Genomic DNA, 72,089 nt, shown 5'->3' with positions numbered 1-72,089 from the left:
TTAACAAACCTATGTGCCTCTCCTTTTCCAATTTAAACCTCTCCAAGTGGCTACTAATATCCTGCCTGATTGTTATTTTGGAAGATTATAGTGTGAGGGATTTCAAGGACAGGTGTGACCATGAAGGAATTTAAATGCATGGTTGAAGAGTTTTAGATCAAAGCACTGTGTACCAGGGAAGCAGCTGAGTTACAAGCACATGGTTAATATCCCTGAGAGTTTGGAGATGGACACCAAAGTGCTCGAAAATAGAAGGGGAAGTTAACCTAGGTGGAGGGATAGTAGCAGCGACTGGGACAATGGGACAGATACACTGAGTGGCCACTTTATTAGGTACAGGAGTAGAGCCTGTTGTGGTCTTCTGCTGCTGGAGCCCATCCACTTCAAAGTTCAACAAGTTGTGCATTCAGAGATGCTCTTCTGAATACCATTGTTGTAAGGTGATGTTGCTTGAGTTACTGTTACCTTCCTGTACGCTTGAACTAGTCTGACCTTTGATCTTTCTCATTGACAAAGAGTTTTCACCACAGTACTGCTGTTGACTGGATTTTTTTTGTTTATCGCTCCATTCTCTGCAAATTAAAGAGAAGTGTGCGTTAAAAAATCCCAGGAGATTAGCAGTTTCTGAGATACTCAAACCACCCCTTCTGGCACCAGCAATCGTTCCTGGGTCAAAGTCACTTAGATTATATTTTGTTCCCCATTGTGATGTTCAGTCTGAACCTCTTGACCATGTCTGTATGCTTTAATGCATTGAGTTGCTGCCACATGATTGGCTGATTAGATATTTGCATTAACAAGTAGGTGGACAGGTGCACCTAATCAGGTGGCCACTGAGTATGTGTCAGCTGGGTTAGAATCCTTGAACAGTATGGAGCAATTTCCATGACATGAACATTAAGCACCAGCGCCACCTATAGCCTTGGCATAGTAATGGGTCTCTTTATTCTGTAAAATCAAACATCACAGAGCCTCAATTTCAATTATGCTTAGAGGCAAGATGGTTTGAGATTATAGTTATATTTTCATTCTGTTCATTGGTTTTGGGGATGCAGGCAACATTAGCAAAAACAGCTTTGATTGCTCAAGTGCTGGGGCATTTCCGAAGGAAGTTTAAAGTCAGCTGTGTGGCTGCGTGTCTGCAGTCACATATATGTCAGACAGCAAACTTCCTCCTTGAAGGATATTAATGAACTAGATGGTTCTTTAATGACAGCCCGGTTGTTTCACAATCACCATTATTAATGCTTGCTTTTTATTTCACCTTTATTTAATTAAATCAACTTTAATTTCCTAGCTGCCATGGGATTTAGATTCATGCTGCTAGACTATTAGTTAAGACCCCTTGACTGCCAGCTCAGTAACACAGCCACCAGGCTCTCATATCCCCTGAGAAATCCAAATGTCGGTTGATTCAGTTGTAGCAAGTGAATTTTGGCCTCTAGAAAGGTAGGGAGGTCTTACTACAGTTGGATAGGGAGATGCTGAGAACACACCTGGAGTACTGCAGACAGTCTGATTTCCTTGTATTAAAGTAGAGGTTCCCAGCCTGGGGTCCACAGACCCCTTGGTTAACAGTAAGGGCATAAAAAAAGTAGGTTACCCCTGTATTAGAGGCAGGTGAATAAACGTTCAGCAAGTTGACACCTCAGATGAAGGGATTACCTTTTAAAGAATGGTTAAGCAACATTTGAGTAACTGATGTTCAAAAAATGAGCAAGTGGTATTCAACAAGTGAGGCTTGTTAAGCTTCACTTCCCTTTCTCTCGACTGAGTAAAAAGCTAAATTATCTGTTACAAGCATTCCCAATTGCATTACCTGAAGTATCAATACTGTTAAAAAGAAACTTTATCCAGCATATTATTTGATGATAAAACTTAAAATGTGGAAAATATTCAGCAGGTCAGACAGCAACTGTGGCAAGAGAAGTAGTTAATGTTTCAGCTCCACCAAGGTTTGACGGGACGATAACTGGAAGTCATGGGTTAAGGGTGAAAGGTGAAAAGTTTAAGGGGAACATGAGGGGAAACTTCTTTACTCAGAGGGTTGTGAGAAGGTGAAATGAGATGCCTTTACAAATAGTGTCCACGAGCTTGATTTCAATGTTTAAGAGAAGTTTGGATAAGTACATGAATGGTAGGGGTATGGAGGCTATGGTCCTGGTGCAGGTTGATGGGAGCAGACAGCTTAAATGGTTCAGAATGGACTAGATGGGCCGACGCTTCTGTCCTCTACTTTTCTATGACTCTATGACTGTAAAAGATGAAATGATCTTGTTGATAAGTGTAAGAATCAGGGTGGGGGGGGGGATAGATTCTAAAAGAGGAGAGAAAGATTCCACTGATGAGTAAACAAGGAACAAGTGTATCTTCTTACCCCATCCCTGACAATATTTGGTTGTTTGTTTTTTTTCTCTCTCTCTGCCTGTTCTCCATCTCCGCTGGTGCTCCCCCGTCCCCCTTTCTTTCTCCTGAGGCCTCCCATCCCATGATCCTTTCCCTTCTCCAGCTCTGTATCACTTCCGCCAATCACCTCTCCAGCTCCTAGCTTCATCCCACCCCCTCTGGTCTTCTATCATTTTGTATTTCCCCCTCCCCCCACTGCTTTCAAACCTCTTACTATCTTTCCTTTCAGTTAGTCCTTCGGCAGTGCTTCGACTTATAGATGCTGCCTGGCCTGCTGTGTTCCACCAGCATTTTGTGTGTGTTGTTTGAATTTCCAGCATCTGCAGATTTCCTCGTGTTAACAAGTGTATGTACTTGGTTTCAGAATAAGGGACAAAACGGGGAGGAAGTTATTCTCCCAGAAGATTGTAGGTAAACCTTTGGAATTTCTTCCCATTGAATTGGGGCAATGAATCAAGGAACATACTCAAAGATACAATACACCAGATTTTATATCATGGTAAATTATAGGTGTTACCACCGCTGACTGTAAGGAGCTTGTATGGGTTTCCTCTGGGTTTCTTCCACATTCTCCAGACGTGAGAGTGGGGACATTAAGTTTGTTTATTTATTGCTAGTTTGGGCAATTTTGAATTGGAGCGGCCTGCCTGCAGATAATGAACACTGAGCTGAATTGATATATGCCTTTTAATAGCATGTTTTATATACTATGTTTTCACATGCTTTTTTGTTGCCATTTGTGCAATTTGTTTTTTTTTCACGTGTGAGATGAGGGAAGGGGTTTTTATTTCTTTGAACGGGTATGATGGTTCTTCATTGTTTCATGGCTGTCTGTGGGGAATACAAATCTCAGAGTTGTATACTGCATACATACTTTGATAATAAGTGTACTTTGAATTTTTGTATTTAAGGATTCAGCACACAACAGACTCTTCTGGCCCAATGAGCTGAACCACCAGCAACCCACCAATTTAACCCTAGCCCAGTCACAGGGCAATTTACAATGACCAATTAAACGACTAACCAGTATGTCTTTGGAATACGGGAGGAAACCAGAGCGCCCGGAATTACCCCACGTGTTCACAGAATGGACGTATAAATTCCTTACAGACAGCATCAGAAATGAACTCTGAACTCCGAGGTCCCAAGCAGTAATAATGTCGTGTTAACCCCTGCATTAATGTGGTACCCTCAATGTGTGGGCACGCTATGTTGTGGAGCAGATTCGGTGGCAGAATGGCCTGCCACTGCTCTTATGTCTTACGGTCTTATGAATTACAGGGAAGAAGCAGAACAACGGAAATGAGATCAAGGTCAGATTGACCATGATCAACCATGGGCAGACAAGAGGGGCTAATGACCTGGGTCTGCTCCAATTTACAATAGCTCCATCTGACCAAGAAGGAGTCCATTCTGCCCATGGAGTCTCTGCCAGCTCATGGAGCCATCCCATTCCCTGCAATCTATTCTGCCAACATCCCTATTGACTAGATTCTGCCAGGCCATCTGCAGCGGTTAATTAACCTATCAGTCAGCATAATTCTGGAGCATTGATGGAAGCCTGAGTGTCCAAAGGAAATCCACAGAACATACAACCTGCACAACATAGGAATTCAGAATTGGATGCAAGTTGCTGGAACTGTGCGGCCAACTTCTTGCATTACAGCTGCTGCATATACTGTACACCAGTCTTAAGGCACATATATACTGTTACGAGCATTTGGTCCATAATGACAGACGAGGACGCTCATTAACTCAACAACTGTATTGTGATAAACACAAAACAGTCCGGGCACCATGACTCAGAGAGTGAACCCAACCAGTCTCACACAGACAGGGAAGTGATCATCACACACCCCGGTTACAGTTAGGGTGACCCACAAATACACAAGCCAATGACTGTCGAACCCAAGTTAAAATCTAACAATAAATGAACTGGAACTTCCAACCATAATCCCACGAAAACATTTTAACACAAGAACAATGAATAGTGCTAGTCATTAGAAATGCAGGGGCGGGATGTTGACACGCCACCCCACCCCTGGAGGGAGGGGGAGGGGGAGGGAAAGGGAGAGGGAGTGGGAGAAGGAGAGGGAGTGTGTGTGTGTGTGTGTGTGTGTGAGAGTGAGAGAGAGAGAGATTTGCACAGTACTCTATATTGTTTAAAATAGTACCTAGCTTCGTATTAGCTCAGTAGTATTAAGTATTATTTGCTAACTCGAAAGACATAATATACAGTACTGTGCAAAAGTCTTATGCACCCTAGCTGTATATGTGCCTAAGACTATTGCACAGTACTGTAAATACTGCAATGGGTCAGAACGTGCAGTGCATTTTTGAAGAACAGTACTGTGTAAAAGTCTTAATCACATGTATATAACTAGGATAACTTTTGCACAGTACTATAGAATCCACAACCATGGAGATATACAATTGAAGACCTCCTTCAGCTCATTTTGGTGAAGGAGCTTTGATCTGGAACGTTAACACTGTTTCTCTTTCCACAGATGCTGCCTGACCTGCTGAGTGTTTCCAGCATTTCCTTTTCTCTTTCATATTTCCAGTATCTGCAAAATGGATCACGATTAAAGATGAAAGGTGAAACATTTAAGGGGAACATGAGCGGGAGCCTCTTCACACAGAAGCTGGTGGGACCGTGGAACGAACTGCCGGCAGAAGTGGGAGGGGTACAGAGGGCTATGGTTCATGTTCAAATTGATAGAATTAGGTAGCATAACAGTTTGGCATGGACTTGATGGGCTGAAGGGTCTGTTTCTGTGCCATAGTGTTCTATGACTCTAAGATTCTAAAATAAAATAAAGTTACTGACAACTGAGTTCCATTAATCCTATTCTGTTAATATTTAGCCTGTCTTAAAACATTTCAGTTTGTCAATTATAATGAGTAGGTTCAACCCTCTGTCACTCTACTGATAAAGAAGAATCATGCGTCAACCATTCTTAGTTTGTTGATTGCAGATCCTTATTCCAAAGTAGGTGCCAGAATTCAGAGAGGCAACAGCTTGCATTTAGAACCGCAGACAATCTAGTAGAGGAACTCGGTGGGTTGAGCAGCATTGGGGAAATGATTTGTCAACGATTTGGGTTGAAACCCTGTATGAAGGATATATTGATCAGGTGCTGTAGCATTCACAGTCTTTTGTGACAATGTCTTACATTTAGTTTGCCTCATTCATGTATTAATATAATCCAAGGCACTTCAAAGGAATGATATCATGTAGAGCTTAACATAAGTTAAGGATATATTAGTGCAAAGATCTGGCCTGTACTTGGTGTTGAGAAAAATGTAAAGAGGATGTTTCCTATAGTGGGAGAGTCTAGGACCAGAGGGCACAGCCTCAGAATAAAAGGATGTCCTTTTAGAACAGAGGTGAGGAGGAATTTATTTATCCCAAGGGTAGTGAATCTGTGGAATTCATTGCCACAGACGGCTGTGGAAGCAAAGTCATTGAGTATATTTAAAGCGGAGGTTGCTAGGTTCTTGATTAGTAAAGGCATCAAAGGTTACTGGGAGAAGGCAGGAGAATGGGGTTGAAGGGAAAAATAAATCAGTCATAATGGAATGGCAGAGCAATCTCAATGGGCTGAATGGCCTATATCTGCTCCTATGTCTTATGGTCTTATGGGCATTGTGGAGGAGAAGAGTTTTGGGGAAGGAGTTACAGAGTTTAGGGTTCTGGCAACAGGAGGCAGGAGACACAATTGTTGAAGTGATTAAACTGAGAATGTCTGTTCAAAGTAAATTCATTATCGAAGTGCATATATGTCACCATATACAACCCTGAGATTCATGTTCTTGTGGGGCATGTACAGTTAATTCAAGGAACACAATAGAATCAATGAAAGACAGCACCCAACAAGACAGACAAACAACCAATGTGCAAAGGACAGCAAACTGTGCAAATACGAAAGATAAATAATAAATAAGTAAATAAACTATAATTATTAAGAACAAATGATGAAGACCACTTGAAAATGAGTCCATAGGTTGTATGAGAAGTTCAGTAATGGAGCGAGTGAAGTTGAACCCTGGTTCAAAAGCCTGATGGTTGAGGGGTAATATCTGTTCCTGACCTGGTGTGTGGCCCCTGAGGCTCCTGTATCTTCTTTCTGATAGCAACAACGAGAAGAGAGCATGGCCTGGTTGGTGGGGGTCCTTGATGATGGATGCTGCTTTCCTGCAACAATCTCCCTGTAGATGTGCTCAACAATGGAACTTTACCCATGATGGACTGGGCCATATCCACTACTTTTTGTTGGAGTTTCTATTCAAAGGCACTGGTGCTTCCATATCAGGCCATGATGCAGCCGGTCAATAAACTCTCCACTACACACCTATAGAAGGTTGTCAAAAGTTTTAGATGTCATGCGGAATCTTCACACACTTCTAAGGAAGTAGAGGCATGCTGTACTTCATAATAGCACTTACATGCTGGACCCTGGACAGATCCTCTGAAATGATAACACAGAGGAATTTGAAGTTAATGACCCTCTCCACTTCTGATCTCCCAATGAGGACTGGCTCACAGAGCTCCAGTTTCCTCCCCTTGAAGTCAATAATTAGATCCTCGGTCTTGCTGACATTGAGTGAGAGGTTGTTGCGGCACCACTCAGCCAGATTTTCAGTCTCCCTCCTAAAAGCTGATACGTCACCACCCTTGATTCTGCCAGCAACATTGATGTCATCAGCAAACTTGAATATGGCATTGGACCAGTGCTTAGCCTCAAAGTCATAAGTGTAAAGCAATTAGAATAGGGGGCTAAGCACACGGCATTGTGGTGCAGTGCGCTGATGGAGATTGAGGAGATGTTGTTAATTCAAACCGACTGGGATCTGCAACTGAGGAAGCCAAGGATCCAATTGTACAAGGAGGTATTGAGACCAAAGTCTTTAGGCCAGAGTTGAAGGAAAGGCAGTACTTGGGTGGGTTACATGGCAGGAAGATTAGTGTTATTATAGAACAGTAAGAGGCTTCTCAAATCGTTAGTCCTACATTGATTCTTAATGGAGCAATGCTATCAGTATCATAATCATCTCCATCAAAGTAAATTTAAGATCAAAGGACATACATGTCATCATTTACTACCTTGAGGTTCCTTTCTTGTTGGCATTTGCAGGAAAATAAATAAATAGAATTTATGAAAACTATACATCTGCACATCCCTGCAGATTACTCTCTCCCAGGAGCCTATCCAAGTCCATTTAAAAGGCCCCAATTCCACTAACCCTAAACACAGTGAACGCCAAATGAACACGGCTCTCTGTGTAAAAGGCATCCCCAGGATTTCCTTTCTATATTACTTTGCCCAAAATTTTAAATCCTTGCCCCAAAACGCTTGATTCAAATTCAAAGTTCAAAGTTAATTCATTATCAAAGTACATATATGTCACTATATATCAAGTTTATTGTTATTTAACTATATATAAAAATGTATGTAACCATATAATGTATATATAAATGAGACAATGTTTCTTCAAAGCAGGATATAAAGCACAGTAGTACACATTACACACAACTTATTCAGATTCAGTTTATTGTCATTTAGAAACCACAAATGCAATGCAGTTAAAAAATGAGACAACGTTCCTCCAGAATGATATCACAAAAGCTCATGACAAAACAGACTACACTAGAAAATCCACATAACGTTTGGCAATCCCCAATCCAGAGTCCGGGGAGGCTGCTGCATATTAATATCGCGCTACCATCTTAGCACGTTTCCCAGAAAGGAGCTCCAATCACACCAGACAAAACAAGACCAAAAACTAAAGCTACAAGACCTGCACAAAGCCACATAGTTACAATATACAGTTACAACAGTACAAACAATAGCATAATTGATGAAAAAAAACAGACCATGGGCACAGTAAAAATAGTCCAAAGATGTTAAAAGACTGTAAGTTCAAAGGAAACCACCACACAGTTTCCACAAGTCCTCAGGGTCCCAATAGACTCGTCATCCCACGCTGGAGGCAGAAGGGAGTACCCCGCTATGGACTTCCACGGCGCCGCCCGACTCAGCCTCGCAGACGCAGCACACACTGAAAGCGACCTGATTGCAGCGGACTCCGAGTCCGTCGAACCTCCGAGCCTGCGACCATCCCCTCTGGCACAGCCTCTCCGAGCACCATCCTCTGCCGAGCGTATTAAGATGCCCCCGCCAACGGCCATCGGCAACGCGACCCCGAGGACCGGGGTCAGGATAAAATCTACAGATGAATCACACATAAATAACAAACTGAAGTGCATTAGTATTAAATATCGTAAGGTACAGAACAGATTAAACAACGACACTTTGCAAACGGCAGGGAGTTCAGAAGCCTACTGACCTGGGGGAAGAAGATGTTTCTCACCCTGACCCTTCTTGTTTATACACATTGTAATTTCCTGCCTGATGATAGAATGTCAAAGAGGATGCTGGATCGGATCCTTTATAATACTAAGGGCCTGCATGTGCTGTGCTCCTGATAAATATCTCTGAATGATCATCTCAGCTGTTCTTACAGTCCTATATAAGGACTTCTGGTCCAATGCTCGACCTTTCTCCTACCAGATGGAAGTACTACTTGTTGGGTCATTCTCAAAGGTGCTCCTGTAAAACACAGTTAAGATGGGCGAGGGTGGGGTGGGAACTTTGCTCTCCTCAATCTTCTTAGGAAGTGGAGGCGATGCTGTGCCTTCTTGTTCAGGGAGGTGATATTAAGGGACCAGGTGAAGTCATCCATGATGTGAACTCAGAAGAACTTGGTGCACTTCACTCTCTCTAAAGGGGAGCCATGTATATGCAGAGGGGGGTGGTCCACAGTGATTTCCTTCGTCTTCTCCATGTTCAGTCTTAGGTTTCCCTCCCACCAATCCACCAGCCACTCCACTTCCTCTCTATACTCCGTCTCATCAGCGTTCTTGCTAAGGACAGCCGCTGTCGTGTCATCCGCAAACGCGATGACCCGGTTTGAGCTGGATCCTGCGACACAGTCGGGTATCAGCAGTGTGAACGGCAGCGGGCTGAGCTCACAGCCCTGGGGAGCAGTGCGTAATGGGACGAGAGGCGATGCTGCCCACATGGACTGACTGTGGCCTCTCTGTTAAGAAGTCCAGTATCCGATTGAAGAGGGAAGTGTTGAGACCCAGCAAGGACAGTATCCCCACCAGGTTCTGGGGTATGATGGTGTTGAATGCCAAACTGAATTCTATGAAAAGCAGAACAACACACACAAAATGCTGGTGGAACACAGCAGGCCAGGCAGCATCTATAGGGAGAAGCATTGTCAGGACGAAGGGTCTCGGCCCGAAACGTCGACAGTGCTTCTCCCTATAGATGCTGCCTGGCCTGCTGTGTTCCACCAGCATTTTGTGTGTGTTGTTTGAATTTCCAGCATCTGCAGATTTCCTCATGTTTGCTCTATAAAAAGCAGACTGGTACATAACACTCCGTTTTCCATGTGGGACAAGGCAGAGTGGAGGCAGAGGCTCTTGCATCATCAGTGAATCGATGTGAGCAATAAGCAAACTGGAAAGGGTCAAGTGTAGCCAGGAGAAAGGCTTTAATTCCCCAAAGCATTTCATAACGGTTGATGTTAATACTACCTTGCGATTCACTTTCTGGCAAGCCTTTACAGGAAAATACAAAAAACTATACATGACAAAGACCATGTGCAAAAGCAGACAAATCATGCAAATAATAAGAGATAGTAAATAAACAACACTGTGAACATGAGTTGTGGATTCCTTGAAAGTGAGGCTACAAGTTATGGAGTCAGTTCATTGTGGAGGTGAGTGAACTTTTCCACGCTGGTTCAGGAGTCTGATAATTGTAAGGTAATTACTGTTCATTGGCTGATGCCAACAACTCCTCTGGCTCACCCTGCTAAAATGAGCCATGATCTAATACAAGGACACAGAGCTGGAAAAGGTTGCAATGAACCTCAGTTTCAAAGCCAGTGCAAGAAGTTATTGAAACTTGTGAGACAAGCTGATCCATTGAATGGGGGTGCCAGCAAGTTGGGTGGCTGGTTGTATGAGTGGAGAAGAGCTCTCAGTGCATACACGTTATTTTATGTCTTGGTAACCTTCTATCTCTGCACAGTTAATGAGAAGCCAGACATTCATGCTAAATCAGGAAGGTTTGGCACAAGAAGGAAATTTCTCCTTGTGTATCCAATGAACAATTTACTAACAACTGTCCCCAACAGCATGAAACCACAAACACCTTTTCACTGTACTAGAGGGTTCATGATTCAAATTTATTTATTATGTATATATTGAAACAGACAGAGCAATGCATCGTTAGCGTGAATGTTCAACAGACCCGAGGATACGTTGCGGACAGCCTGCAAGTGTCCCCACACATTCTGGCACCAACATAGCATGCCCACAATGTTCAGCGGAACAATGCAGAACGCAACGAAACAGAATTCAACAAGCAACAGAACAGTAACAGCAAAAATAAGCACCATTCCACCTTCTCAAACACTTACGGACATACACAGTCCTCTAAAACCAGGGTCGTCCACCTTCAGCCTTCAGCCTCCAGCTGCCTCGGACTTGGACTCACGGACATTCGGAATTCAAAGTTCAAAGTAAACTGAACTGATTCTACAACCTACAGACTCACTTTCAAGGAATCTACAGCTCATGTTCTGGGCATTATGTATTTTTTTATTTGGACAGCGCTTCTTCATTAGCACATTGGTTGTCAGTTTATGCATTGACAAACAAGAGAAAACCTGCAGATGCTGGAAATCCAAGCAACACACACAAAGTGCTGGGGGATCTCAGCAGGCCCAGCAGCATCTATGGAAAAGAGTACAGATGGCACCTCAGGCCGAGACCCTTCGGCAGAACCCCAAAGTTTTGGGGTCTTGGACTGAAGTGTTGTCTGTACTCTTTTCAATAGTTACTGCCCAGCCTGCTGAGTTCCTCCAGCATTTTGTATGCGTTGTCAGTTTAGGTATGGTTTTTCATAAATTCTATTGTATTTCTTTTTCTGTCTGAAAATGCCAGCAAGAAAATGAATCTCAAGGTAGTAAGTTGCAACATACTTTGATCATAAATTTATTTTGAACTTTGATTGTTCTAGGTAAGAACTTTTGTCTGGGTGCTTTGGCTAATGCTAAATCTTCAAAAAGACTTCAATAAGGAAACATACAGTTGCTCTTTGTATAGAATTATGCATAAAAAGTGTGTGACAATCTGAATTATGCTGCATTTTACAAAAAGTTGTGTATCTGGACAGCAAAGGGTTAAACGATCTGTTTTTCACACTGAGGGCCCTCACTTCCAAATCCCACGAAAATGTGTGTACTTTGCTGTACAATGTTTCGCTTGTAGCACTGACACAGGGCCTCCAGTGTCCTTTTAACACCAGCTTTTCTACAGGTGATTCTTAAGAGTTTCTGGGATGTATCACACGCGTACACAACCCCCAGGACATGGTCTTAGCCCTTCAATTAAGGCTGACAGCTTCAAACAGTGTGATTCGTCAGCCTGCCTGCAGCTTGGAAAGTGACGACTTCTGCCCCACATCTTAATTAAAGAGGAAAAAGGCAATTTGTATCAACAGTCACTTGCAAAAAGTAATCGTGGTTCCTGTGCAGGACCCCTCAAGGCTCCACAAGTGAGCACTCACTCAAAATGTAAGACTTAGTCTTTCCTAGCTGAGGGGTGGCTGAAGGCTGCCTGGTTGATTGTTCAAGCACTGTGTTGTCTCGGGCAAGACTTCAACAGATGTGATGGAATATTAAAATTAATATCCTTTTTGTTCACCAGCTTAAATTAAACTTCAGCACTAATCCAATCCAGCCTGCCTTTCCATCTATTACCAGCAAGCGCAAAGCAAACTTACTACATTCATGAAGGAGTTTGCTGAAGTTCTATGGATTCAATACAATTAAGCTTTGGATTTTGTTTTTATCTTTGGTTCATTACAGGTTTATTTGATATTTGTAATTTTAGAATAAAATACAGTATGACTCTACCCGAATCAGTAATGATGGATTAATTAATTGATTAATTATTGACATACAGAGCAGAATAGCCCCCTCAAGCCACGCTGCCCAGCAATGCCATGATTTAATCCAAGCCAGAACAACTTACAATGACCAATTAATCAACCAACCAGTATTTCTTTGGACTGCAGGAGAAAACCAGAGCACCTGGAGGAAACCCAGACACAGGGAGAACATACAAACTCCTTACAGCCAGCGGTGGGAATTGAACTCGAGTCTCCTGTACCATAAAGCATTGTGCTGACCTCTACGCTATTGTGCCACCACAGAATCAATTTAGGATTTACCTCACTTAGTCCTTTAACAAAATCTTCATTTGTCTTTCTTTAATCATGCTCACTTAGCCTCCAACCCGATGGCATGAACCTCGATTTCGGTAATTTTTCCCTTCTCCCTCTTCTATTTATTTTCATTTCCCTTTCTGGTATGCCTCTCACCTTTTTTCTTCTCCTCACCTGCCTATTACCTCCTTCTGGTGCCCATCCTCCTTCCCTTTCTTGCTCGATTCACTGTCCTCTCCAATCAGATTCTTTCTCCTTTAGCCCTTTACCTCTTCTGCTTATCACCTCTCAGTTTCTTACTTCACCTCATTCCCCAAGTCACCCATCTTCCTCTTCATCTGGTTTCATCTATCACTTACCAGCTTGTCCTCATTCCCCTACCTGCAGCTTTTATGCAGGCTTCTTCCCCCTTCCTTTCCATTCTTGATGTATTGTCTAGGTCCAAAAGTTTAGCTGTTTACTTCCCTCCATAAATGCGGCAAGCCTTACTGTGTTCCTCTAGAAATTTGTGCGTATTGCTCATTTATATTAGAGCCTGATTCTGTCAATCTATATTTCTTTCCTCATCACATCATTGACTAGGCAATCCAAATCATTCTAACTTCATGGCCAATCTGAATCCAGACTGACAATGACTAATCCAAACATGAGCTAACAGCAGCCAAACCAAACCTGACCCATATATGGTTTATCTGAATGTAACCCGACCCCTGCCAATCTTAAGTCAACTAACCACAACCAAACCAAAGTTATCCCAACCACGACCAAACCAAACTTATGCCAAACACAATCAATTCAAACCCATCTCAAACCATGACCAATCCAAACCCATCCCAACCAGAGCCAATCCAACCCCCATCCCAATTATGACCAATCTAAGCCCATCCCAATCATAGCCAATCCAAACTCAACCCAACCACAACCAATCCAAACCCACCTCAACCCAACCATGACTAATCCAAACGTAGCTCAATTATGACTATTCAAAACCCAGCCCAGTCATAACTAATCCAAACCCAGCCTAACCACCACCAACCCAAATACAACTTGACTATAACCAATCTGCACCTAAATTGACCATGGCCAAACTAAAATTAAAACCTGTAGACATGCAAGTTCTATCACTGAACCTAGAAATACTGTACTTTTTTTTTAGAAAACTCACTGAACTGCTTAAATGTTGCCATCAATCAAGAACAAAATATACACGATAAAGCTCAGCATTTCTTGACTTGGATTTTGCACTGTGCCAAGCCAGTATGACACAGCCCAACCTAACATGTTCAGATCTTCTATGAATGTCCGGTCCCATCAAGCATAGATTATGGTGCAAGTTATGAAGAGCTATATTCTCAAGAGAAAAATGAAAATGCAAATTCTGCATGGTTAATACTTATTGTTGGCAGAGAGCTTCATTGCTGAAGAGATCAGTGATTTTCCAGATGAGCTACAGAGCCATTATTTTTCAGTTACTAGTTAATGGGATGAAAGAGTGTATGGAAAGCTCTAATAAATTAAATGAGATAATAAAAACCTCTTTTCTGTTTTAAATAGCTTAATTGGCACAATTCAACTGCAATCAGCCTGAATTCAACCTGACTTGCTAATCCAAGCTGGAGATAAGCCTGCAGACTTGGAAATTTTCTCTATCCTGACCAGCATGTTCTCCAGATAAAGGCTTAGCTTTTACCTATGACAAGGTTTCAGTTGGTCTCTAATAATTTTATCACTTTCACTGGTTTTTCTCTCTACCTTTTTGCAGTTTTGAACTTATTTTATTTAGATATTCAGTGTGGAACAGGCCCTACCAGCCCAATGAGTTGTGCCAGCCACCAACCCACCTATTTAACACTAGCCTAATCACAGGAAACAATAGACAAGAGAAAGGTCAAAGGTAGACCACTAGTGCCTCAAAACCAGTTGCTTTGGGCAGGTGGGGTTCATCAGCCTTGGACAGCAGCCCGTCTAGGAGAAAGAAAGCTTTGATGTTATACATCCGCACCTTGCGACCATACCCATCCATGGGAAAGGCTTCGGAAGTAAAACCCAAGGAAGAAATTCGGAGCCGGGGTCCCTAAAGCAGTTTGATGTTGTTTACAGCTTCACTCTAGCAACCTCTGTGACGACCCTGGTGCCAAGCTGTATCGGCGCTTGCCCTTCCCTTGGACTACATCAGTGACATGGAGAGGGGGATCCTGCTCCATGGGCAACAGCCGGTTCTTCAAATCTTCCCACCCAGGCTTGCACCCTGGAGAGGACACAGTCCAGCAGAGGTGCAAACCCATGAGGACAATTTAAAATGACCAAATAACCTACCAACTGGTACAGTCTTTAGACTATGGGAGGAAGCTGGAGCACCTGGTGCAAGAAAATAAGAGGCATAGAGGGAGTGGATAGCCAGATACTTTTTCCCAGGGTGGAAATGTCTCATACAAGGGTGCATAATTTGGAGGAAAGTATAGAGGAAATATCAATGGTAAGCTCTTTACACAGAGTCTAGCAAATATGTGCAATGCCCTGGCAGGGATGTTGGTAGAGGCAAATACATTAGGGACATATAAGGGATTAGGCACATGGATGAACAGAAAAGTAGAGAGCTATGTAGGAGGGGAGGGTTAGATTGATCTTGGCGTGCAAAGGGCCTGTAATGTGTTGTAATGGTCTATGGTTTATCTTTCCTTCAAACTGAACCCCAGTGCACCTTTTCCAGGTCAGGTGTCATTGGATCACAGTTGAAAGTCGATGGTCTCTGAATGATCCCTTTTACTTCCACCTGTAGCAGTTTAAAGTGTAATAAGGCTTGTAGAGCATAGCATAGCTTAACACTGTGTAAGTGGGGAGAACAAGGTACTGTCCAGTGGAGTCTTTGATTATGCTGGCTGCTTTACTGAGGCTGCGAGAACTGTAGGCAGGCCATAGAGGGAAGGTTGGTTTCCACGTAGTGCTGAGCTGTGTCCACAACTACCCCCAAACCTCTGTCCACTGTTTCCATCTGCCACCCAAATGCTCTAATTTGGTCCTGCAACCATAGTTTCCTCCCTCTGGGTCCCCTCTCTGTACTGCTCCCCCTTTCCCTCACCCCCCTCCTTTATTTGATTCTGTGCTCCACCTTCCTTTCCTGTCAGATACTATCAGCTGCAGCCCTTTCTCCCCTCACACAGCACCGCGCCCCCAGTCTCTGTTGCTACTTGCACTCTTTCCTCTATCATCTGTCTGTGGCCCCTCCTCAACTGGATCCCACATATCTCTTGTACCAGCAACCAGGGATCAATTCAGGGTTTGTGCATGCTTCCTGTGACTGCCTGGGTTTAATAACAGAGGAACAGAATTAGGCCATTCCACTCTTTGAGTCTGCTCTGCCATTCCATCATGGCTGATTATTCTCCCTCTCAACCCCACTGGCCTACGTCTGCCTGGAACCTGTGCTGCCCTAACTATTGAAGAACCTAACAACCTCCATTTTAAATATTCTCAATGACTTGGATTCAACAGCCATCCATGGCAATGAATTCTATAGATCGACCACCCTCTGGCAAAAGAAACTCCCTGTTCTAAATGGACATCCCTCTCTCCTGATGCTGTGCCTTCTCGTCCTAGACACACTCACTGTAGGAAACATTCCCTCCATATCCGCTCTATCTAGCCCTTTCATAATTCAATAGGTTTCAATGAAAGCCCCCATCATTATTCTAAATGCCAGTTAGTAAAAGCTCAGAACCATCAAACACTCCTCACATGTTAACCCTTTCATTCCCAAAACAATTCTCATGAAACTTCCCTGGACCCTCTCCAATATCAGTACATCTTTTCTTAGATAAGGCATCCAAAACTGTTCATAATACTCCAAATATGGTCTGACCAACAGCTTTAAAAGCCTCAGGGTTCTAGTCCACACAAAATGAATGCTAACATTGCATTTGCCTTCCTTACCACTGAATCAACCTGCAATTTAACATTTAAGGGAATCCTGCACAAGGAATCCCAAGTCCCTTTGAATCTCTGATTTTTTAAATTCTCTCTCCTTTTAGAAAATGATCTGCATCATTTAGAAAATGGTCTCCCTCCTGGCACTTATCCTTGTAAACGGAACAAGTGCTACACCTGCCCTTACACTTCCTTTCTCACCATCATTCAGGGCCCCAGACAGTCCTTCCAGGTGAGGCAACACTTCACCTGTGAGTCGGCTGGTGTGGTATACTGCGTCCGGTGCTCCCGGTGTGGCCTTTTATATATTGGTGAGACCCGACGCAGACTGGGAGACCGTTTCGCTGAACACCTACGCTCGGTCTGCCAGAAAAAGCAGGATCTCCCAGTGGCCACACATTTTAATTCCACGTCCCATTCCCATTCTGATATGTCTATCCATGGCCTCCTCTATTGTCAAAATGAATCCAAACTCAGGTTGGAGGAACAACACCTTATATACCAGCTGGGTAGCCTCCAACCTGATGGCATGAACATTGACTTCTCTAACTTCTGTTAATGCCCCTCCTCCCCTTCTTACCCCATCCCTGACATATTTGGTTGTTTGCCTGTTCTCCATCTCCCTCTGGTGCTCCCCCCTTCTTTCTCCTGAGGCCTCCCATCCCATGATCCTTTCCCCTCTCCAGCTCTATATCACTTTCGCCAATCACCTTTCCAGCTCTTAGCTTCATCCCACCCCCTCCGGTCTTCTCCTATCATTTCGCATTTCCCCCTCCCCCCACTACTTTCAAATCTCTTACTATCTTTCCTTTCAGTTAGTCCTGACAAAGGGTCTCGGCCCAAAACATCAACAGCGCTTCTCCCTATAGATGCTGCCTAGCCTGCTGTGTTCCACCAGCATTTTGTGTGTGTTGTTTGAATTTCCAGCATCTGCAGATTTCCTCGTGTTTGCTTTTTATTCCTTCTATCAAAGTGCATGACCATACACTTCCCTACACTGTATTCCACCTGCCACTTCTTTGCCCCTTCTCCTAATCTAATTCTTTCTGCAAATTTCCTGTTTCCTCAAAACTACCTGCCCCTATCTTCATATCATCTGCAAACCTGACCACGCCATCGGTTCCGTCATCCAAATCAATGACCTATAACGTGAGAAGAAGCAGGCCCATTACCGATCCCTGCAGAATACCACTAGTCACCGGCAGTCCTCCAGAAGGTCCAGTTTCTTCCCCCATTCCAAAGATGTACGAGTTGGTTAATTGATCACATGGGGGTGGTTGGGCAGAACAGTCTCGTTGGGCTTGAAGGGCTTATTACCATGCTGTATGTCTAAGTATTTCAAAAATATTTTTTAACTTACCCGATTAAATCTGCTTCCTCTACCATGTGACATAATTAGTTGGCACCATATCATCCTGCTTTGTTATGTTTGACATCGCTCCTTTGATATTCTCAAAGAAAGCTATGGCACTGAAATAGACCATACAGCCCTCAGTGTCTGTACTAACTGTTCTTCACAATTGATCCCAGAAACTGGATTACTGTTTGAAAAGCTGCAGATTCCATAAGACTTAGGAGCAAAATTAGGCCTTTCAGATTATCGAGTCAGTTCCGCTATTCCATCATGGCCAATTTATAATCCCTCACACCCCCATTTCCCCATAACCTACACTCTCTGGTCCTCGACTCCCCACTATAAGAAACATCCTCTTCACATCCATTCTAGACCTTTCAATATACAAAAGGTTTCAATGAGTTCCAGCCCTCATTCTTATAAGTGAGTTTCCTCCTTCACACCCATTGGATTCCCTTTTAATGTCCTTTCATTAAAAACTTAATTCTGTCTATTCAGGTAAAGTGCTTCAAGACTCTGAGTGAAATATTAATCATGAGTCCAAAGCAACACATGCAAAATGCTGGAACAACTCAGAAGGTCAGACAGAATCTACAGAAAAGTGTAAACAGTTGACGTTTCAGGCTGAGACTCTTCTTCAGGACTGAGAAGGAAGGGGGAAGATGACAGAATAAAAAAAAGTGGGGAGAGGAGCGGAATGAGGCTAGCTGGAAGATGATAAGTGAAGCCAGGTGAGTGGGAAAGGTCAAGGGCTGGAGGAAAAAGCATCTGATAGGACAGGAGAGTGGACACCTCCCCTTCACCATTTCCTATCCCCTTGTCTCTCATGTTATCTCCTTGTCCACTCATTGCCTCCCTATGGTGCTCCTCGCCCCCCCCCCACCTTTTTTTCTTCTTCCATGGACTGTCTCTTTCACCAGTCAACTTCCTAGCTCTTTGCTTCATCCCTCCCCCTCCAAGTTTTACCTATCGCTTGGTGTTTCTCTCTCCCCCCTCCACCTACCTTTCAAACCTACACCTCCGCTTCTTTTCTCCAGTCCTGCCGAAGGGTTTCGGCCCAAAACGTCCACTGTACTTTTTTCCATTGATACTGCCTGGCCTGTCGAGTTCCTCCAGCATTTTGTCTGTGTTGTTGGGGTGACAAGAAGTGAAAGGCTAGAGTGGGGAATAGGGGAGGGGAAATCAATATTCATGCCATCAGGTTGGAGGGAACGCAGATGGAATATAAGGTGTTGCTCCTCCACCCTGAGGGTGGCCTCATCTTGGCACAAGTGGAAGCCATGAATTAACATGAGAACGGGAATCAGAATTAAAATGTTTGCCCACTGGGAAGACCCACCTGTGACAGATGGTGCAGAAGTGCTTGACAAAGCAGTCCCCCAATTTATGACGTGTCTCACTAATGTAGATGAGGCCGCATCAGGAGCACCAGATAAAACAGACGACCCCAGCAGATTTGCATGTGAAGTGTTGCCTCTCTTGGAAGGACTCTTTGGGTTCTTGAAAGGAGGGCAGGGAGGAGTTAGCACTTAGGCCATTTGCAGGGATAAACCATGAATCCATTTATTTGGTGTGGACTAAGGCAGTGAAATCAACGCTAAGGGTGGATCTGCGGCCAATTTTAGGAAACAGTGTTAGGACAAATTTCCTTCAATGAAGAACGTTAATAAACCAGGTGGGTTGTAGATTAATCAGATAGTTTCAGGGCCACCATTACTGAGACTGAATTTACATTCCCATTATTGACTGTGACTGGGCCCACTTAATATAAAGTTGATAAAGGAGGTGCTGTGAGCAAACCAGGGAGCCACCATGAGATGGATGTGGGTTCCAGGGTGGTCTATTGACTGCAATTGGTGTAGTATTTCTCTTTCACGACCCAATTCCGAAGCAGAACTCACCTGGTTGAACAGTCCTGTGGGTGGTAGAGTTTAATTAAGTCAGTGTTGCCTTTACCCAACATCTGTTCTTCATTGTTTCTTAATTAGTCTAAATTTGAACCATCCCATTACACTGCACCATTTAATTCTAGAATTTACTTCCCGTCCCTATAAAAGTCGGCTCTTGCCTCATCACTGTAGAACGTTTTGCTGCTTAATTGGTTCGTCTGACTGAAGATTGGCTCTTGGTTGGGGGGGGGGGGGGTGACAGACGCACTGACATGGAAATAGCTCCATGTTAGATTCTGCTTCTGAATTTGAGATTCACTGAAGACAATGGCATTTAAATATTCACCTGCTCCTCTGAGGCAAATGCTGATCTAGAAACATAGAAAACCTACCACACAAAACAAGCCCTTCAGTCCTCAAAGTTGTGCCGAACATCTCCTTACATTAGAAGTTACTAGCTTACTCATAGCCCTCTATTTTTCTAAGCTCCATGTACCTATCTAAAAGTCTCTTAAAAGACCCTATCGTATCCGCCTCCACCACCATTGCTGGCAGCCCATTCCACGCACTCACCACTCTCTGAGTAAAAAACTTACCCCTGACATCTCCTCTGTACCTAATCCCCAGCACCTTAAACCTGTGTCCTCTTGTGGCAACCATTTCAGCCCTGGGAAATAGCCTCTGACTATCCACAGGATCAATGCCTCTCATCATCTTACACACCTCCATCAGGTCACCTCTCTAAAGATGATTTATTTTTAGTTTTAAAATAGGAGTACAAGAAGGAGATAAAGAGCTTAGTGTCATGACAGCAACTTTTCTCTCAATGCCAATGAAACAAAAGGGCTGGTTATTGATTTCAGAAAGCGGGACGGTGCACATGTTCCTGTCTGCATCAATGCTGTTGAGCTTGAGAGGATTGAAGTTCAAGTTCTTTGGCGTGTACATCACCTGTAGCTTTTCCTGATCCAACTACATTGACGTCATGGCCAATAAAGCATTCCAGTACCTTTATTTCTTCAGGAAGATTAAGAAATTTAGCATGTCTCCATTGACTCTTACCAGCTTTTATTAATGCTCCACAGAAAGAATTTTGTCTAGGGTCATCGCAGCTTGGCATGGCAACTGCTCTGCATATGACCACAAGCAACCTACAGAGATTTGTGGACACAGTTTAACGCATCACTAAGACCAGCTTCTCCTCCATGGACTCTGTCTATATATTCTCACTGGCTCAGTAAAGGAGCCAACATATTCAAAGACGCTACCCACCCTGGAATGCTCTCATCTCCCCCTCTCCTGTCAGGTATAATATATGGAAGCTATCAGACTTCTGAAGTGTCTGTAAACCCATGAACACTACCTCCTTACTCATCTTTTGCACTATATATTAATTTTGTAACTTATAGTAATTTATGTGTGTGTTGCACTATACTGTTGCCTCAAAACAACACATTTCATGTTGTGTGTAAGTGATAATAGACCTGATTCTGATTCTAAATCGACATATGGACCTACTGAGGGGAAAACAGTCCGATGAAGGGTCTCGGCCTGAAACATTGACTGTTTACCATGCCTGGCCTACTGAGTTCCTGCAACAATTCTGTGTGAGCTGCATATCCCACTGGTTCGTAAGTCAGAACTCTTCAGGCAGAAGATCGTACACTCCATGGTTCAAGAAGATACCCACAAAGCAACAAATTTCATGGCATGTAGCATGCCGGTGATACTAATCCTGAACCTGAGTTAACTTTGCGAATGGGTGCATTCAAGGAGTTCTTCAGACAAAGACAAAGCATTGAGGACTCAGCCATCAAAAGGTTTAATTGTTTAACTGTTGAGTTAGATAAATTAAACAAAGAGGTAATTCAGTTTGAAGGGATGAATGACAAGGGTAAACATTCCCTGTACATTTATTTAGCTTTAAATTGTAATTAGGATTATTTGCACTGTTCTGGCTTCCAGCAAATCAGTTAGTCCCTTCAAAGTAAGCTTTGATTCTTTGGCAACTGCTGTCGTGCCTTTTAGGCCTGACTGGTGCTCGGCAAGGTGAAAAACAACTGCAGAGAAACATTTTCTGTCAAAAACTCGATGAATCTGCCAAGTGCTTGACAGTGGGGCAAGGCACTTTTATGGACTTGGCATAGTGAGGGCACTCAAACTTATTTCTCTGAAAGCTGCAACGGCAGAGTTGTTTTGGCTGGCAGAGGAGAGAAACCACTAGCTGAATTGATTAATTGTTCTCCCGCTCGATGTCACTCATCAGGAGAAGGCTGCAATCGTAGTATTAAACCGGGCCCCAAAATGGGGCGATTGTATTTGTGGTTGAATGGTTTTCTGGGCTTCAAAAACAAGTATCCATTAAGCAATGGGGGAGACAATTGTCGATATCTCTTCTTTCAAATAGCACTTGAGTATAGTGTTTACAGTATTATCTCTCAAGCAGTCACCATACCCTTACATTAACTATTACATTCCGTAAAAGGATCATACAGATAATGGCATGTAGTTATATCACACCTTTAACAATGTGAAAGCTGCTGAAGTACTTCATTTGAAGTTTTGTCAGATAAAATTTGACACTAAACCACCTGAGGAGGAGCAAATTTTAAAATACATGCTGAAAGTGGAGAAAGGGGGAGAGTGGTTACGAGGCACAGAAAGAGGGAAGGATAGGACTTATCCTGGCCACAGCAGAAGGCAAGTACAAAAGTTCAAAGTAAATTTATTATCGAAGTACATGTATGTCACTGTATACAACCCTGAGATTCATTTTCTTGTGAATATAATTATTATTATTTAAGTACGAGCTGGATTAGTAGGTATTCAGTGAATGATCTGGGTCAGAACCCCTTGTCACCTCTACTTGAGAAATTAAGTTGCTTCCATATCATTTTTCAAATTGCAACCTGGAAGTGCCTTAACAGACTTAGGACTGGTGTAGGTTGTTCAAAGGTATCACTAAGCAAAGACAACTTGTGAATGTGGAACTGAGCCACAAACTATGCAACATCTCCTGCAATGTCCATCACTAGAGGAACCCTGTACTGTTGCAGATCTTGCCGATTTCAACAACAAGGCACAAAAATGTGTCCAGTTCTGGCTGGGCCATGTATAGACTGTCTGTGGACACGATAAGAAGAAGAATTGGAATTGGTTTATTATTGCCCTCATTGTTACCAAGGTACAGTGAAAAGCTTGCCTTGTGTACCGTTTATAGAGATCAAATCGTTAAACAGTGCATTGAAGTGGTAGGAGCTAAAACAATTACAATGCAGAATAAAGTGTAACAGCTTCAGAGAATGTGCAGTACAGGTAAACAATAAGATGCATGATCATAATGAGGTAGAGTGTGAACCCAACTTATCATCTAGGGAACCATCAACTAGTCTTATAACAGTGGAGAATCTCACCTGGTCCCTCAAATCCAGCTCCATAGCAAAGAAAGTCCAGGAGCGTCTCTACTTTCTTCGAAGGCTGAGGAAAGTCCATCTCCCACCCCACCCCCCCATCCTCATCACGTTCTACAGGGGTTGTATTGAGAGTATCCTGAGCAGCTGCATCACTGCCTGGTTCAGAAATTGCACCATCTCGGATCACAAGACCCTGCAGCGGATAGTGAGGTCAGCTGAGAAGATCATTGGGGTCTCTCTTCCCGCCATCACGGACATTTACACTACATGCTGCATCCGCAAAGGAAACAGCATTATGAAGGACCCCATGCACCCCTCGTACAATCTCTTCTCCCTCCTGCTGTCTGGGAAAAGGTTCTGAAGCATCTGGGCTCTCACAACCAGACTATGTAACAGTTTCTTCCCCCAAACTATCAGACTCCTCAGTACCTGAAGCCTGGACTGATACCTTGCCCTATTGTCCTGTTTATTATTTATTGTAATGCCTGCACTGTTTTTGTGCACTTTATGCAGTCCTGTGTAGGTCTGTAGTCTAGTATAGTTTTTTTTGTGTTGTTTTTTGCGTAGTTCAGTCTAGTTTTTGTACTGGGTCATGTAACACCATGGTCCTGAAAAAATGTTGTCTCATTTTTACTATGTACTGTACCAGCAGTTATGGTCACAATGACAATAAAAGTGATTTGAATTGACTTGACTTGAGTAGAAGTTGTCCTTGAGCCTGTTGGTTTGAACTTTCAGACTTCTGTATCTTCTGCCCAGTGGAAGAGGGAGAAGAGTTTGTCTGGGGTGGGTGGACTGCTTTACTGAGACAGCAAGAGGATAGACAGAGTCCATGGAGTCCTTCTCCCTGGGTGGAAATGTCAAATACTGGAGGGCACACGTTTAATATGAAAGGGAGAAAGTTCTAAGAAGATTTGCAAGGCAAATATATTTTGAAACTCAAACTCATAGGTGCCTGAGATGGAGAGAGGGTGGAAGTAGATTCAATTGCAACATTAGGCAGTCACATGAATAGGCAGGGAAGGGAAGGGTACAGACTATGTGCAGGCAAAGAGGATTAGTTTAATATGGTATCATGATCGGTATCGGCATAGTGGGCCCAAGGACCTGTCCCTGTGCTGTATTGTTGCAAGCTCTATGGTCTATGTTCCCCTTTTCTTGGGTGCTGCTTGACCTGCTGAAAGTCTGAGGCAAAATGCCTGTCCTCCCCTTCCTAAAGATAGGCGGCTGGTCATGCCAGAGTTGCCACTGGTGGAGGTAAAAAGTTGACAACATTTCAGAAAGACTAATTTGACTGAGAGGACATCCCAAGGATATGGATGACGTTAAAGGAATGAAAGCTGTCTTGTATCTATGCAGGTTCACTCAGTTCTAGTGTAACTGGAATGTAACAGTTCCTAACAAACAAACCCCTCCTTATTTCCAAGTGCTGCACAGAAACAGGCAAAAGGAAATCACGTACAAATTAGTTGGTCCCTCACCGTGTTCTGCTTAACTTCACCAGTTCCCCTGGTGTTACATTACAGAGCAGATGATAGATGTTTGAACTGAGACATGATGCAACCCAGGTTTCATCTTCCTTTCCACACCTTGCCTGTTATCAGTAATACACATACAGTTGCCCCAAACTGTGACTTTAACACCAGTTTTATCTCTGAGTGGCTGTGCCTTTGAAACCACACCTATACCCACCCCGACTTTCTTCAGCTCTAGTGCATATCAATTTCAGGCTGATATAATCCTGATAAGACAGCAATAAAAGCTTCAAAAGCTGTACAGAAGCACTCTGAGTGAGACGTTAGCTCTGGCAGCCACTGGCTCTTTAGTTCAAAGGAAGCAAAATCTTATTAACCGTCTCACCTCTGTTCTGACGAAGGGTCTCAGCCTGAAACATTGACAGTGCTTTTCCCTATAGATGCTGCCTGGCCTGCTGTGTTCCACCAGCATTTTGTGTGTGTTGCTTGAATTTCCAACATCTGCAGATTTCCCTGTGTTAGCTTCTGTTCTTTACCTTTTCTCCGGGCAGGATATGAAGGATCCAAGTCAGGCACATTCTCCGAGAAGTAAAATACAAGGGCAAACTCTCAGTCTCTGAGGCTGACGTGAGAGCATCCTTCATGAGGGTGAATCCATGGAAACCATCATGGCGGTCAGCACAACTCTGCTATAGCTCTGGAGCTCGGAGATCAATTCCAGCGCCATCTGTAAGGAGTTTGTATGTTCTCCCCAGAACCATCTGGGTTCCTCCTAGTGCTCTGGTTTGCCCCCGCAGTACAAAGATGTACCAGTTAGTAGATTTCCTCACTCACAGATTGGCAATAACATCTCCTCCACAATCTCCATCAGAATAGGTGCACCACAAGGCCATGTGCCGAGCCCCCGACTCTACTCGCTTTGTAATTATGGTTAAACACAGTTCCAATGCCATATTAATGTTTGCTGATGACGCCACTGTTACTGGCCGAATCAAAGGTGCTAAAGCGTTACCGTATAGGAAGAGGGAGACTGGAAACCAGGCTGAGAGGTGCCTCAACAATAAGGTCCTACCCAATGTCAGCAAGACCAAGCAGCTGATTATTGACTTCAGGAGGAGCAAACCAGAGGTCCGTGAGCTAGTCCTTGACAGGAGATTAGAAGTGAATAGGGTCAGCAACTTTAAATTCCTTGTTGTATTTGTAATGATTTCAGAGGATCTGTCCTGGGAGCAGCATATAAGTACAATTATAAAGAAAGCACAACAGTGACTCCACTTCCTTAGAAGTTTGTGAAGATTCGGCATGACTTCTATGACTAATATCTACAGATGTGTAGTGGAGAGTATATTGACTGGTTGCACCATGGCCTGGTATGGAAAACCTACAAGATATAGTGGATATGGGCCAGTCCATTATGGGTAAAGCCATCCTCACCAATAACCACATCTACATGAAACTCTGTTACAGGAAAGCAGATCCATCATCAAGGACCCCTCCCCCCCAACCCGGACATGCTCTCTTCTTGTTGCTGCCACAAGGAAGATACAGAAGCTTCAGGACTAACAACATCTGGTTCAGGAGCAGTTATAACCCCTCAACCATCAGGCTCTTGAATGAGTGGGAATAACTTCACTCACTCTATCACTGAACTATTCCCACAACCTATGGACTCACTATCAAGGACTCTTTTGATATTTATTGTTTATTTAATATTATTATTATTCATATTTGCACAGTTTGTTGTCTTTTGCACATTGGTTCTTTGACCATCCTGTTGAGTGCTGTTTTTCATTGATTCTTTTATGTTTCTTTGATTTGTATGCCAGCAAGAAAACCAATATCAGGGCTGTACACGGTAACCTACATATACTGCAGTTAGATAATAAATTTACTTTGAAATTTGAACTTTAATTGGTCATTGTAAATCGTCCTGTGATCAGACTAGTGTTAAATAGGTGGGATGTTGGGTGGTGTGGCTTGTTGGGCCGGAATGGCTTGTTCTGCACTGTATCCCTAAATAAATGTATGAGTAAAATAATGTGGTCCAAGCAGCACACCTCGCCAAGTACTGAAAGCCTGTGCTAATCAACTGTCTGGAGTGTTTATGGAGAACTTTAACCTCTCACTTCAGCATTCTGACGTACCTGTGTGCCTCAAGCGGGCATCAATCACGCCGATGCACAAGAAGGTCCGGAGCAGACCTGGAAAGCAGCTAGTTTTCAGTGAGACTCTATGATTGGACAGCGGCGCAAATGCGGTTGAAGTGTTCCTGCACAGGAACGGAGTGAAGCTTGAAAAACCCAGCCTCCGCGAAAGAGAGGTACCGTCCTTCAGCGTAGTCATCATGGGAGCAGTCGTCATCAGAGCGGTAAGACTTTGGCAAGAACGAGCGGAGGTGAGGTAAGTAGGTAAGTTTATTTCTTCTCGCTTTTGCTTATTTAACTCTTGAATGAACAGGGGGTATGCTTCCATGGCCAGCGTTCTGTTCTGGGTATCAGAGGGGGAATTCCCAGGAGATTTCCAGCCTCCCTAATTGCCACAGCTGCTCCATGTACACCAAGTAGCAGCTCCTTAGAGTCCGTGCTAGGGAAAGTGAGGAGGTGATAGACAGGAGCTACAGAGAGGTAGTCACCCCAAAGCTACAGGAGTCAGATAAATGGGTGACTGTCAAGCGAAGGAAGGAAAAATGTCAAATAATGGAGAGTAGCCCTCCGTTTTGAGTTCTGATGGGGGGCACTTACCTGGGGGAAACTGTAGTGGCCATGCCTTTGGCATGGAGTCTGGCCCTGTAGCACATAAGGGTAGGGAAGAGAAGAGGATGGCAGCAGTAATAGGGGCAAGGCAACTAAAAAAAAAATAAGAAGGAAAAATATGAAAATGAGGGCAAACTAGCCAATAATATAAAGAACGACAATAAAAGTTCTTTAATTTATATAAAGAGTAAAAAAAAGGTGAGAGTTGATACTGGACCACTGGACAATGATGCTGGTGAGGTAGCAATGGTGGACAAAGAAATGGCAGATGAACTTTGCATCAGTCTTTACTGGGGAAGACACTAGCATTGTGTCAGGGAGCAGCAGTGAGTTGCCATAGCAATTACAGTGGAAGAAGTGCTAGGCAAGCTGAGAAGTCTTAAGGTGGATAAGTCACCTGGACCAGTTGGACTGCGTCCCAAGTCCTGAGAGAGGTTGCTGAAGATATAGCAGATTCATTGGTTATGATCTCTAAGAATTACTTGATTCTGGCATGGTTCCAGAGGACTGGATTATTGTAGATGTTACTCCATTCTTTAAGAAGGGAAGAAGGCAAAGGATAGGAAATTATGGGCCAGTTAGCCTAAGCTCAATGGTTTGGAAAGTGTTGGAGTCCATTATAAAAGATTAAGTTTTGAGGAACTTGGAAACTAATCACAAGATAAGTCAGTCAGCATGATATCTGCGAAGGAAAATCTTGCCTAGCAAATATGTTAGAATTCTTTGAGGAAGTAACAAGCAGCATAGACAAAGGAGAGGAGGGTGGATGTGATTTACTTGGATTTTCAGAAGGCATTTAATAAGGTGCCACACATGAGGCTTCTTAACAAGATAAAATCACCGAAAATTACAGGGAAGATACTGGCATTGAAAGAGGAGTGGCTGACAGGCAGGAGGCAGCAAGTGTCAGCAAGTGATTGGCTGTAGTGACTAGTGGTGTTCTTCAAGAGTCAGTATTGAGACTGCTACTTTTCACATTATCGTTAATGATGTAGATAATGGAATGAATGGCTTTGTGGCAAAGTTTGCAGATGATACGAAGATAGGTGGAGGAATAGGTAGTGCTGAGGAAGCAATGTGATTGCAGCAGGGCTTAAATGAATTGGAATGATGGGCAAAAAAGAGGCAGATGGAACACAGTGTTGGGAAATATATGAAAATGCATTTTGGTAAAAGGAAAAAAATTGCAGACTATTATCTAAATGGGGAGAAAATTCAAACATCAGAGGTGCAAAAGGACCTAGGAGTCCTTGTGGAAGACTCTCAGAAGGTTAATTTACAGATTGAGTCTGTGGTAAAGGAGGCAAACACAGCGCATTCATTTCAAGGGGAATAGAATATGAAAACAAGGAGATAGTGCTGAGACTTTAGAAGATACCAGTCAGGCCACACTTGGAATATTGTCAACAGTTTTTGGCTCCATATCTCAGACAGGATGTGTTGTCATCGGAGAGAATCCCAAGCAGGTTCACGAGGATGATTCCGGGAATGAAGGGGTTAACATATGAGGAACATTTGTCATATTTGGGCCTGTACTCACTGGGATTTAGAAGAATGTGGCGGGATCTCATTGAAACCAACTGAATGATACTGTGACTTACAGGTTCACTTTCAAGGACTCTTTGCTATTCATATTCTCAGTATTATATCAATTACTTCTTCTGGTAAAAATTGAGTTTTATTTCCCATCCCTTCTTCTTCTAGTCCCCACTTTGGCCTCTTACCTCTTCTCACCTGCCTATCACCTCCTTGGTACCCCTCTTCCCTTTCTTTTTGGTCCACTCCCCTCATCAGGTTCCTACTTCTGCAGTCCTTTATCTTTCTTACCTACCTGGTTTCGATTATCACCTTTCCTTCTCCGCCCCCCCACCTTTCCGGTCCTAAAGAAGGGGCTCGGTCCAAAATGTCGACTGTTTGTTCATCTCCATACATGCTGCCTGACCTGCTGAGTTCCTCCAGCATTTTATGTGTGCTGCTTTGGATTTCCAGCATCTGCAAACTTGATCTTGTATTATATTATTTGCAAAGTTTGTCTTCTTTAGTACATTGGCTGTTAGTCAGTCTTTGTCTGTTTATGTTTTTTAATCTATTGCATTTGTTTTTTTCCCTGTAAGTACCTGCAAGGAAATTGATCTCAAGGTAGTGTATAATAATATATAAATACTTTGATAATAAATTTACTTTGAACTCTGTACTTTGAATTAGACTGGCTTGCACCTTGAATTTTGGATATGACAAGACCGGTTTTGATCATCCTGATCACTCTCCAGGTAATAGGGCCCTTAAATGCAAATCACCTTTAGAAAGGAGAATCTTCTCTTCTTGCTCTGTTTGGTTAATAAGTGACTCTTGACACTTGGCACTTTAGCCAGACATGGTCACAGACAGATGAAGAACACCCTGCCGGGGTGGTGATAGATTTCAGAAACTCTTCAATAGGTGCATTAATGATAGAAAAATGGAGGGCTATGTTGGAGGGAAAGATTAGATTGATCTTAGAGTGGATTAGAAGGTTGGCTCAATATCGTGGGATGAAGGGACTTTACTGTGCTGTCATGTTCTATGGTCCATCAAATCATTTAGTACAGAGGCACTTGGGGATGAAAATAAACACAGGATGTTAGCAATGCCCACATCCCGTTTGTGGTTGGTAAACAGTTCAGTAACAAGAAGGATTCTCTCTTTAGCTATTTAAAGGGGCACAACAATTATTTTCAGGCAAATTGCTGTTTAATTTCCTCTGTTTGTGGTCGCAATACGGTAGGTATTGTTTGAGATTAACTCAAGTTTCCAATGCCTGCGTTGAAGTTCCAGACTGATTACTTTTTGTTTTGGGGCTCACTCAAATGTCATTCGTTCTTTCTCGCCACATTACCGGTCTCTGAACGCGAGTGTTTAGAGAGGCAGCAGGCGGTTAGGAAGTAAAATGATGTTAGCCTACATTGCAGGACAGCTGGGGAACAGGAGCGAAGAAATCTGGCTGCAGCTGTATGCAGCCTTGGTGGGATCACATCTGCCATTTTGTGTGCAGTTTTGGTCTCCTTATTTACAAATGGATGTTTTGACTATGGAGGGAGTGCAGCAAAATGTTTATTAGACTAATTCTTGGGATGGCAATACTGACTAACGAGGAGAGATAAGGCTGAATAAACGAAAGAGACTAGATACAGGGAGAAGCTCCTAATGGCTGGAGATGACAGTTGTCATCCCTTCAGGATATGGTATTTCAAACTAAGATCACGTGAAGTTTCTTCACCGAGAGGATATTGAACATGAGGTATTCTCTTCTTCAGGAAGTGATGGAGGCTAAGTCAATAAGTATATTCAAGAGGGATATATTGCTTAATGCTAAAGGGATCACGGAATGTAGTGGGAGTGGTGTCCGTCAGGTATGAATCCTGATTCATCTTCAAGAAGTGATGCCTCAAAAAGGGGGCATCTATCATTAAAAATCCGCATCACCCAGCACAACCCCTCTTCTCATTGCTACAATGAGGAGGAGGTACAGGAGCCGGAAGGCACCCACTCAATGATTCAGGAATAGCACCTTCCCCTCCGTCGTCAGATTTCTAATTGGACGTTGAACCCATGAACACGACCTCGCAATTTTATTTCTTTTATTGCACTACTTATTTAATTTAACTTTCTACTGTAATTTACAGCTTTTGTTATTATGTATTGCAATGCACTATTGCTGCATGACTGGTTGAAGAAGCTGTCCCGGAGCCTGTTGGTCCTGACTTTTATGCTGCGGTACTGCTACCCGGATGGTAGCAGCTGGAATAGATTGTGGCTGGGATTACTTGGATCCCCAGTGATCCTAAGGGCCCTTTTTACACACCTGTCCTTATAAATGTCCTGAATCATGGGAAGTTCACAACTACAGATGGGCTGGGCTGTCTGCACCACTCTCTGCAGAGACCTGTGATTGAGGGAAGTACAGTTCCCATACCAGGCAGTGATGCAGCCAGTGTGGATGCTCTCAATTGTGCCCCCGTAGAAAATTCTTAGGATCTGGGGGCCCATACCAAACTTCCTCAACCGTCTGAAGTGAAAGTGGTGCTGTTGTGGCTTTTTCACCACACAACTGGTGTGTACAGACCACGTGAGGTCCTCGGTGATGTGGATGCCAAGGAACTTGAAGCTGTTCATCCTCTCATCCCCAGATCTATTGATGTCTATAGGGGTTAGCTTGTCTCCATTCCTCCTTTAATCCACAACCTGCTCCTTTGTTTTTTGTGACATTGAGAGAGAGGTTGTTTTCTTGACACCACTGTGTCAGGGTGATGACTCATGGCATGGGCCCTTCCGGCCCAGAGAGCCCACAGTGCCCAATCATGAAACCAATTAACATAATATCCCATCTTTGGAATCTGTGAAGAAACTGGAGCACCAAGAGGAAACCCATGCTGTCACTGGGAGAACTTACAAACTCTTTACAGACAATGGCAGAAATTGAGCTCAGGTCACTGGTACTGAACTAGTTTTACACTAATCAATACACTACATCATTTGACCATCTTTTTGCCATATCAGACAGACAGACAGACATACTTTATTGATCATACATCAGCAGCAGATTCTTCACTAGTTGTTCCTTCCAAGTGTCCAGACATGCACCCGAGGCAGTAGAACTCAGAGATACACATAGTAACAGTGCTACACCCAGCCAGTGGAGATGATTGGATAATTTCATTGTTGTGGTGAACTATGTGCCTGTCTGGACACGCCCCCTGCTGACTGCTCCTGTGGCTCCTTCCACAGGCCCCTGTATAAAGGCGATCTGAGGCCTGACGCTCGGCCTCAGTCTCCAGGACAAAGTATGATAGACACTCACTCCTGGTTCCTTCTTCCAGTCAATAAAAGCCGATATCTCGCCTTACGTCTCAGTGTGAGTTATTGATGGTGCATCAATTGTTAATCAAGTTTGATAACTAAACATCATGAACGTCAAGTCAAAATCAAAGTAAATTTATTATTCTTTCTTGTGACTGAATGTGCTATATTAATTATATGTGCTATGTGTACTGTGCTGCTTGTGACAATAAGCACTGTGTTTTTACCTTGGACCTGGCGGAATGTTGTTTTATTTAGCTGTATACATATGTATGGCTGAACAAATTAACTTGATATGTTACCATATAGCACTTTGAGTTTCACATTCTTATAGATCCATTTTCTTAACTAGAGGCTAATTCCTCTCCAGAGATGCTGCCTGACCCTCTGAGCAACTCCATCAGATTGTGTGTGTGTGGCTGGAGAGCACTGAGCAATTTCTACAAAGGAAAGTGATGCACCATCAATAACTCACACTGAGACGTAAGGCGAGATATCGGCTTTTATTGACTGGAAGAAGGAACCAGGAGTGAGTGTCTATCGTACAAGGTCCTGGAGACTGAGGCCGAGCGTCAGGCCGCAGATCTCCTTTATACAGGGGCCTGTGGGAGGAGCCACAGGAGCAGTCAGCAGGGGCGTGTCCCGACAGGCACATAGTTCACCACAGAAAGGAATTGCTAACATTTTGAGTTGAGATCCTGCATCAGATTTCGACCTGAAACGTCAACAATTCATTCACCCCACCCCCCCACACACACCTCCAATAGATGCTGCCCGACCGGCCAAGTTCTTCCAGCAGAGTTTATTGCTGCAGGTTCAAGCATTTCTAGCCTCTCGAGCCTCCTGTAAACATACTCAGTTTATTCTCGTTAACTGGTATTGAGAATGCACACAAACACCTCCCAGCAGGAATAAAACAAAAATAGCACACAATAGCCCTGGGCAATTTCTCACTGTCCTGCCCCCAAAGGACAGTAACAGAAAGCTTGTTAGGACCATTATGATACGTGTACGTGTCTCATTAATCATCGGTTTGGGAACTAGAATAAAATCACACAACTGAATATTGCGCATTTTCAATTCCTTCCCCCAAGGTGCTGACATATTTGAGAAAGAAACACAGAATCAAATGAAACCTTCTGGGAATAGTTTAGTCTCCCTATTCTAGTATAAATTCACACCTCTGAGCACTGCACAGATGTGACTAATGTGTTATTCAGAAATACCAGCCCCATAGCTGACGCTACATCTCCCCTCCCCAGAGTAACACTATTTAAAACTCTTATTTTGCCAAAGGTTGGAGAGCACTATGTATGCAGCTCGTAAGGAATTTGAGGAGATTTATGTCATCAAAGATTTTTACAGATTTCCGTAGATGTATGGTGGAGAACCATTCTGATTGGTTGTATCACAGCCTGTTATGGAGCTTCCAATGCACAAAATTACTTTTATTTTATTTAGAGATGTAGCATGGTAACGGGCCCTTTTGGCCCAATGCGCCTGTGCCTCCCAATTACATCAGTGTGACCAATTAACCAACTAACCCATGGCCTCCACTTGTGCTGCGATGAGGCCCCCCTCAGGCTGGAGGAGCTACTCCTTATATTCCGTCCGGGTAGCCTCCATTCTGATGCCATGAATATCGATTTCTCCTTCGGTTAAAAAAAATTCCCCTCCCCTCTTCTTCTATTTCCCATTCTGCCCTCTTACACCTTCTCACCTGCCTGTCACTTCCCCCAGGTCTCCTCCTCCTTCCCTTTTTCCATTGTCCCCTGACCTTTCCTATCCGATTTCGTCCTCTCCAGCCCTTTATCTTTCCTACCCACCTGGCTTCACCTATCACCTTCTATCTATCCTTCTTCCCCCCCACCTTTTTATTCTGGCACCTTCCTTTCCAGTCCTGAAGAAGAGTCTTGGCCCAAAACGTTGACTGTTTATTTACTTCCATAGATGATGCCTCTCCTCCTGAGTTCCTCCCCCATTTACTGTGTGTGTTGCTCTGGATTCACAGCACCTGCAGAATTTCTCCTGTTTATAACCAACTAACCCGTTCATCTTGCGATACGGGGGGATCCAGAGAACCTGGAAGAAACCCACGCAGTCACAGGGAGAACGTACAAACTCCTTACAGGCGGTGACGGGAATTAAACCCGGGTCTCTGGTGCTGTAAAGTGCTACTCTAACTATTACACTTACATGACACCCAAGAGGCTGTATGGGGTTGCAGACATAACCAACTCCAATAATCTGTCTACACCGTTTTTATCCATACTTTGATGATAAATACACTTCGAGTCATTGAATCTTTAAACTATTGAGGACATCTTCAAGAAGAGGTGCCTTTAGAAGGCAGCATTCTTCATTTAGGACCTTCACCATTTGAGATATGCCCCCTTCCCATTACTACCATCATGAGGAGGTCCAGGAGTTTGAAGAGCCACATTCAGCCATTTAGAAATAGCTTCATCTGATGTTCACACATTATTCTTTTCATTTGCACAATGATTTATTTTGTAATTTACAGTAATATTCTGTCTTTGGACTGTAGTGCTGATGTAACCAATCTTCACATCCTGTAGTCTGTAATAATAAATCGGAATCTGGTTCTGATTTCTATCAGGGTTTGTATTGTCTTTGGAGGTGATTCAGAGAAGTTTCACCAGGTTGATTCCAGAGATGAAGGGGTTAGACTATGAGGAGAGATTGAGTCACCTGAGACCGTACTCACTGGAAGTCTGAAGAATGAAAGGAGATCTGACGGAAACAAATACAATTATGAAAGGGAAAGGGATAGATAAGATAGAGGCGGGGAAGTTGTTTCCGCTGATAGGTGAGACTAGAACTAGGGAACATAGCCTCAAGATTTGAGGGAGTAGATTTAGGATGGAGATGAGGACGAATTGCTTTTTTCAGAGAGTGGAGAATCTGTAAAATTCTCTGCCCAATGAAGCAGTAGAGGCTATCTCAGTAAATATACTTAAGACAAGGTTCGATAGATTTTTGCATAGTAGGGGAATTAAGGCTTATGGGGAAAAGGCAGGTAGGTGGAGATGAGTCCATGGTCAGATCAGCCAAGATCTTATTGAATAGTGGAGCAGACTTGACAGGCCATATGGCCTACTCCTGCTCCTATTTCTTATGGTCTTATGTGAGAATGGGCTTTTGGGCTCCACATACGGTACAACAGCCAAATATACAAAAATTATATTTCTCTCTCTTCTTCTATTTAATGCCCCCTATTGTTCCTCTCCAACCTACACCAGGGGTAGTTTACAGTAGTTAAATAGATGCGCATCCCAGCATATATTCGAGATGCGTGAGGAGTGAGGAGCACCTGGAGGAAAGTGACCTTGGAGTAGGTTAAAAGGTCAGCACAACATCGTGTGCCAAATGGCCTGTACTGTTTTGTGTTTCACGTTAGAGTCATAGAGTCAAGCACAGAAAGGCCCTTCTGCCTAGCCAGTCCAAGCCACAATGTAATTCTGCTTAATCCAAATGATCAGCACAGGGACCATAGCCCTCCCTACCCTTCTTATCCAGATTTCTCTAAAATGTCAAAATCAAAACTGTATCCAGTACCACCACTGGAAGCTTGTTCCACACTCTTATCACCCTCTGAATGAAAAAGATCCCCCTCAGATTCTACTTAAATATTTCACCTTTCACCCTTAACCTATGAAACCTAGTTTTAATCTCACTTAACCTCAATGGAAAATGGCTGCTTTCATTTACCCTATCCATACCCCTCATAATGTTGTATACCTCTGTTACATCTTCCCTCATTCTCCCATGCTCCAGGGAATAAAGTAAACCTTTCCCTGTGTGGTGAACTACATATACCTGTCTGGACATGCCCTCTGCTGACTGCTCCTGTGGCTCCTCCCACAGACCCCGGTATAAAGACGATTGAGGTCTGAGCCTGGCCTCTCTGTCTCCAGGATGTGGAGACCACTGCTTGTTCCTTCTTCCAGTCAACAAAAGCTGATATCTTGCCTTTACGTCTCAGGGAGAGTTATTGATGGTGCATCACCCTGCAACTCAGGTCCACAAGTGCTGGCAACGTGCTTGTAAACTTTCTCTGTACTCTTTCAATCTTATTGATATCTTTCCTGTAGGTAGGTGACATGAACTGGACAGAATACTCCACTTTAGACCTCACTAACATCTTAGTCAATAAGACCATAAAATATAGGAGCAGAATTGGGCCATTCAGTTCATTGAGTCTGCTCTGCCATTTATTTTCCCCCTCAACACCAATTTTCAGCCTTCTCCCAAATTTATACAACTTCAACATAACATTCCAACTCTTGCACTCAGTGCTTTGAATATTGAAGGCCAATGTGCCAAAAGTGCTTGTGAGCCTATTTATTTGTGATGCCACTTTCAAGAACTTATGGATCTGTAGTAACACTCTGTTCTACCACAAGAGAATGAGTAAACTCCAGACAGACCACATGGCGTGGCGCTTACACTTTCACTCTGCAACCATATGAGCCAAGTCAGGTTTATTTTCATTTGAATAATTGCAATGAGGTACAGGCATAATGAAATACTTGCAGCATTACTGTGGGCTTCTGGTTTCTTCCCACATCCATGAGATCAGAGCCTAATGGGGATCACTGAAGACATGGAGCAGTATCACCCATGCTTTCCATTTCTTATTTTCAGCCCTACGTCCCTGACCCAAAGGTTTCATTGCCCCAGACAGAGACGACGGTGCCATACTAAAGAGTACTGAATTGTCAATCATTTCACATTCTGATAAGATATTAAACTCAGACCCCCATCTGATTATTCCGTGAACATATAATTTTGCAACAGTTTCATAAGACATAAGAGCAAAATTAAGCCATTTTTCCCAACAAGTCTGCTCCGCCATTCGATCGTGGCTGAATTACTTTCCTTCTCAACTCCATTCTTCTGCCTTTGCCATAACCTTTGAAGCTTTTACTAATCAAGGACCAATCAACCTCCGCTTTAAATATACCCAATGATTTGGTCTGCACAGCCAAATGGGCAATCAATTCCACGGACTCACCAACCTCCGGTGAAAGAAGTTAAATTGTTCCTAACATCTGTTCTAAACATTTAAGAGGACCACAACATTGTCATGGTTTGGAGGCTTGTGTGCCTCAATGGCCTGGACAGTTACGTTGGCTGGAGTCTGAGCTTTATGCTTTGGCTGTTTGTAGGGTCACCCATACCAAACAGGTCAAAGGCTAGAGGACAAACTAAGAGCAGTCCACTGGTTGTCCTGATTCAGGGTTTAAGCTCAGAGCTAACAACCCTGACTGGTAAAACAAAATAGTTACAGAAATAGCAATGAAGAAACTTTTTCCACTTGAGTCTGACAGTATTCCTGAGTCTCCATCAGGGATATGAATTACTGACATTAGTGAAACCAAGAGGAAGCTACTGATGTGATGAAGGAAGCACTGAACACTGCCCGAGATGGATGATCTTCACTACTGTCTTAAAGGCCAATGGCGTAATGGGCAGTAACTAGACTATTCTAAAGGAGCATCCTTGTATTCTGAGGCTGTGCCTTCTGGTCCTAGACTCCTCCACTATTGGAAACATCCTCTGCACATCCATTCTATTTAGGCCTTTCAATATTCTGTAGGTTTTAATGAGATCCCTTCTCATTCTTATAAACTCCAGCAAGTACTGGCCCAGAGCCATCAAATGCTCCTCATACATAAACCCTTTCATTCCTGTTATTCCTGTCATGATAGAATTATATCATTCTTGCAAACTTCCCCTGGATCCTCTCCAACGCCAGCACCTACTTTCCTAAATATGGGGCCCAGAACCATTCACAATACTCCTAGTGTGGTCTGACCATTGTTTGAAGAGTTTGCCTCACTGTGCTGATTGTAATTTGTTCCTCAATCAACTTTAAAAAAAAACTAATTATGGGAACTACAGCAGGTGAGTGTAAATTGATTGCCAATTTTTCCTGAGCAATTACACTTCTAAAGTTCCTCAGTGGGTCGCGAAGCATCTATGGAGGCAAAGGCCAGTTAGTGTTTCGGGCCGAGACCCTTCATCAGGTCTGGGAATGTAGAGGGGAAGTAGCCAGAATAAGGAGATGAGGAAGGGGGCAGGGAAGTGATCATTGGCGCCAAGTGAAGAGGGGGATCTAATTGTCGTTTCTTGTTTGCTCCAGGCTGTAGCATTCTCAGTCACTTGTGTCTTCAACAGTTCTTTGCTGGTTGTATAAAGCAAAGTGAAAATGCAAAACCCTGGGGCTGAAGGTCAAGGTGGGAGGAACTGGCCTTCTTTTTCAATTGCCTCATGTGCTGTAACATGATGATTATTAAGTACAAGGTATAACCCACAGCCAATGCAATAGAACTTTTCCATCATGACTGCTCAAGATGAGAGTGTACTCCATTGTATGTGTTGGCATGTGGCCAAGTGGTTAAGGCATTCGTCTAGTGATCTGAAGGTCGCTAGTTCGAGCCTTGGCTGAGGTTGCGTGTGTGTCCTTGAACAAGGCACTTAACCACACGTTGCTCTGCGACGACACTGGTGCCAAGCTGTATGGGTAATGGTGCCTAATGCTCTTCCCTTGGACAACATTGGTGGCATGGAGCGGGGAGACTTACAGCTTGGGCAACTGCCGGTCTCCCATAAAAAAATCCTTGCCCAGGCTTGCACCCTGGAAACTTTCCAATGTGCAAATCCATGATCTATCGAGACTAACAGAGGCCTACACACACCCACTCCATCGCATTGGAGCTGTCGAGAGAGTAAAGCTTTACGACAATTATACCCACTAAGGCCTCACTGAGTATTGTGAGCAGTTCTGGGCCTCCTGGGTGCTGATATTGGAGAGGATTCAAAGGAGGTTCATGAAAATGATTCCAGGATTGAACGGTTTGTTATATGATGGCTTTGGGCCTGTTCTCATTGGAATTTAGAAGAACGAGCAGTGGCTTCATTGAAACCTATTGAGTGCTGAAAGACCTCAATAGAGTAGATGTGGAGAGGATGTTTCCTATGGTGGAGGAGTCTAAGACCAAAGGATACAGCCTCAGAATAGAGGGGCTATCCTTTCAGAATGAATGAAGATTCTTCATTCTTAGAATGAAGGAGGAATTCCTTTAGCCAGAGAGTGGTGAATCTGTGAAATTTGTTGCCACAGGCAGCTGAGGATGCCATCATTGGGTACAATAAGGCAGAGGCTGACAGGTTCTCGATTAGTCAAGGCATGAAGATATATGGGGAGAAGGCAGGAGAATGGGGTTCAGAGGGAAAATGGGTCAGCCATGATGGAATGGTGGAGCAGATTCAATGGGCCAAAATGAGCTAATTCTGCTCCAATAGCTTATGGTCTAAAGACACCATCAGTGTTGTTAATGAATGCACTGCAGGTCATTCACACATTGGAGATACATACAGCCACAAATAGGTGTGGATTGCACACAACTGCAAGCACACAAAGCACAGATGCCTATTGATGCACAAGCACAGAGACTTGTAGAAAGCACATTTAACACTTAAAACAGAGAACAGGTCAGCACAGTACAGGCCCATGATGTTGTGCCAACCTTTTAACCAGCTCTAAGGGTAGCAATGTCTAATAAGAGAGGACATACCTTTAAGGTGATTGGAGGCAAGTATAGGGGGGGATGTCAGAGATAAGAATTAATAGGTGCATGGAATGCGCTTCTGAGGGTGGTAATAAAGGCAGATACATTAGGAACATTTAAGACACTCTTAGATAGGTGCATGGATGAAAGAAAAATGGAGGGTTTTGTATGAGCTGTATTCTGTCCACACTGTTGTACAGGTCAGAATCTGGTGCATAATAAGCTCTCACCATTCCACACCATAAGCTCCCAGCAGATCCCCTGTATTTTCTGGCTAAGAGAGAATTCCAACCACACCCGACTCCTTCAGTGTCATCAAGAGGACATGGCCACAACCATCATGAGGGAACATTGGAGATGGATTGGGCACATGATGAGAAGAGAGGCCGACTCTGTCATGAAGACAGCACTTCATTGGACCTTTGAAGTGTGGAGGAAATGCAGGAGATCAAAGCCAACTTGGCACTGTACTGTAGAGAGAGAAATAAGGACCCTGCACCACACCTGGGGCACAATAGAGAAGATGGCCAAGGACAAACAGAGATGGAGGACTTACATTGATGCTATAAATGCCTGGAACATAACAGGCAGTAAGTAATGTAGAAGGGAAGTGTTAGATTGACTTTGGAGTAGGTTAAATTGTCGGCAAAATGTAATTGACCAAAGAACATATACAGTGCTCTAATGTTCTATGTTTTATCACCCAGCCTCTGTCTCTTCAGGGCATATTTTGTGGGTTGATGAGGCTGAAAGAAATTGGATATCTCACTTCCTTCAAAGATTCCAAAGCAATAGTTGTTGTAAAATCAGCTTTGTTGCTCACCCCAGAATGCCAGTGGTGTTCAGGTCACTCCAGGGAAACTTCTGGGAAGTTCAAGATTATTTTAGTCTTCCATTCATGGCCAATGTCCAAAACCATGGCCTCTGATGTTTCTGAAAGCAAAGCTGGTGGTGTTGGATTTAGTGACATGATTCTTAAAATAAATTTGCTCTGGTGTAAAAAAACTGGGAACTCCTATTAATGTTATTGTCAAGATGTGACACAATAATTTGTGCAAAACTGCATCTTCACATTATTTGTATATTCATGACACAATTATAGATTGATTAAAGCTGAGCCAAGCTGTTTATTGAAACTGGCTGTACTTTATCAGCCATATCAAAGGCATTTTGCCTTGGTAACAGCACTTAGTTGCAATTATATTATAATTATGTTATCCTCACTCTCCTCCCTCCTCTCACTCTCCACCTCCTTCTGCTGACAATGTTGAGTGAATCTGATTTCGGGATAGAATCTCCTGTCATTTTGACAAAGGATCTTCAATCTGACACAAAATTCTGGAGGAACTCAGTAAATCAGGCAGCATCTTGTGTAGTGGGGAATAAACAGATGACAGTCTTGGCTTCCTCAAGAATAAGAGCAAAACTTTGACTGCTTATCTCTCCTCAAAGATCCTGCCTGACCCCCTGAGCTCCTCCAGAATTTTGTGTGTGTTGCTTAAGATTGCCAGCATCTGCAGAATCACTTGTGCTTATACCTTCAACCTGCAACATTCCTGTTCCGCAGATGCTACCTGATTTGTTGTGGGTTTCCAGCAGCTGTTCTAATAGTTTTTAAAATGTCCTTTAATTTTGCTCTGCACCCCAGAGCAACAACTGCACCAAAAATGGTCACAGTTCAAGATTGTGATTTACCAATCAACTTCCAACGTAGTATAAGGTGAAAACGGATTTTACTTTGGAGTCCCACCTCCATATTCCCATTTGGAGCAGCATAGTAATGTAATGGTTAGTACCGCGCCTTACAGTACCAGCCACCAGAGTTCAATTCCTGTTGCTGCCTGTAAGGAGTTTGTACAATCTCCCTGTGACTCTACCAGCTTTCCTCTAGATGCTCCAGTTTCCTCCCACAGTCCAGAGATGTAACGATTCCTAGATAACTTGTTCTTCAATTAGGCTGGGGTCAAATCAGAGGTTGTTGGTGTAATGACTGAACTATTCTGTGCTGTATCTCTAAATTCACAGATAAATAAATATTTCCCACGCTCCACCAGGAGTATTCTGTCCTGTTAATGGTTTGCATCCTTTTGTATACCCTGCAACATTGAAGGAGGCTATTCAGCCCACTGAGAATTCGGCAGCTCTCAGAACTATCCCATCAATCCTATTTCCCCATTTACTTCTCTATATTCTCCCACAAGTCCATCAATGTCCTTTGAACTCTACTGTAATCTCCTACACTCAGAATGGTTTAGTCATTTCACCTCTATCCCTTCCCGATGAAAGCTTTCTACAGATTAACTCTTCCTCATAGCCCCTCCAGATCTTAATCCTGCAAGTTGTCATTGACATCTAGGTAACAGTAACCAGAAGATGGAGGTGATACATTCAGGTTCTTCTACTCTGATGCATATCAGTTATCACTGAGCACTGTTCAATTCCATCTCTCTGTGGATGTAGGGGTGATGTTTGTGTGGATGGGAGTGTAAATTCTGTGGGAGAAGGTGCCGAATCCCATACCATTCTACTTTTAGAACATAGAACAGTATAGCACATTACAGCCCCTTTGGCTCACAATGTCTTGCTAACCCTTGAACATAATCTAAGATAAATATAATCTTTCCCTTCAACATACCCCTCCATTTATCTTTCATCCACGTGCTTAGCTAAGATTCTCTTGAATGTCCCTAATGTATCAGCCTCTACCTTCATCCTTGGCAGTACGTCCCACACATCCAATACTCTGTGTAAAAAAACCCCTCTGAAATCTAACCTGTACTTTACTCCAAACACCTGAGTGTTATTCTCCTTGTGTTCACCATTTCCACCCCAAAATAAGTCTCTGGTTGTCTACTCTATTTATGCCTTTTATCACCTTGTACACTCTTTAAGGTCACCTCTCATCCTCCTTCACTCCAAAGAGAAAAGCCCTAGCTTACTCAACCTATCTTCATAAGGCATGCTTTCCGACCCAGGCAATATCCTGGTGAAGCTCCTCTGTACCTTCTCTAAAGCTTCCACATCCTTCCCACAATGAGGCATCCAAAACTGAACACAATACTCCAAGTGTGGTCTGACCAGAAATTTTGGGGAAATGTTTACTCCAAGAAGAAAATTAAATGTGCATATCTGAGCCAGAAATGCACAAACAAATCCAACAAAGCAGAATTGTATGATGTTACGCTCAATGGTCACTTTATTAGATACCTCCTGTACATAATAAAGTGGCCACTGAGTGTATGTTCATGGTCTTCTGCTGCTGTAACCCATCCACTCCCAACTTCAATGTGTTGTGCATTCCGAGATGTTCTTCTGCACACCACTCTTGTAACATGTGGTTCCCTGAGTTACTGTCGATCTCCCGTCAGCTTGAAACAGTCTGGCTATTCACCTCTGACCGCTCTAACAAGGCATTTTCATCCACAAAACTGAAACTCACTGGTTATGTTTTTTCTTTTTCACACCATTCTCTGTAAACTAGAGACGGTTGTGTGCAGGGGTTCCCAGCCTGGGGTCCATGCACCTTTTGTTTAATGATATTGATCCATGGCATAAGAAAGGTTGAGAACCCCTGGATGTGTATGAAAATCTGAGATGCTTAAACCACCCTGTCTGGCACTAACAAACATTCCATGATCAAAGTCACTTAGATCACATTTTCCCCATTCTAATGTTTGTCTGAACAACAACTGAACCTCTTGACCATGTCTACCTCCTTTTATGCATTGAGTTGCTGCCACATGATTGGTCAATTTGCATTAATGAGCAGGTGTACTGTGTACCTAATAAATTGGCCAGTGCGTATATGTTCATTTGATAAACAGAACAACAGGGAACTTCGCATATTGGAAACTTTTCTTATTTGTACTTTCTCACATATTGGATCACCATGAGGTTTGTGATTCCACAAGAACACCTTGGTGCCCAATTTCAAGGGACTGGCTGACCCTGATCTTTAGTTCTAGAGGCATCAGGTCAGTCTGGAATCCATTTCAAGAAACAGTGGGTCACTTTCGTTTCTAGTCTCAGATACTTTGTGTCAGTCGGGAATTCAGTTCCAGAGACACTGGTTTGGCCTGATGTCAGCTTCTCGTGCACTGATTCCTAATTCAGAGCAAATACCATCTCCAGCACCCTCTGAGTGAAACAGTATCCCTCAGATACCTTTTCAAGATCAAAGTAAATTTATTATCATAGTGCATGTGGCATTACCCGACATGACCTCGAGATTTATTTTCTTGCAGGCATTCACAGGAAAATAAAGAAATACAATAGAATTTGTGAAAATCTGTACATGAACAGAAGCATTTCTACTTCAACACACACAGAATGCTGGAGGAACTCAGCAGGTCAGGCAGCATCTATGGATTTCCACCTGAAGTTTCTCCCATGCTGAACCACTATTGGGCTGTGTTTCCTGTACATACAGAAGAAGTGTTTGATGCAGGTCCAATTGCAACACTTAATAGAAGTTTGGATAAATACATGGATGGGGGGGGGGATTGGAGGCAATGGTCAAGGAACAGGCCAATGGGACCAGGCAGAATAACAGTTTCACACAGACTAGATGTGCTGTAGGGCCATTTTCTGTGCTGTAGTGCTCTATGACTCTCGCTCAAGTAGACAACTTGGTTGGCATGACTGAGTTGGGCTGAAGGCCTGCTTCCATGCTGTATAGCTCTGTGACTCTAAACAAAGATGGATAAACAAACAACGTGCAAAAGATGAATTGTGCAAATAAAAAAATATAGTGAGAACATGAGTTGTAAAGAGTCATTGAATGTGAGTGTGTAGGTCATAGAGTCAGTTCAGATCTTTCCCCTCTCCCAGTACCGCACTGGAAGTTGATTGAAGAGGCAAAACTTTGTAACATAACAATTTCTCATGCAATGGTTGCTTTGGGCCACAGAACAAAATAAAGGAGAAAAACTGAAAAAAATCAGCTAATTTTTTCCCCTCTCACCTTAAATTTCTCTAGTTTTGCTGTCCCCTAGGCTGTGACCATCTTCAGCATGAATATCCTCCAGCTCTTCATTTGCTTGTATATTATGGTCTGGCCCAGTTTTACATCAAGAGAAACACACGCAAAATGCTGGAGGCTCTCAGCAGGTCAGGCAGCGTCTATGGAGAGGAATAGACAGTCAATGTTTTGGGCCGAGACCCTTCATCAGGACTCGTTGCATCCACCTCCTAGCTTTATTTCAGCCCCAGCATTCCCACTCTTTCCACCACTTCCCACCCAAGTGACTACAGCAAAACAAAATGCTTCAGTAGCCTTGCCAGCTGAGGAGGAAGCGTTACCAGGTCCAGATCTGTATGACTCAGAACGTTACTGTGCCCAACGGCTGAAGGATACTTGAGTTAATCCAACAACAGCTCATTATCACAGTGTCCAGCCTGTTAAACTGGTGTCCTTGCAACAGATCCAACAATCAGTCACAATCAATGGATCGCCTTGAAGCTGAAAGTGGGAGTGTGGTTTGCAACAAGAGACCCCATTCCACGGGCACAATTTATTCTTCAGGTCCTTGGAGGAGCACCTGGTATTTTTTCAGGAACATCATAGGTGGTTCTACCTGACTTCTGCACTTCAGATTGTTTTGTGTGCTCTGTGCCTGCAGCCTGGGCTCAGCCAGTTAACAGAGTAGTCTGACCACTGGAACGACAAGTGGAAAATGGCAGGAATTACATTTTTCTAAAAAAACAACATTTAGGTTTTAATGATGGAATCCAACTGCATGCAGTCATTTTAAAAACTGTTTATCTGCCGTCTGTGGCGAGCTCTTGTTTTATACCCGTGCGATCATTCCACGTTTTTGTTGGCACCAGGCAGCCTGTTGGCAGTGGGTATGAACGATCCAAGGCTGGGAGGCCTTGTTTTCAAATGAAAATGAGACCCAGATCCTTGATTCCTGACTTGCGCTATGGGACTTTTGGAATATCACGGGTATTTAACAGACAAACTATTCTCTGTTTAAAAGGCAGAACGGTACAAGAGAGTGCGAGTGAGATTGGGTTAGTCATTTGTACTTTTTTTGGGATTTGGCAGAATGAGTCAGTCTTTAAAACAAAGATGTGGGTGAAAGTTCATTTGCAAGCCCTATCTTGTAAATACTGTAAAGTCCTGTTGACTTAAATCCCAGCTGTGTCATATACGATCTTCGCACCAATTCTGGTCAGTGGATTTGAATTTAACCGGAACAGAGATGAGATGAGAGATTTCTTCCTGTGAGAGCTGTAGTCATTTAAAGTCAGAACTGCTAGAATGGTTTAGGCTTCGAATGGCAGATCACACTCAGACAACTAAACTTCTCTTTAGTCAGCAATCTTGGTGAAAATCTGGGAACCTTTGACTGGTCTCCGCTGAAGGTCAACAGCAATGAAAGAGTCACATGAAGTAAAGCACTTGGGCCTAAAGATTCCAGGTAGATGGTGACTAGCCCTGATGAAGAGTCCTGGCACAAAACATCGACTGTTTATTCCTCTCCACAGATGCTGCCTGACCTGCTGAATTCCTCCACCATTTTGTGTGTGTTGCTCTGGATTTCCAACACCTGTAAAATCTCTTGAATTTAAGATGATGATCGATCTATTATTGTCACAGATACTGACATTTATTGAATAGCAATAACTTGAATGCCATCTGGTTAAGAAGTTGATTGGAAGTCAGAATTAGAATTAGGTTTAATATCATTGGCAGATGTTGTGAATTTTTTTGTTATGTTGCAATACATAATAATAATAATAAAAAATGTAAATTACAGTAACTGTGGAAGGCTGAAAGTTGAGGCCCAATGGCTAAAGCTTAGGTCTGAGACTTTGTGAGTCCTCTAGAAACCAAAGGCCCAATGTTGCAAATCCACTGCAGCCTGAAGGCCAAAGACGGCCTGTCCTCTGGATGAAGGATTGTGTGTGTGTGTGTGTTGAGAGGGAGCAAGGGGGCTCGTTTAGCTCTTGTTTTGTTGCCGTTGTTCAGTTGTTGTTGCTTGTGCTCTTTTGTGAAAATTGTGAGCATTCTAAGATGGCGCGGAATGTGTGGTGACATTTGCTGGCTGCCCGCAGCACATCCTTAGGTTGTATTGGTTGTTAACGCAAACACTGCATTTCACTATAGGTTCTGATGTACATATAATAAAAAAACATAATCTGAATCACAACCCAGACAGATGAATCTGTACATATTCAGGTAGTGCAAAAGAAAGAAAAAAGAAGAATGCTTTTGTGTTAGTTATAGTGAAAGTGCTACAAGGTAGATTGATAGATCAAAGAGTTCATCCTTATTAGCATGTAGGAAGTCTGCTCAAGAATCTGAAAACTGGGATATAGATGCCTTTGAGCCTGGTGGTGTGTGTTGGTACCTTCTGCCTGAAAGGAGGGGGGGGGGGAATGGGGAGAAGGAAGAATGATTGGGAGGGGAGTGGTGAGTGGGAGGTGGTCCTTGTCAGTTGGAAGTACTGAGGAGGTGAAGGAGTTCAACAGCCAAATCTCCCAAGCAAACAAAAGATGCGATGAATCTTAATGTCAAAGCCTGATTGGGACGTTATTGGAGCTTCTGAGAGAAGATGAGCTATTGGTAGATCCTGTGAAAGGGGGAGGATTCTCAGTATATATACTTTATCTCTCAGTGACCTTCTATCTCTGCATAACCAATGAGAAACCAGACATTCACACTAAATCAGGAAGCTTTGGCACAAAGATCAAATTTCCCTCTTCGTTTCTGATGAGCACTTTCCTCTAACGTCAAACTACAAACTCCTTCTCACTGTTGTAGGAAGCAGTTTCTGATTTATTTATTCAGAGAAGCAGCGCGGAGCAGACGCTTCCATCCCTTTGAACTTCACCAGCCAACAACATCCGATCGCCCCAATTTAACCCTAACCCAATCGCAGGACAATTGACAATTACTAATTAACCAATCTAGTATGTCTTTAGAATATGGGAGGAAACCCGTGCACCCAGAGAAAACCCTTGCATTCCATGAGGAGGACGTAGAGAGACTCATTACAGAGGCCGCTGGGATGGAACTCTGAACTCTGATGCCTTGAGCTGTAATCTCATTGCAACAGCTGCTACGCTCCGGATCTAGCTGTTCACTTTATCAACTCCGGATTTAAGCATTCCACTACCAGTGGCCCATACTTAAGTTTGCTGATGGCACCACTGTGGCTGGCCGAATCAAAGGTGATGACAAATCAGCATGTAGGAGGGAAACCAAAGACCTGATTATTGACTACAGAAGGAAGACGTTGGAGGTCCATGTGTCTATCCTCACCAGGGGAACAGAGCTGGAGAGGGTCAGTTGTTTTAATTCCTTGGCATCAACATATCAGAGAATCTGTTTTGAGACCAGTATGTAAATAACATCCAAAGAAGGCACAAGAGCACCTTTACTTACTTAGAAGTTTGTGTAAGTTCAGCATTTCATCAAAACTTTGATGAACTTTTATAGATATGTACAGTGGAGAGTATCCTAATTGGTTGCATCGCAGACTGGCATGGAAACACCAATGCCCAGGAATGGAAAGGCTACAGAAAGTGATGGATAAAGCCTAACCAATCACAGGCAAAACCCTCTCCACCAATGCGTACATTTACATGAAGTGTTGCCACAAGAAAGCAACATCCAACATCAAAGACCCCCACCATCCACCCTATGCCCTCTTCTCAACACTACCATTGGGCAGGTGGTACAGAAGGTCCAATGCCACTAGGTTCAGTAACAGCTCCGTTCCCCCTACAAACTCAGGCTCCTGAACTGGTGTGGATAACTTTATTCACCACTGCTCTGAAGTGGTTCTATGATCTATAAACTCACTTTCAAGGACTCTTGATGAATCAATTTCTCAGTACTTTTTTTATTTGAGCAATTTGTCTTCTTTTGCACATTGGTTGTTTTTAAGTCGTTGCCTGTTTCTGCAATACGCATAAAATGCTGGAGGAACTCAGAAAGTCAGGCAGTATATAAGGAGGGAATAAGAGTTAATGTTTCGGGGAGAGATCCTTTGTCCATTAATGCTGCCCGACTTGTTGTGTTCTTCCAGCAATTTGTGTGTATTGCTCAAGAGTTTCAGCATCTGCAGAATCTTTGGCATATCTGTTTAAGCATAATTTTTTTTGTTAAATTCTATTTGTTTCTTTTTTCCTAATGTCTGCAAAAAATGAATCTCAAGGTAACATATAAGTACTCTGATAATAAATTTACTTTGAACTTTCAATTGCCTACAGCTGTCTATGCTCTGGATTTCCTTCCCTAAACTTCCCGCATGTTATGTTTTGTAAAACTAATTGAAAGAAAACACAGAGCTGGGAATAACATGTCTTAGTTTTGTTTTCACTTAAAAATTGGTGGCATGATAGTGTATGTAATTCAAATACTTTAACATAATGAATTATTTAAATGAACAAAGAATGCTTAATCAAACAATATTTTTACAATATTGATTGAGAAAAGATTTGATAGAGGTATACAAAATTATGAGGGGTATGGATAGGGTAAATGCAAGCAGGCTTTTTCCACTGAGGTTGGATGGGACAACAACTAGAGGTCATGGATTAAGGGTGAAAGGTGAAAAGTTTAAGGGGAACATGAGGGGAAACTTCTTCACTCAGAGGGTTATGAGAATGTGAAATGAGCTGCCAGCAGAAGTGGTGCATGTGAACTCGATTTTAATGTTTAAGGGAAATTTGGATAGGTACATGGATGGTAGGGCTATGGAGGGCAAAGGTCCCAGTCAGGTTGACAGGAGTATGCCGTTTAAATAGTTTGGCATGGACTAGATGGGCCAAAGGGCCTGCTTTTGTGCTGTACGTTTCTATGACTCTAATACTATGTCTAATATTAATCAAATATTACTGAAATATTAAATATACAGCACCCCTCCCTGCTTGGCTATAAGCTCCAACTCAATATAGAATGCATCTATACAGTATACCATATAATACAACTCCTACAGAAACATCCACAGCATAGTAAATTTTAAATTGTTCCATTCAGGCCTAAAGATTTAATCACAGCGGAGGATTTTTTACTCTTGTGGGATAACACTTTTTATGGGGGTGGGGGGGGGGATGTTGTCACTCTACTTGGCAGAGAGAGACTTGCAGCTGTGAAAATCCCAGGTTCTGGGGCCTGTGAAGCAATCTCAGAATCTGGAGCCTCCTCCACAGTGGTTGTAGGAGTTGACTCTGGGACTATAGGAAGTGGTTCTGACAGCTTGGGATATCTTTCTTCTGGACATGTTGGCATCCCAAACAGTGCATGGCAAGCTGCTCGATCTGCTAATCTATCCCAGGCCACCAGACAAGCCTTCAAGCCAATTCTTTCATTTTGACCACACTGAGATGAACAACATGTAACACCTTCAACACTTTAGCTCTCAGCTTTACGGTACAACAACTTTGAATCCCACATAGGGCAAACTCCATCAAGGGCAAGTTCATCCTGGTGTCGGTTAAAATAGGGGAATGGGATTTCTGCTGTGCATTTCAGCCATTTTGAGTCACCATGTACACCTGGGGCAGTCTGGTTTCTCTTTGGATCATCTCCATCAAGGTCAAACAGCTGATTGGCATTTGGGAGCATATGTCAAGAGACATGTCCTCTTTTGTAAAATTTTCAGGTATTTCCTTTTAGAATGCTAAACAGGACAATCCATGATTAATTATCCTCTTGAATTTAATCTTCTCATTGTCTTCCAAGAAACAGAGCCCATCTCTGCATTTTTGCTGCTGCTGGTAGGGGAACACCTTTCTGTGGATTGAAAATGAACACTAGTGGTTGATGATAATAATGAGGGTAAACTCTCTCCCGCACACATACTGGTTGAAACATTTTACACCCCAAACCAGATTCAAGGCCTCCCTGACAATCTGTCTGTAATTTTTCTCTCCTGCAGAGCATTCACTTCCATCACTCATAACATGTGACATAACCGCACCTAGACCATAAGACGAGGCGTCACAAGCAAGCTTCACTGGACGATGTGGATCATTACGTGTGGGTATCATGTCTGATATCACCATTTCATTTACCTTTAGGAAAGCCACCTCACAATGCTTTGTCTATTGCCATTTCTTCCTGATCTGTGGTAATGATTTCAAGGGGTGGAGCACAGTAGCTGAGTTTGCCAGGAATCTGTTAATAGTAGTTCACAGGTTCCTGCCAAACCTGAAAAGGACCGCAAATGTAGCACGTCTTTTGGCTTGGGACACCCACCACTGCTTGAATTTTCTCAGCACACTTGAGTAATCGTTATGCGTCAATCCTTGACGCACAAGGGTTCACACATGTTGTATTGTGCTCTGAGCTCATCATCTTCTAGTCTTTTTAACACTGTTTTGAGATTTTGCAGATATTTCTTCCCATTCTTATCAGTAACAATGTTGTCATCCAGGTAACAGTGGGTGCTGGGACCATCTTGCAGCATCTGGTCCATAGCTTCCTGGCAGAGTGCAGATATAGATGCTACTCCAAAAATAAGCCCTTTTAGCAATAAAGCCCTTTATGAGTGTATAATGATGAGAAACATTTTGGACTCTTCGTATGTCTCCATCTGTACATAAGCCTCAGCTAAGTCCACTTTACTGAAGTGTTTCCCTCCAGAAGCTTTGCAGAGATATTGTCTATTCTGGGCAGAGGTATTAATATACTTTTGGTACTGAGTTGATGGTGACCTCAAAATCACCACAGATCCTAACAGACCCTTTCTTCTTGGCTCCACTCAATCTTAGAAAGAATTCCTTCAACCTCCATGCGATCTCCCTCATTGACTGCTTTACCACAGATGGAATAAGGAACTGAATAGGCTTTGTAACATTTGGTCATGGCATTTTCATTTAACACTATTATGCCCTTGATATGTTTGAGTTTTCTAATGCCATACTTGAACACTGCTGTGGCATTACCCAGTACCTTGCTTAACTGGCTTTCAGTTGACTCTATTGTAGGCGATGTGGCATGCAAATGGTGGATGGATTTCCAATCAAATTATAGTTCTCTTAGCCAATCATTTCCCCATAATGATGGACCTCCTGTTTTTATCACGTGTAAGCCGAGTGGGGCTTGTTGATTGTTGTACTTCACTGTTGCGAATGTCATTCCCACAGGAGTTATCTTTTCTCCAGTATAAATTCTTAGTTGGATATCTGCAGGCTTCATTCCAGTACCTTTGAAATGCAGTTCAAATTCATTTTGTGGAATGACTGGAAGAGCCAAACCAACGTCCAATTCATTTTAATTAATTTGCTGTTCACTTCTAGTGTAAGCCATATTGCTTGTTTCCTGTTAGTTTTCACATTATAAATCTTAAAGCTACTCAAACCTGTGTCACTCTCATCATTATTGGATTTTTCATCAACAGCATGCAGATCAGTGCTCTTCTTGAAACTGCAACTTGACTTTTTATCTTTGGCTCTTCCTTGTGCAGTCCAATTATTTTTGTCATAATATCAGCAAAGCTCATTTCAGCTGGTTTGGTTGGAGCCGTTAAACATCTAAGCAAACTGCATGCCTTTAAACCCGATGAACTCAGCAAAACCGGCGCTTGCTTCTCTTTGGCTATTTCATTTGCTTTAGAATAGTGCTCAGTTCACTCAATATACATGAACCAGTTACCACTGAGCAATTGAACACATCTGTCATTCCAGTGTAACCAGCCATTTCTGATTTTTAAAATATATTATTATCATCTCACGATACTCACTGTTTAGGAACCAGTGAACTTGTCTCCTTCCTGGCTTTTTTTAACTCAAGCATCTCTTTCTCCCCCTTCCAATGTGTCTCGTGTTGTGATGCTATTTTTAACTTGCACATCTTGCTTTGGTTTGAAAGGTAGGTAGCCATCTTGGGTTTGTTTAGAACTTCCTTTTTGCCGCTGTTAAGTTTTGTAGCTCCAAAACATAAAACTAACTGAAGGAAATCATGGAATTGGGATTCACACGTCTTCGTTTCAGTTTTACTTCTAGTGAGACATGCACTTAACACGTGGTGGCACGGTGATGTATGCCTGTTGCATATTTTTACATACAACCCATAATGAATTACTTAAACAAGAATGCTTAATCAAACAATATATTTAAAATATTACTCAAATATTACTACAATATTAAATACACACCACCACCTTTGCTTCTTCTTCTTTGACGGAGCTTTTGATATCGTCCCTCACTGTCATATAGGCTTGTGACTCCGTTCTGATATTGCTCTAGTGAATTAACTTGGGAGACCGTGCTATGTGGAAGGTGGTTAAAGTGAATGCAAGTTATTCAACATGTCAGTCCGTGGCCTCCTCTACTGCCAGGGTAAGACCACACTCAGGGTGGAGGAGAAAATCTTTAGGCTGGGTAGCCTCCAATCTAATTGCATTAATATCGATTTCTTGAACTTCCTGTAATTGCCCCTCCCTTGCTCATTCACAATTCCCATTTTCTCTCTCACCTTATCTCTTTACCTGTCCATCACCTCCCTTTGGTGCTCTTCCTCCTTCCCTTTATTCCATGGTCTTCTCTCCTCTCCTACCAGATTCCTCCTTCTCTAGCGGTTTGTCACTTTCACCAATCAACTTCCCAGCTCTTCACTTCACCCACTCCCCCTCTCCCGGTTTCACCTGTCACTCACCACCTTGTACTTCTTCCTCCTACCCCCCACTTTTTTTGCTCTAACTTTTTCTCCAGTCCTGAAGAAGGGTCTCAGCCTAAAAAGTTGACTGCTTATTCTTTTCTATAGACGCTGCCTGGCCTGCTGTGTCCCCCCAGCATCTTGTGTGCATTGCCACTGCCCTGTTTATTTTTCTTTCCTCACTTTCTCATAGTAATGTTAACAAACTCTCGTGGGTCAGTCATTCACGCTAATTGGATTAAGCTGCCTGTATTTTAAATAAATATACTGGCAATCTAGGAAGTGGGGGGGGCGGTGGTGGTGGTGCAGAGTGGGTGAATTGGTATTCGGCTGGAGAGTGGGCCTGGGAGACAAAATACACCTGGACTACTTGACATTCCTGGCATCCCAGCAGAGACCAGAGATGGGAAATGCAGCTGGTGGAATATATAGGAGCTGAAATGTCATTTCCAATCAGATCTGAAGACAGAAAGAGGCCCTGAACAGCACCAGTGACAGGCTCCCTAACACTGGAAACTTGATGATTTCAGAACTACCATGGGCGTGATACAAGGCTGGAAATCTTATGAGCATGGTTTGTACAGTATTTAAAGCAGCCTTTCACTTTAAGCTAATTTTATAAGCTAATACTGTATTGAGAATGAAGCTTAATCAAGGTGACGTCAAAGATGTAACAGCTTCTAACAATGAAAAGCCACAGCTTAATTCTTGTGTTAATATATGTTTCAACATCATAACATTATATTAGTTCTATTCCAACAGCTGTCTAGGACATCAGCGGAAATATGAACATTCCCCCAGTCTGAACAATGTACTGCTTTTAATCCTGTGGGTGCTAGAAGTGGAACCGTCCATCATTACTAACTGTTCCTGACTCTGCCCACCCCATGAAGTCTGAGTTAGAACAAAGCCTGCAAAAGAGATGTCATGAGTAAAATTTCAGCCCCATTCTCTGGGGAGAGGGTGTTCACAGACACGGGGTGGAGTGAATGAAACTTCACTGGTATTGTGTGGGAGCAAGTGGCATGGCTTCCTTTTCCTTGCATTCATTTCACAAGATTCAAGATGGTTTGTTGTCGTTCTTTAGTAGGACAACAAAAATGGTTGTTACTCCAGATATGATACAGCATAAAATAAGGATAAAGAACACAACAAATATAAAAATAAAAACATATATAAAATCCTGGAGGAACTCAGCCAGTCAGGTAGCATCTATGCAAAGGAATAAAGAGTTTTGGGTCAAGATCCTTCATAGACGCTGCCTGACTTGCTGAATTCCTCCTGCATTTTGTTCCCGTTAGTCTGGATTTTCAGCATCTGCGGAACCTCATGTTTCAATATAAAAGAAATCCTATGAAACACAATGTACAACTCACTGCTTGGGTGTGACCATATACAGTTAAGATTACATTCAGTACTGTAACCACGTTATTAGGTACCTCTTGAATATGATAAAGTGGCACTGTCTTGTCTTGTCCATACTGCACCAACCACCGCCACTGGGCTATAAACGTGCAGGAGCAGTGTGTGGTTAAGGGCCTTGCTCAAGGACACACACACACACACATTGCCTCGGCTGAGGCTTGAACTAACGACCTTCAGATCGTCAGCCCAAAGCCTTAACCACTTGGCCACGTGCCAACAGTGAGTGTATGTTCGTGGTCTTCTGCTGCTGTAGATCATTCACTTCAAGGTTCAACATGTGTGTTCAGAGATGCTCTTCTGTACACCACTGTTGTAACATGGTTATTTGATTTACTGTCACCTTCGTGTCAGCTTGAACCAATCAGGCCAATCCTCTCTCACCTCACTCATTAAAAAGACGTTTTCACTCACAAATTGGCCACTTTTTTGCTTGTCGCACCATTCTCTGTTGTGCATGAAAATTCCAGGAGATCAGTACTTTCCAAGATACTCAAACCATTCTATCTAGCACCAGCAATAATTCCACAGCCAGAGTCACTTAGATCAGATTTCTTCCCCACTCTGATCTTTGGTCTGAATAACAACTGAACCTCTTGACCAATTCTGTATGCTTTTATGCATTGGGTTGCTGCCACATGATTGGCTGAATAGATATTTGTATTAATGAACAGGTGTACCTAATAAAGTGGCCACAAAGTGTCTAATATTATTCCCAAAAATAAACTTTTTTGATAATATAAGTATATCTACAAATCATAAACTATGCAAAACTCTTTACATTCATTGTGATATTTAGTTCATACATCCAGGGGTTTTATTCAAGAGATTTAAGATGATTATATTTCATGTACCCAAGTATAAAGGAAAACAAAATAATCTTTACTCTGGATCCAAAAACTCACAATAAGATAAATAACACTAAAATGCTAATAAAATAACACAATAAATATAAATACATAAGCTAGCTTATTTACATAGATTGATTATACTGTATGTACATAAAGTGATGCTAGTTACAGGATTGTCTGTACATAAAGTGACTCTGATAGGAAAAAATAAAGTAGTGGTGGAATTGGTGGGTGGAAGTTGATCAGACTGAATGCTTGTGAAAATAATTATTTTTGAGTCTGGTGGTCCTGGTGTGGATGCTACATAGCCTCCTCTCTGATGGGAGTGGGACAAACAGTCCATGAGCATGGTGAGTGTGATTCTTCACGATGTTACTGGCCTTTTCTGGCATCTTTCTGTATATTCAGTGCCTATAAAAACTATTTACCTCCCCCCCCCCCCCGGAAGTTTTCATGTTTTATTGTTTTATGACATTGAATCACAATGGATTTAATTTGGCTTTTTTTGACACTGATCAACAGAAAAAGGCTTTCATGTCAAAGTGAAAACAAATCTCTACCAAGTGCTCTAAGTTCATCACTGGTGCCGCCAACTGGTTTTAGAAATCATGTAATTAGTTAAATGAAGATCACCATGTGCAGTCAAGGTGTTCCATCTGATTGTAGTAAAAATACGCCTGTATCTGGAAGATCCACTGCCGGTGAGTCGGTATCCTGGCAAAAACTACACCACTCGCAATTCTGCAAAAAGGTTATTGAAAAGCCCAAGCCAGAAGATGGATGAAAGAAAATTTCCAAGACACTGAATAACCATTGCAGCAGGGGCTAGTGAGGGAGGCCTTCAAGAGACCCGTGATAACTCTGGAGGAGTTACAAGCTTCAGTGGCTGAGATGCTTGGGTGCATCAGCAGTCGCAGCTTTATGGGAGAATGTTGAAAAAAAACTCACATAAAATCTTGGCTAGAGTTTGCCAGAAGGCATGTGGAAGGCAGCTGGAAAAAGGTTTGATGGTCTGATGAAACCAAAACTGAGCTTTTTGGCCATCAGACTGAACGCTATGTTTGGCATAAGTCAAACAATGAGCATCATCAAAAACGCAGCATCCCTACCATGAAGCACGGTGGTGGCTGCATCGTGCTGTGGGAATGCTTCACTGCAGCAGGCCCTGAAGGGCTTGTGAAGGTAGAGGGTAAAATGAATGCAGCAAAATACAGGGAAATCCTGAAAGAAAGTCTGATGCAGTCGGCAAGAGAATTGACTTGGGAGAAGATTTATTTTCCAGCAAGATAATGACCCAAAGCATAAAGCCAAAGCTGCATAGGAATGGCTTAAAAACAACAAAGTTAATGTCCTGGGGCGGCCAAGTCAGAGTCCAGACCTCAATCCAATTGAGAATTTGTGGCTGGACATGAAAAGGGTTGTTCACTCATGATCCCCATGCAATCTCACAGAGCTTGAGCGGTTTTGTAAAGAAGAACGGGGAAAAACTGCAGTGTCCAGATGTACAAAGCTGATAGAGACCTGTCCACACAGACTAAAGGCTGTAATTGCTGCCAAAGATGCATCTAATAAATATTGACATGAAGGGTGTGAATACTTATGCAATCAATTATTCTGTGTTTTATATTTGTAATTAATTTAGGTCACTTTGTTGAGATCTGTTTTCACTTTGATACGAAAGAGTCTTCATCCATTGATCAGTGTCAAAAAAGCCAAATTAAATCCACTGTGCTTTAATGTTGTAAAACAACAAGACATGAAAACTTCCAAGGGGGAGGGTGAATACTTTTTATAGACTCTGTATGTCCTTGATAGTGGGTAGACTAGTGCTGGTGTTGCATTGGGCAGATTTGATGACCCATTGTGGAGGCGTTCTCTCTGCCACAGAGCAGTTTCTGTACCATAATGTGATACTGCTTGTTAGGATGCTCTCTATGGCGTGTGTAAATGAGATGAGTATGGAGGTGCACAGTCCAGCTCTCTTCAGCCTCCTTAGAAAGTAGAAGCGATGGAGAGCTTCCCTGACTGCGAAGGATGTGTTCTGGGACCATGGAAGGTTGTGCGATATGTGCACTCACAGGAGTTTGAAACTGCTCACAGTTTCCATCACTGCGCTGCCAACATAAAGGTGGGAGTGAGTGGTGCAAGGTCTCGGTGATGCACCATCAATAACTCACTCTGAGACGTAAAGACGAGATATCGGCTTTTATTGACTGGAAGAAGGAACCAGCAGAGAGTGACCACCATACGACATCCTGGAGACTGAGAGGCCGGGCCCAGGCTCTGATCGCCTTTATACCGGGGTCTGTGGGAGGAGCCACAGGAGCAGTAAGCAGGGGGTGTGTCCAGATAGGCACACGTAGTTCACCACACTCGGGAACATGTTGACATTGAGGAAGATATTATTTGCCCGGCACCGGGCCTCGTGCTCTTCACTAACTCTCTGTAGATCATCTCATTGTTGTTGGTGATGAGACCCACCGTTATGTCATTAGCAAACTTATCGATGTGATTACTTGGGTACATTTGGCCATGCAGTCACGTATGAGCAGAGAATACAACAACTCCTACATTCAAGATATTCTGCAGATGCTGGACATTCAGAGGAACAAACACAAAATGCTGAGGAACTCAAATGGTTAGGCAGCATCTATGGAGAAGAATAAAGAGCCCTGATGAAAGGTCTTGGCCCGAAACATCGACTGCTTATACCTCTCCACTGATATTGCTACTCACATGTTCCCCTGGGATACTACACCTCTTCATTGTTTGAGTGACATCCCCACCAACTCCGGATCTCCAAGTTCAGTAGTGGCAGAATCCTCGACCGTGTTCCTTCCTCACAGAGCCTGAGCACTGCCTGCAGAGAGCTTCAGTGCACCCCTTAGCATCTACCCTTGCAGCCTGGACTACAGCAGTCAGTAACATACCTTACAGTCATCTCGCTGTGCTGGAAGACCAACAAGCTGGGGCAAACCAAAAAGTGTCTTTCACCGAGCTGATGATCTTCCAGCAGCATGTCTCTGTTATGATCCTGGGGACACAGTAGAATATAAAAAGCACTATCATAGAAGTACTCAAACCTTTAACAGAGTAGTCTTGAGCACTGCATTTTCCTGTCGTGAGATCATGCAGAGTTAACACCTCATGGTGATGTGACAAAAGAGGCTGCCTCTTCCTTTGTGGAAACCACTGTTGAACCAGGATTTGGGGAATGGGAGTGGGAAGGAAGATGGAGACGGGGTGGGAGTGGAGACAGAGACTGCGGGCGAAAGGAGAAATGTGGGCTGAAGGTGTGAGTGGAGATGGGAGTGCGGGTGGAGGAGAGATGGAGGCTGGGGGAGATGGAAAATGAGACGGATTGCTGGTGGGATGGATGATGAGGACTGCGGGCAGGAGGTGGAAGCTGGAGGTGGGATGGTGAATGTTCACTGGGGATAGGAGGGGAGATGGAGCCTGGGATTGGGAAGGGACAGGGAGGTCGGGGTGGGAAAGGAAGTGGAAGTTGGGGCTGGGAGGGGGAGTGCAGAATTTGCGGTTGGAGAGGAGATTGAGAATGGAGATGGAAAGAGAAAGGAAGGATTGGGTTGGGGAGGAAGTCCAGTAGTAATATGCCACAGTACACATTCCTGCTCCTTCACAGGCATCTCAAAACCTTTGGCGTACCTCTAAAAACAACTGAAATGAAATCTGGAGCCAACATCAGAGTTGCAATACAATGGCTAAGTGAGACTATGTATATTCCATATTCAATAATTCCATTAATTAGCCAAATTGAAACTGGAATTTGAATTGCTGCCAATTTCTAGATTCTTGCTCTGGAGGTTTTGCTCATGGTGGGACCAATGATGAAGGGTGGCATGACAGTGTAACACCACTACAACGCCAGTGACCTGGGTTCAATCCCTCTGATGTATGTAAGGGGTTTGTGTGCTCTCCCCATGACCGTGTCAGTTTCCTCCCACATTCCAAAGATGTACAGGTTAGTAGGTTAATTGTATGTAACTGGGCATCACAGGCTCATTGGGCTGGAAAGGCCTGTTGCCGTGCTGTATCTTGAAATAAAAAAATAAAAGAAATAAGAAATTGGCCAAAACATTCTGTACAGGTGGGTAAAATAGCCTGCCATAATGGTAAGAGATTTGACTTCCTTTCAACCTAGAATGGTGATCACATCTCTAGCAACACACACAAAAGGCTGGAGGAACTCAACAGGTCAGGCAGCATCTATGGAAAAGAATAACATGATGAAGTGCCTTGCCTCAAAATATCGACTGTTTACCCTTTTCCATAAATGCTGACTGACCTGCCAAATTCCTCCAGCATCAAGTTGGTGTTGCTTTGGATTTCCAGCATCTTTAGGCTTTCTTGTTTCTAGACTATGTTTAACAGCTTCCTGTGTAGCAGGTTGAGGCACAGCTGGGCTCTTCCCGATTCAGTGTGAGTGTTTGGCTTCCCATTAATTATGCAGTAATGGGACATCATTGATGCATTAAATAAAACACACACTGAGAAATCACTGTTGGCGATATTATTGGACAATCACATAATGCACTTTCATGAGGTTTCTCTCTCCACTAGTTAAGTTAATCCATTTAAAATAAACATGCTCTTGCTTGTCTTAAAAGCCCAGACAGGATGTCAGTGCTGTGATGGATATGGTGTCTTTATTTCATTCCACTCTGATCCCAAGCTCCGATTGCCAATATCTTGAGGTAAACCAGTCGAAACATGAACAGAAATAAGCAGCAGAATTGCAAATAGTAAAGTTGATGAAGAACAGACGGTTGTCAAATTCTCAATGCCAGGCAGTGGGCTGCCAAGATGCAAGAGTCTGCCAGCATTGCTGTGGGTGTTACATTGCCTTCCCTAGTTACTGAACACGGTCCTTTGTATTAATACACCAAATTTTAAAATTTGTGTTATGTATTTGTTTGGAGAATGTGTGAATCAGTGAATGGTAAGGCCAGCCTTTATTCTCCCTAGCAATGCACACAAAATGCTGGAGGAACACAGCATGGAAATGAGTTAACAAGTTGATGTTTCGGGGTGAGACCCTTCTTCAAGATTTAGTTCCATCCCTGTTGCGTGTTGGAAGGGTATCTGTTGGTGGGTCACCTTCCTGAACAAATGATGTCCATGTGCTGTTAGAAAGGGAGTTCCACGATTTTACTTCAGTGCCAATAAACGATGGACAATATACGCTCTGTAGCTACATTATTAGGTACAAAAGGTAACGATTAAAGAGGCCACTGAGTGTATTACTGGATGTTCATGGCCTTCTGCTGCTGTAGCCCATCCTCTTCAAGGTTTGATGTGCTGTGCACTCAGAGATGCTCTTCTGCACACCACCGTATTTATGTATGGTTAGTTGAGTTATGGTCACCTACCTGTCAGCTTGAACCAGTCTGGCCATTCTCCTCTGACCTCCCTCGTTAACAAGGTGTTTTTGCTCACAGAACAGCCACTCACTTGATTTTTCATTTTTTTGCACTATTCTCTATAAACTCTAGAGACTGATGTGTGTGAAAATCCAACAAGATAAGCACTTTATGAGATACTCAAACTGGCATCAACAATCATTCCACATCAAAATCACTTACAGGTAGATCACGTTTCTTTCCCATTCTGATGTTCGGTCTGAACAACAACTGAACTTCTTGACCATGTCTGCATGCTTTTATGCATAGAGTTGCTGCCAAATGATTGGCTGATTAGGTATTTGCATTAACAAACAGCTCACAGATATACCTAGTAAAATGGCCACTGTGTGTACCTGATCATCAATCTGCTGTGTGATTGGTGGAGCAGTTAAAAACATAGAGCATAGAAAAGTACAGTACAGTAGTGTGATCACTTGAATCGAATATGATGATCTCCTAGGAGACTGATTCCCTTAATGGTGGATGCCTGTGCATTGTTTAATGTTGAGGGTTTGGGGGGTGCTGAAATGGCAGCCACCACACAGTCCTTGACAGATTTGTGTCAGGGTCCAGTGGCATGGAGTGCAAGACGACTGGGGGCACTTCACTGCTGCAGCCTTCATTGCCAAAGTGTCATCATCGTCCACCAGCTCCACCATTGAAATCTTGCTTGGATTGCTCTTTGTCTGGAACTTCCACCTTGGCCTTACCACCACAAGTCACCCTATCAGGAGCTAAACGGCTAACAGTTGGGATCTCAGGAACTCACTAGCTCCTCCACCACGACAAGGAAATGAACTTCAGAGAAGACAGGATAGTATAGATCCTTCAGCCCATTATATTGTCTCAACACTTTAACCTTCTCCAAGATCAATTTAACCCTTCCCTCACATATAGCCCTCTTTTTTTTTTACATTCATGCCTATCTAAGAGTCTCTTAAATCTCCCTAATGTACCTGCTCCTACCACCATCCATGGCAGTGTGTTCCACACACCTACAACTATCTGAACAGATTATTGTGTTTCTGCCTGGGCAAAGTTTACCAGCACAGTCCTGTGACGGACCCTTAATAGCTGCCAGACTTTGCAGATCGATCACAGTATCACACTGCCAAAGGGAGGCTACTCAGCCCATTGAAACACTGACTGCCCTTCCCAGTGGGTGACACAGAAGCGTAATGGTCAGCATACCTTCAATTGCAGCGCTGGCGACCCCGAGTTCAATTCCCACTGCTGTCTGTAAGGCATTTGTAAGTTCTTAACCTTGGTCACTGGGAGAACATACAGATGTGAGTTTGCTTCAGGTGCTCTGGTTTCCTCCCACATTCCAAAGAGGTATGGTTAGGTTTAGTGAGTTGTGGGCATGTTGTGTTGGTGCCAGAAGTGTGGCAACACCCAGTATATTCTTGGATTGAGTTGGCCACTGATGCCTTTCACTGTAGGTTTCAACATTACAATCTATATGTATCAAATAAAGCCAGTCTTTACCTTTAACTGAGGATTATCATCCTGGAAGATCTGCAATTTCTCACATGGAAGGTAAGAATTTTTAAATCTGAGGGTAACATTTCAGATGCCTATGTAATGAGCTGGAAGTGGTTTCTGTCTGGTGACTACAATTGTTCTGCATGAAGAGAGGCTTGTAATTGTGCTGCACGGCGCAGATTGTTTTACAGAAAATCCAATGTTTTCAAGTGCACTCACTTGTTATGTGGGAAAACACAACAGACATTCTATGCAGACAAAATCTCAAGCTGACTTAAAGAGAAATAATGATAAACTGAAAATCAGGCGGGGGATTATTTAACACCCTCGTCTTCTGCAAATAGTATCCTACAATTATTGTCCATCTCTACCTATCCTGATTGGTTGCCTCACAGTCTGGTATGGAAGTTAGATTGCACTGGAACGAAAGAAGCTACAGTGAATAGTGGACTCTTCCCAGTACATTCCCAGTACTTCGCGAGTACGTTCCTCACCACTAATGGCAATATCTACAGGAGGTACTGCAAAATCCATAATCAAAGATCCCCACCATCCAGGCCATGCCAATTTTGTACAGCTACCAAAGTTCAAAGATCAAAGTAAATTTATTAACAAAGTACTTTCATATCACCATTTTCATTTTTGTGTGGGCATACACAATAAATCCATAGACTAATAACCACAACAGAATCAATGAAATCAATGAAAGAGGTCTCTAAGATTATGAGAGGCATGGGTAGAGTAGAAAGACAGTATCATTCTCCTAGGGTTGACATGTCTAACACCAGAGGGTGTGTATTTAAGGTGAGAGGTAATTTCACAGGAGCTGTGAGGAGCAAGTTCTTTACACACAGAGTGGTGGGTGCCTGGAGTAATGTTAGAGGCAGATGTTTTTGGGACTTTTAGGAGACAGCTGGTTAGGCACACGAATGTTAGGAAAATGGAAGGATATGGACATCGCAAACACAAGGAAAGTCATTGCCTCGGCCTGAAATGTCAACAGTCCTGACAAAGGGTCTCGGCCTGAAACATCGACAGTCCTGACTAAGGGTCTCGGCCTGAAACGTCGACTGTACTTCCTCCTATAGATGCTGCCTGGCCCGTTGTGTTCCACCAGCATTTTGCATGTGTTTCCAGGATATGGACGTGGTGTAGGCAGAAGTGATTAGTTTAGTTTGCCATTTGATTATTAATTTATTGGGCAGCTCAACATTGTGGGCCTAAAGGCCTGTTCCTCACTGTACTGTTCAATGTTCTATGTTTTATGTTCAGATAACAATGAACTTGACTTTAACTTTGACCTGGGGATGATAGTGGTTTATCATCGGCAAGAACAGGAGGATAGAACATGCATACAATGTTCAGTAAAGTGTTATTCCATTGATGATAAGTGGAAGAGTCAGGCTGGGTTATCAGATCAAATCCCAGTTGCTGGACTGAACCAGCAAACTTATGACTTTACCAAATGAGCAAAAGTAATATGACTTTACCGAAATTCCCTATGGCCTTGTGGCCAAACACACTCTCTCATTTTCCTCTCCTCTTTCTCTCTCTCTCTCTCTCACTCTCTTTCTCTACCTCTCTCACTCACATACACTCCCCCTCTCTTTCCCTTGCTCTGTCACTCACCTTCTCTCCTCTTACACTCACAAACCCTCTCACTCTCTCTCTCTCTCACTCTTTCTCTCTTCTCTCATTCTTTCTGTCCTCTCTCATTCTCTCTCAAGTTTCTCTCCTCAGTCTCACACTCTTTAACTCACCTCTCTCTCCTTTCACTCTCTCACTCTCTCTGTCTTCCTCTCACTCCCTCCATGAGAATACTGCCAGAAGTTTTACAAGGATGTTGCCAGGATTGGAGCGCCTGAATTATGGACAGCTTATGGAGGCTAGACCATTACAAAACTTGTGGGCTGTGAATAAGATGGAAAGGAATTGCAAGAGCATATATAGACAGATTAAGTGAAAGGACAAAGACTTAAGGGATGGCAATTTTGTGAAACTACATATAAGACCGTGCAAATAGTGAAAGTTTGTAAGGTATAAGCATTCAAAAGGAACTAGGTTCCTTTGTACATGAATTACTGGAAGTTAATATGTAAGTACAAATAATTAGGAAAGGTGGTAATAAATTGTTGGTCTTTATTGCAAGAGAATTTGAATACAAAACTAAAAGCATCTTTTTCCTATTATGAGACATCTGAAATATTATGTACAGTTGTGGCTGCTTTATATCAGGAAAGATGTACTTGTGTCTGAGGAAATGCAGTGAAGGTTTATCAGAGTGATTCCTGGCACAATAAATCTGACATCTGAGCAGAAATCAATCAGACTTGATTTAGAAGAAGAATAGGTTATCTTGAAATATATGAAATTTTTATAGAGCTTATAGACTAAATGCAGGGGTGACATTTTCCCTAGTCCAGGAGTCACAGAATCAATATAAGGGGTTGGTCAATCAAGACTGAAATGATATAGGGTGTGAATCTTTGGAATTCTTTACCCCAGAACAGTGCAGAAGCCCAGTCACTGAGTGTATTCAAAACAACGATTAGTTCAAATAAAATTAGTTGAAGCTGTGGGAATCACATTTACAGGGCCAGTGTTAGTGTGGTGCCAAAGATCAGTCAAGAGCAAACTGCGGAAACTGGAATTGTCACATGAACCAAGATGCAGTGAAAAGTTTGTCATGCATACTGTTCATACAGATTAAACATTACACAGTGCATTGAAGTAGAGCAAGTTCAAATAATAACAGAATGCAGAATTAAGTGTATCAACTACAGAAAAAGCACAATGAAGGCAGACAATAAGGTGCAAGATCATAAAGAGGTAGATTGTGAGGTCAAGAGTCCATCTTACCATACTAAGGAACTATTTAGTAGTTTTATAACATTGGGATAGATGGATTGTTGAGCCTTGTGGTATATGTTTTCAGGCTTTTGTATTTTCTGCTAGATGGGAGAGGGGAGAAGAGAGAACATCCTGGGTGGGTGAAGACTTTGAGTGCGCTGGCTGCTTTACTGAGGCAGCAAGAGGTATAGATAGGGTCCATAGAGGGGAGGCTGGTGTCCATGATGAGCTGAGCTGAATAGCCTGCTTCACCATTTCTTTCCCCAATATGGTTAATTAGCTTGATGCAAACCAAGAGTATATCTTCATGCTTTAAGTTGTTGAAGACCTGACTCTCGCCTCAACAGTAATATATTGGTCTTTGCTCAATTCTTTACCCACGTCGTCTTTATGCCAGTGGGAATCTGGTCAGGGGGTGTCATCAATTAACTTTGGCTGGGTATTTGATTGCCAGTTTAATTGAAATCAAATTCCTTCCTTGTCTTTATTTGCTAATTTGAGAAGTGCAATGTCTTTGTTGTACCGTAGGAAATGCAACAGCCAATATTTGTGCAGTGCGGGTTCCCACAAAGAGCAATGTTATGGTGACCAGATGATGTTGGTTACAGTCACAGTTTACTGTCATATGTACAAGTCCATGTATGCACTGGTGCAATGAGATACAGATTTGCAGCAGTATTGAAGTACAGAGCATCATACCAGCAGCTAACACCTGAAAAACATAGCTACACTATTTTTATAAGAAATAACACAATTATAACAAAAAAAATCGAAGTCCATTTTAGTGCAAAGTGATCAAAATGGTCACAGTGTTGCTAAACTGAGGTAATAATTAGGGTTGCATCGGTTGGTTCAAAAAATTGAACTGTAGAAAAGTAGCTATTTTTGAAACTGATGACCCTACATTCTGTTAATGGTAGGTGTGAGAAAATGGCATGGGGATCTTTGATGATGGATTTTACCTTCTACAGTGCCTCCTACAGATACCACGAGTGGTAGGGAAGAATATGCTCATGATTTATTGGGCAGAGTCCACTCCACTGAAATTTCTTATGTTCCTGCACAGTTGAATTCATTCAGCTTGGTTAATGGATATTTTTTGGGCAGGATTCCAAGGGGGAGCACTTCCTGTTCTTTGATTTGTGCATTAGCGTGACAAGGAAGCAGGTTCACAGGTTTGGTAAGTGAGACAGAAGACACTGCAGATAAGCACATTAACCATTTATTTGCCAACAGTAAAGCATTCAACCAAACGTCTGAGTCGCCCGAAGCTACAGAAACTATTCAGTAGCACTTCACATTCAACAAGTACAGTCTCCACCCCCCACCCCCAGTTACAAAACTACAAAACTGAACATCCAAGAAACAGATACTTAGCTAAGAATGCACATGGGCCCTCCTATATCTGAAACAGACTTTCCCAATGATTCTTCAACACTGGTGGTGACCTCAGTGTGAAATGAGCCCCTGGAGACAAAGGAAAGCCAGTGAGTCTCTCGCACACGCTATTCTTGTACCCCTGAAGTGCCTTGAAAAGTTCACTGGTGTAGTGGCAAGCGAGGCAGCCAGTGGGAAAGAGGTACTGCGTCCTGCAAAAGGGTCAATCACCAACCAACAAGGTGGAAGCAGCTTCAGACCATCAAGTAAGCTAACCCTTCACATTACAGGTAGACACCTCAAATAGCACAACACCCTCTCAGTACTTGTGCCTAAGCACAGACATTATATAGGTGGTTAGCCCAAAGTCCAGAGCAAGAAAAGAAACATGTGTTTTCAAAACCTATTGCCTTGTGGCTATCTATAAAGGAGCAGATCTCCCTGAATAGTTGTCTGCATGACTCACAAAGGTCTACCCGTAGTCTGCACCACATTAATTCACCACCTCTCAATGAGGGAAGAAAAAGTGTAAAATTTAATCACTGAAGTTTGGAATTAAGGCAAGAGAAAATCAGTCATTGCCACCCTCTTCAGCAACTGAGATCAGCCTATTCAGAACAAAGCAAATATCGTCAGACATACTATCTGTGAACACTATAAAGCTATTTAAATGCGGAGGAATGTATACATTTTGTCTCTGTTCTGCTGTCTATGTTCTCAATCATTGACTGTTTACTCACTGTCTAGATAACCTTGCTTGCAGATTACCCACTTGGTCTTTCCATCCTGTCAGAGATAGTTAGCTGTATGACCCACAAGGATATCTTACCTGAAGCTTAACAAGCTTATTTCCATCCACTCTTACCTAATTCTGATGAAAGGTCTTCAATTTGAGATATTAATTCTGTTTCTCTTCCCACAGATACAGCTAGAACTGTATCAAGAGTTTTCAGTTTTAATTTGGAAAATATATAAAGCTATTTACTTGATCTGAGTCCAAACCTCACATGCAAGTGTCGGTGTCTGATAGCAGGGAAATTTGCCCTCAGATAACTACACAGAGTCTTACACAGGATCCAAAATGCAGATAGACAAACATAGAATAAGCTCATAGTCCTTTGCGCAGGTGTACATATTGTTGTGACTGTGATCAAAGTCACCGGAGAGACACTGAACCTGATGTAAAAGCCTGTATTCATCATGACAAGCAGACATTCTTCTGGAGATCCTCTCAGTAGAGTCTTGCAAACTCAAAATTACATCACATTTTTATACCCTTAAGATCAATGGTAACAGTAGGTGATTCAATATAACTTCACTACTTACAGTGACATCATTTACTTCAATATTTTGGGTTGACAATGATTCCTTTGAATTGCATATCAACAGAGGGCGACATCTCTGAATGTTCAAACATTTTTTCTAGCACAAAACTAATTGTCACAGAATGTCTAAAAGCTTCTGATGACAGAAACAGGCACCTAAGATTAGTGTTTGTGCAAGCTGACTCTCTGAGTCCACAAATATCCCAACAACTGATTGCATCTACCTGTGCCCATGTTTGATATGCTAAGTGAAGACATTAGTTTGGTCTGCCAGCTTTATTAAACCAGTTTCCAATGGTGCAAATGATTTAAACCTATAGTTGCTTGGATTGATGCAGGCCAATTAACACAACCCCATTGTCTTAAAGTTTGACTGATACAGATGCAAATGTCTCATGGTTACCAATTTGCAAACCATACCTCTTAGATTGTGGGCCAGCCTGTGTTCCATGGACACTGCAAAGGTGTTCTTTTAACTTCAAAATATTGCTTGCAATTTACCACTTACATTAAGAGCTGAACACTTTACAGTACCAGCAATCCGGGTTCAATTCCCACGACTGCCTGTAAGGAGTTTGTACGTTCTCCCTGTGACTGTATGGATTTCCTCCAGGTGCTCCTGTTTCTCAAAGGTTTCTCCAGTTAGTATGTTAATTGGTCATTGTAAGTTGTCCTGTGATTAGGCTAGGAATAAATTGGGGGATTGCTGGGTGGCACAGCTTGAAGAGCCAGCAGAGACTATTCTACACTGTATCTCAATAAGTATATAATAAGTATTCAAGTAACACCAGAATAATCACTAACACATATGCTTGCAAACAGTATTACACACAGGCATATGTAGACACTCTCTCACATACACTGCCCTGCATGAAGACTATCTTGTGCTCACATGGACAGACATACTGACAACACATACCAATTAACATAAGCGCATGCTTGCATGTGCATCTGTACGCGAATGCACATTCTCTCTTGTGTATAGCCATACATAGAATCAGACAGATTCACTCAAATACAGCCTCAGACCCAAAGCAGGCATGTACACAATACCTTATGATGTACACATAGACACACACTCACACATATGATAGACACGTGTTCTGAAGATCAGACCTGTGACCATGAGCAGAAAGTTTTGATGTGCTTAGTGCTGCCCTTCCTGAATATGCTAGGACAATTTGGGCAGCTGTGAATACTTAACTTAGCATTCTGATGAGGGGCTACTCAGGATCTGAGCACGCACCATTGCACGATAAGTGAAAGCCTAAATAAAAGTTTGTATACTATTGATGTTGGATCTTTGGATCAATGAACCACAGGAATTTAGAATCTACAAACACTAGAAAGTTTGCAGAAGCTGTAAGTCTAAAGCAACACACATAAAATGCTGAAGGAACCCACCAGCTCAGGCAGCATCTATGGAAATGAATTAACAGTCACTGTTTTGCGTGGAGATCCTTCTTCAGGGTTGGAAAGGAAAGGGGAAGACACTAGAATAAAAAGGTAGGGGGAGGGGAAGGAAGATAGATAGAAGATGATAAGTGAAGCCAGGTGGGCAGTTAAGACAATGGGCTGGAGAAGAAGGAAATTGAAAAGAGAGGAGAGTGGAACATAAGGGAAAGGGAAGGAGGAGAGGGTGCAGGGGATGGTGATAGGCAGGTGAGAAGAAATAAGAGGGCAGAGTGGTTAGAATCTCTGTAATGCTGAATGCTGAAAGCAGCTTATTTAGTCAAGTAAAATGTATGGCATTTATCACATCTGGCAAATTCCACTTTAGGTTTTCAATCAGTGTAATGTTGTCTATTCAAAGGCCCTCTGTAACATGCAGGGAATCAGTGATTTCAGATTGGTGCCTCCTTTCATGGCTAGGCCTAAGAGCTGATAGGCTTCTGTGGGAGAAGTGGAATGCACCCAGAAATTACCGTGAAGTTTCAAAACACAGCTATGAAAACACTATTATATCCAGAGCTGCTGCTTCTCTCCTGTTTGCATACCTCTCCGCCGCTGAACAAACTGGAGGTGCCGGTGTTGCAACCATGTAACCCGCTGACAAGCATTTGCTTGTTGTTAATTGGAAAAGCTTGACAGAGGGCCAAAGTTCAGCACCGAGGCGAAGATGAGGAGATTAGAGAGCAGGTAAGCCAAGCAGCGACCAACAATAAACACAAGGCATTCTGGAAATCCAGTATAACACTCACATACAGAAACTGTTGGAGGAACTCAGCAGGTCAGGCAGCATCTATGGAGAGGAATAGAGTCAATGCTTTGGGCTGAGACCCTTCACCATCACAGGTCTCGACCCAAAGCATCAACACTTTATTCCTTCTCATTGATGCTCAGAACCAGAATCAGACTCGGGTTTATTATCACCGGCATGTGTTGTGAAATTTGTTAACTTAGCAGCAGCAGTTCAATGCCAAGGGGGAAAAAAAAGTTAAAATAAATAAATAAGTCAATTACAGTATATGTATATTGAATAGATTAAACATCATACAAAATACAGAAAAAATATATACTTAATAACTGAGGTAGTGTTCATGGGTTCAGTGTCCATTTAAGAATCAGATGGCAGAGGGGAAGAAGCTGTTCCCGAATCGCTGAGTGTGTGCCTTCATGCTTCTGTACCTCCTACCTAATGGTAACAATGAGAAAAGGGCATGCCCTGGGTGGTGGGGATCCTTAATAATGGACATTGCATTTCTGAGACACCACTCCTTGAAGATGTCCTGGGTACTTTGTAGGCTAGTACCCAAGATGGAGCTGACTAAATTTACAACCCTCTGCAGCTTCCTTTGGTGTAGCCACCCCGCTCCCCCCCCCCATTTCAGAGAATGAGGCAGCCTGTCAGAATGCTCTCCACAGTACATTTAGAGAAGTTTTTGAGTGTACTTGTTGTCATACCAATCTCTTCAAACTCCCAATGAAATATAGTCACTGTCTTGCCTTCTTAAAGCTTCATTGATATGTTGGGACCAGGTTAGGTCCTCAGAGATCTTGACACCCAGGAAGCTGAAACTGCTCACTCTCTCCACTTCTGATCCTTCTATGAGAATTTTTACATGTTCCTACGTCTTACCCTGCTGTGTCTGGTAGGAATAATCCAAATTTTGTTAGGAATAATCCAAATAGGATATACATCGTAAATGGTAGGGCATTGAGGAATGCAGTAGAACAGAGTGATCTAGGAATAATGGTGCATAGTTCCCTGAAGGTGGAATCTCATGTGGATAGGGTGGTGAAGAAAGCTTTTGGTATGCTGGCCTTTATAAATCAGAGCATTGAGTATAGGAGTTGGGATGTAATGTTAAAATTGTACAAGGCATTGGTAAGGCTGAATTTGGAGTATTGTGTACAGCTCTGGTCACTGAATTATAGGAAAGCTATCAACAAAATAGAGAGAGTACAGAGAATATTTACTAGAATGTTACCTGGGTTTCAGCACCTATGTTACAGGGAAAGGCTGAACAAGTTAGGTCTTTATTCTTTGGAGCGTAGAAGGTTGAGGGGGGACTTGATAGAGGTATTTAAAATTATGAGGGGATAGATCGAGTTGACTTGGATAGGCTTTTTCCATTGAAAGTAGGGGAGATTCAAACAAGAGGACATGATTTGAGAGTTAGGGGGCAAAGTTTAAGGGTAACACGAGGGGGAATTTCTTTACTCAGAGAATGGTAGCTGTGTGGAATGAGCTTCCAGTAGAAGTGGTAGAGGCAGGTTCGTTATTGTCATTTAAAGTAAAATTGGATAGGTATATGGACAGGAAAGGAATGGAGGGTTATG

This window comes from Hypanus sabinus, chromosome 28 (assembly GCF_030144855.1).
Source record: "Hypanus sabinus isolate sHypSab1 chromosome 28, sHypSab1.hap1, whole genome shotgun sequence".
NCBI lineage: Eukaryota > Metazoa > Chordata > Chondrichthyes > Myliobatiformes > Dasyatidae > Hypanus > Hypanus sabinus.
The sequence above is the reverse complement of the archived record's forward strand: the minus strand, read 5'-3'. Positions refer to the sequence as shown.